Source organism: Galendromus occidentalis, unplaced genomic scaffold (genome assembly GCF_000255335.2).
Source record: "Galendromus occidentalis unplaced genomic scaffold, Mocc_1.1 scf7180000077475, whole genome shotgun sequence".
NCBI lineage: Eukaryota > Metazoa > Arthropoda > Arachnida > Mesostigmata > Phytoseiidae > Galendromus > Galendromus occidentalis.
Genome location: NW_003805463.1, coordinates 201,198 through 271,137, shown reverse-complemented (window position 1 = coordinate 271,137; position 69,940 = coordinate 201,198). Strand labels below are relative to the sequence as shown.

General features: G+C 52.2%; 4 protein-coding genes across 4 annotated transcripts; 2 read left to right on the top strand and 2 right to left on the bottom strand.

The window, feature by feature from the left end:
* Positions 1-23,723: 23,723 nt before the first annotated feature.
* On the top strand, positions 23,724-27,308 carry LOC100903039 (dnaJ homolog subfamily C member 11). Its single transcript, XM_003744864.3, has 12 exons — positions 23,724-23,810; positions 24,039-24,168; positions 24,417-24,556; positions 24,720-24,841; positions 24,953-25,204; positions 25,290-25,559; positions 25,703-25,814; positions 25,945-26,105; positions 26,256-26,325; positions 26,415-26,618; positions 26,708-26,837; positions 26,969-27,308. Exons 1-12 carry the CDS (start codon positions 23,724-23,726, stop codon positions 26,989-26,991), a joined length of 1,701 nt encoding a protein of 566 aa, XP_003744912.1. The 3' UTR covers positions 26,992-27,308.
* Positions 27,309-33,257: 5,949 nt separating this feature from the next.
* On the top strand, positions 33,258-37,210 carry LOC100902890 (zinc finger protein 808). Its single transcript, XM_029111869.1, has 8 exons — positions 33,258-33,494; positions 33,551-33,661; positions 33,777-33,961; positions 34,060-35,639; positions 35,855-36,163; positions 36,269-36,524; positions 36,644-36,852; positions 36,951-37,210. The coding sequence occupies exons 1-8, from the start codon at positions 33,258-33,260 to the stop codon at positions 37,208-37,210; spliced, it is 3,147 nt and encodes a 1,048-aa protein (XP_028967702.1).
* Positions 37,211-39,240: 2,030 nt separating this feature from the next.
* On the bottom strand, positions 39,241-43,149 carry LOC100903846 (probable tRNA (uracil-O(2)-)-methyltransferase). The gene is made up of 15 exons (XM_003744789.2): positions 43,039-43,149; positions 42,443-42,516; positions 42,266-42,372; positions 42,090-42,168; positions 41,734-41,907; positions 41,426-41,624; positions 41,224-41,292; positions 41,011-41,106; positions 40,733-40,899; positions 40,445-40,631; positions 40,223-40,339; positions 40,038-40,135; positions 39,758-39,888; positions 39,446-39,664; positions 39,241-39,367 (listed from the first exon to the last, which is right to left on the bottom strand). Exons 2-14 carry the CDS (start codon positions 42,493-42,495, stop codon positions 39,495-39,497), a joined length of 1,647 nt encoding a protein of 548 aa, XP_003744837.2. The 5' UTR covers positions 42,496-42,516; positions 43,039-43,149; the 3' UTR covers positions 39,241-39,367; positions 39,446-39,494.
* Positions 43,150-45,709: 2,560 nt separating this feature from the next.
* On the bottom strand, positions 45,710-61,590 carry ush (Zinc finger protein ush). The gene is made up of 10 exons (XM_029111868.1): positions 61,437-61,590; positions 56,538-56,755; positions 56,297-56,435; positions 56,097-56,167; positions 55,752-56,031; positions 49,842-49,949; positions 48,040-48,878; positions 47,836-47,925; positions 47,465-47,730; positions 45,710-47,220 (listed from the first exon to the last, which is right to left on the bottom strand). The coding sequence occupies exons 1-10, from the start codon at positions 61,588-61,590 to the stop codon at positions 45,780-45,782; spliced, it is 3,606 nt and encodes a 1,201-aa protein (XP_028967701.1). The 3' UTR covers positions 45,710-45,779.
* Positions 61,591-69,940: the final 8,350 nt, after the last annotated feature.

Sequence of the window (69,940 nt, the reverse complement as noted above, 5' to 3'; positions counted from 1 at the left end):
GCGGCAATACTGGAAACGAGCTGTTGGATGTCGGATCGCCGAGATGACTCGCTTCGCCCCCGAATCGCGAGCACCGATCGGGATCCATATCCATGCTATTGTAAAAGAGGGAATCTCTCTCCACATTCGAAGCGGATCAAAGCCTGTAGCGAATTCTGCATCCCGGTATCTCCGCCTATGGTCACCCACGAGCAGTAAAAGAGAGGAAAAAATATTCTAAGACAGCCCAGGCCATCTCGTCTGAAGCATGCCCGGCTATAATTCGATGTCTCCGATGAAGACCTTAGCGCAAAAATGCGCAGAAATCGGAGACGTGCTCTGGAAAGCGGAAGGCTTGAGGAGCTTTTTAAAAAAAAAATTCCTGGGGCAAGCCGGGGCAAAGGTCCTAAATGAGCAATTTAGGTTTTCGCCTATTGTCGGCCACGAAAGAATTTTCCCTCGGTCGTATCGATACAAATCGCAACTCTTCGGGTCGGTGCGTCCTTGTGGGGGGTCATCCGTCCCTAGTTTTCATCGTATCGGGTAGTCTGAACCATTCAAGTTTGAGATATGGGCGAAAAACGACCGAATAATTTTGTCCACCTAGAAATCGATTTTTGACCACTGTGTGCCGGAAGCTCGAGACACAGCTATTGTCTACGGTAAGGATATCCGATTGGCGGATTCCGCTGAGCTCCGGAGAGCAAGAATTCTCACGAGAGGCTATCGGGCCTTTAGAATCAAGAGCATTTAGCTCCTAGAGAAGCTCTGGTATCTTGCGTCATTCCGTCTTACGTTGATTCGCCAAATCATTCCGACCACGTTCATTTTCAGGAGCTTTCCCGAGGCATGCTACCCCCCCCCCATCCATGGACATGGAAAAGATCGACGAAAGAACGCTTTGTCGCCTTTCGAAGAAGGAAATGTGATCGCGATGTTTTCTATTATAGAAAAAAAAGAGAGACCATTCTCCCGTTCGCATCCTGAGCTACGAACTCATTCGAGCACCCTCGTGGTCTGAGCGCAGTGCTCTCACAAACTTATTCACTAATTCGGACCTTCTATCCGACGCGGCGATGTCGCAACCGCTGCGGAATTTCGACATCGTCTCCTCAAGCGAGGGAGTCCGTCGAGACTTCCCTCCGAGAACAACTCTGACGTGTGTAGTCGTTCCTCGTTCAGCGAGATATTTCTCGGAGGCATGGAAGGAAAATTGATCACTTCAATTTCTTCGGCCCGGCCCGCAGTCGATTCACATCCTAGACGATCAAACTAGCAGAAAATCTTGAGGCCGAAGAACAGTACCCCTTTCACATGTTGTCCGAGTCTTCCAGTATGGCTTTCGCATCCGACTTCTCGTGGATCGATTCCGAGGTCGCGGATCGCATGATGTCATCGAAGCCGGGGCGATTCAGCGTCAGCTTCAGTGTTCGAGTCTCCAGACGCGAAATCTCCGTCTTTGATGCAAATTCATCGCCGGGGAGCCGTCCGGCGATACTCGGCAGACATCAGAAAAAAAAGTATAATGAGAGCTCAGGATTTTCCGTATTTCGCTTGGAGGGCCTTAGGCATGGAATCAGACCAGGTACACTCGACGAATGACCATCTCCAGTGGTAGATCGTCTCACTTTCCTAGGAAAGTCTGATTGACGGTGAATACTCTCGATGGGGCAGATGATTCCTCCGCGGCTCGAATCGTGGCCCTCGGGAGTTGAGCCGGGTAGACGGAATTGGACCCTCTTCCACGAAATCCATTCCGAGGAATATCTCAGACTTACGCCCATTTGGAGCCACCGAGGGATTTCGGTGACAATGAAACTCTCAAAGACTGGAGACGGCCTCCAGATTCCTGAAACCGTTGGAGCATAACCTGAGGTGCAGTTCGGCCTAATTGGCAACACGTGACAGGCTAATCAGCCGAGGACAAGTCTTTGTCCCACTGAGGGGTAGACAGAATAGGGTAGGGGTATAGTAGGCAGAATAAAGCCTCTTTCCTGTCATTCGTAAAAGAATTTGTCATCGGTGAATCGTGTTATTCCGGACATCATTCTCGCTCGCAGTGAGCATATTAAGGTCGAGTATTCTGCCGCGCTCAACATAGAGGGCTGAGCTTATGCAATCATCGACCGTATCTTGCTCCCAGTTGTCCCGTGCTCAATGATACCTATCGGAGCTAATCGTCACGATGGGTCCAGCCGGCTCTACATAGCCAGAATGGGAGAAGCTCGACCTGATCCTGTGAAATTATGCATTCATCCTCGCCGGACCCCATCCGAAGCTCTGCCGATGACGACAGGTAAAGGTAGTCCCTTCCCGGAGGCAAAATCGTTCCTCTCTCCCGGAGTGAATCAACATCTCACTCAGCCGGACACAATCCCGGCGTCTGCAGCGATTCCCTGCACCGGCGAGCGCACTCTCTTGGTCGCTCCTTTGTTCAACCGTCCGGCCAATCGTTCGCCTGCTCGCACGAGAGTCGTTTTTCGCCTTTCCAGCTCCTGAATCTAAAGCTCTCGAAATCAAGAAGTCGTGGTGCAATGCGGCGGAAGCTGTTTGTCAAAGTCAGCCGATGGTCGCGGCCCGCAGACCAATGGTCTCTCGCTTCTGTTGGATCATTGGTTCACACGGCCCACGGACGTTCATCGTGCACGGTCGCGACGCGAAGTCCGGTCGCGCGATCCCAGTTCGGAGCTGGCGATAAATGGAGAGGAACAAATTTCAGCTCGAATTACCCCCATGACTTGGTTCAGATGAACTCGGTTGGCCGTTCGCCTCCGGGCATTGAGCTCTGCAGGAAGGGATGGACCCTAAACAGCCAACAGAGCTTACTCTTACCTGGCCCGCGGAGTTGAGAGACAAGAATGTGGGGACAAGATAGAGTGAGACGAGGCAACACACTATTATAGTTGTATTGTAGTATGTTCACAGCCCGGGCTGCTCCGAGTCCTGCTGGAAGTCCTGATGACCCCCATGTACATAAAACGGACTGCCGCCGGACAGAGACTCGCTGGAGAGAGATTTGTGGCCCGCATCAACAAGCTTTACTTCGTTGTCGACTACCACCCGCTGCTGGTGCCGACGGACCAATATCCATCTTGAGATACAAGCCCCAGCCCTCCTCGTTCCTCCACTCGCCCACCATCTTCTGATAGGCTCGCAACGTTTCCTGTCCCGCTCCTCCACCATATTCGTTTCTCCTGCATTTCTTCCCTAATTCCTCACCCCGTCGTTCGTCTCTCGAGCGTATGTGTCGCATTCATCCCAGCCGCTCGCTATAGTCGTGTGTGTCCTCGTAGTAAGTAGCGTTGTACTTCCCCGAGCTGCGTCTCGTCGTTCCCATAATGGGCGATGTCTCATCTCGCGCTCAACCGATCGGGACCGACGACAATGATCACTTGGTCAATCAGAGTCTGGGCGGATATCCGATACATCGACAGATATCCGAAGGTAATCGATAATATGTCCCGATCGCATTCCTGCGCTTGACCAGTTCGCCTTCAAGCGCGTTCCTGTAGTGTCACGTTGTCCTCGCTGAGTTGAGAATCGCGGGACAGTCTGAGCTCCAAGTTCATCCCTTTATGCAGTCCAGCGTGGGCTCGTTGTCTCAAGCGAGGAATCGCACCCCCCCCCCCCCCTCACCTATTTTCCTGCCGCCCGATGCGCCCAGGAAACCGCATGCTTGAAACCTTCCGAGATCCTTCCCTCACGGTGAGCCACGACCAAAAGGCTGCGGTGGACGTCTCGCGTAGAGAAGCGAGCTGGGGTTGGACCCACTGCGATATTAAAAAGACGAGACTCATCATGGAAGAATGGGAGATTGTTTTTTGGTTCCTTTTGTCATTAGATTACTCATAGACTTTCGAAAAATTGAGATTCGGGTGGACCTGGTGACTCGTAGTGACCTTGTAGGCTGTGGAGCTAAGTCCTCGGTTCTCCGTCTTCCGTCCGACTGGCTCGAATTCAGCGAGCCGGCTTACGCTCAGATGAGCCCGAGGATCAAAGCTTTTCCGGGATCGCGCGCGGAAGAGGAAACGGCCGAGAACGAGAGACTTCATTCAGAATTATGCCTTCATGGATTGTTCCGCCTCCAACTTCCGGGAGAAACAGCTGTGAAGCACAAACTCACATCGCTCGTCCTACACAGGTCTCGTTGAAAGTTGTGCAGAGTCTGAGGTAAACCCATCGAACATCTATTTTTCATCTACGCAAACAACTTCCAACAAAGCCCCATATGTATCTTCCGTGGCAGTTGAAACCCTCCCAGTCGGGTCGCGGATTCTCGGCTTGAATATCGCTGAAACGTTCGCCGATACCTTTCCAAAGCTCCCGAGGAAAACTAGAACTTATTTTTAGCATCTCCGCGTCTTTCCTGAACTCGCTCTTCAAATAGTTCGGGAGCACGCACGTATCTGTGTCCTGCAACGTTTATCGAACATCGTCGATCCGTTTTCCGGATCTCCGAATGATCCGAGGACCTCAGATGGTGAGGCCGGTATGGGACCCGCGGAACTCGCGCTGCCTTCGGCGGATGGGCGTTCTGAGGAAATATCATCCGCATAATTCATCCTATTCCATCGTTCGTCTGAAACCTTGAACAATATTTCTCTGGTCGGGAACTCGAATACGGGGCCCGATCTTCTCCGAGCTGAAGTGAGCTCCGCGTACCGGGCAGCTTCCGGGAGTCTCTCCTAGTGGACATGGACGCCTCCGCTCGTGGTTCACGGTATTGGTTGCGCTAGCTCAGTGGCGGACCGTAAGAGCAGCGGGGCAACGTCCCGGGCGGCATTACCGACAATATCGAGGCCGTTCCCAAAAGAAGAATTCGGAGCGTCATCGACACAGGCCGATGTTCTCGAACTGCAATTGGAGCCGAAAAGAGAAAAATGTTGTGGAGCCGCTGTTCGGCGATTCGGTCTTTATCAATCGATCGGGTTTGCCTAATGGCCAGCCGACCATGTGAGCTTTTGACTCGATAGGTGCGCAGGCTCGAATCTGAATGTCGCCAGGACATACCGTACACGAATTATAGTAGGGTGAGGGAGATCTTCGTGCGACCGAATGAATTTTCCAGAGTCTGAGTCCGCGACCGATTTGCAGTTGCAGCAGTTGTCGACCAGAGTCTTGGTCGTCACCGCAGAGCTTCTGGAAGCTTATCGGGAACCGCAGAGTCTCACGCTCAGAGACGACTCGCATAGCCATCTTGTCGTAATCCGGGAATCCAGCCGCCACTCTGACGTCTCACGGGACCGTCCACGTCCCTCCGCTGTTGACTTCTCGACCGTAGCCAGAGAGACAGCAGCAGAAACGAATTGAGGAAAAGTTCACATTCGAAAACTCTGACGCAACTTTTGCAGGTGAACAGAAGCTCCTCTGGCTTGTCAGGCCGTTGCTCAACGAGACCAAAACTCAATTTGCACTGAGGCTTGCGGTAGCTGACGCATGCCCTCCCCACCTCGCCTCCGCCCAGTCCCTGTGGGTGACGAAATCGGAGGCTGCTTTCGACATCGGTGAGACAGAACTCTGAAAATGGAAACTACCTATCAGCAGAAGATCGGAGCAGGCATACCTTTCCTTCCCTGACACAGTCTGCTTGTGAGAGTGCTGCATCCCGGAATGGATCGAAAGGGTACAAATAATGAACTCCGAGCGCTCTTACTCGATTCCCAACCACCTGCCACTGACTCGAAGAACTGACTCGAACAGTTTACTGGTCGCTCCCGCTCGGCCGAGGAATCGAAACACTGTCAGTGGTCCTTAGGCTCGCGTATCCAGCGTGTTATTTTGTGCAGTGAGAACACTCCTTTCGAAATCGAATGGAGGAAGATGGCTGACATCGATGTCGGTGCCGCCTCTGTGTCAGTGCATCCGTTCAGCTCTCAGTGTCGATTCCCTAGAGCGTAGCTCAAGACCAGCTTTTCGTCAGACGGAGTGAGCACGATGTACGTGTCCAGTCCTCGGGCATATTCAGGACATTAGATCTCGCTCTGGAAAAGAAGTGTCCACATGGAGAATCCTTCATGTATCATGCCAGGTTGCTCTGTTCTGTGCTCGCCCCCGATATCGGAGAAGAATTTTCCGCGCGGACCGTGTGTTTCCGTGAATTTTTCACGGCATTCCCTCTCAATCCTACATGGAAGTGAGACGAAGGAGGCCGCAAAATGTCTTCGATTCTGTGGGAAATCGCTGCGGAAAATTCACAGCCTTAATTATCAAAGCCCCACGGCGTCAAATCAGGAATCTTCGGAGACCCCCGATCTCCAGCGGATGGAGGCCTTCGACGTCGCAGGCGCGACGGCAAGATCGAGGTGAGCTAGACGGAAAATAGACTGATGATACCCATGGGTGTTGCGGTCTGTCTCGAACGTTATCCTACAGCTTATTTGTTTGTTCTCGTCCGTTCGTCGGGAAGCTCCGTTTTACGACCCCATTAGTCATGATGCTGATTCTGCGGCGGCCGGTCATTGCGGGAAAAAGCCGGCCTTCAAATTTGAAGATCGCTGCTCTGTCTTTTGGTTTGCCGGTCCGTTCGCAGTACGTCTGTCCATCGCGTCGGTCGGCCCGTTCATTCGCTAGTCGGCGAGCAAGAGTTCGTCTGACCAAAAGTTTTTTCGCGCGCTAAACGACCATGGTGGTAACGTTCGGTTTTTTTCCGCCTTGGATCCTCTCGTTGAAGAGCCGCTGCCTTCACACCCCCTTCGGAGAGCGTAATCTACACTTTAAACAGGGAAAGAACAAAGCGAGTACGACCGTTCGGGCAGCGAAGGGGCCGTCCGACCGCCCGCCTGCTCGGCGTACTTGATGTTGGTCAATGTCCGCTTTGTGTTGTGGGACGACGCAGTTTGATTCTACTTGATCCGGAAGACCGCGAAAATAGCAGCAAGCCGACTTGAGCCGCGACGAGTCGAGGAGGATCAGCCTTGCGCTCGAGTTCGAGAGGAAGTCACCAAGCTAGCCAGCAAGCTCGCTAGCTGCAAGGAAGTCACTCAAAGCGCCACTTTGGATGGGTTCATTCCGAACGGAACCCCTCAGAAAGAGGGGAGGGGGAAGGGGATTCGGGGGGGAAGCCGAAAGAGCGAAAACTTCCGATGTAGAACAAATCTCGAATTTTTTCCTCCACCTAATGTCGCATCCTATAAATGTAATTTCCAGCCATGAATTGTGTCGCTTCGGACCCGAGCCTATCGGAGAACGCAGTCCGCTTCCGCATACGACGCCGGGACTCTCGCCGATGCGGATGAGACCTCCGACTCGAGAAGACTATCGTATTCGCCATCGCGACTGGAACCAAACAGCGCGACTACCCCGCTATCTCCAGCCGCAGTCGACGCTGCCATTGCAGAATGCTCTTTTATCTCAGTAAGTATCCGCGGGAATTGCGAGCGCCGCTAACTCTCACCCGCTATATCTCCGGTCGCTTTCTCCGTCCTTGTTCGCGACGTCGCTGTCGTCCGCGATGCACGTCCGAGACGACCGGAGGAATGAAGATGGAGACGACCGACGGTGGCCACAATGAACGGCTCGACTACTCCAAAATATATGAAATCAATGACTCCCCTCCAATAGCGCTGTCATCATGACCATCATCATGCCTTCTGCGTTCCCTCTCGATCGGAACTTTCTGAAGAAAGAGAATCATATATCATTCTAAGATGACGTTCGTGAGGTGTGGCAGCTGTTGGCAAGGAACGCCGACGCAGTCGAGAGATGAGAGGGTCGACGTACAATCCGGAGTCGAACACCTGATGTTCCGACGAAGTCCGTTGCCGGCAGTATCGCCGATTCCTCAGACGGACGGAACGAGTAGCACAATCCGACTCGTTCGAATTCATGGTCGCAGATCTCGGGAGACTCGATGGACACTGGACGAAAGACGTCCCAAATCCTCCCCGATTCCCCATGAACTCTTTGAGTTCGTGAGAGCTGCGAGGAAGCCGACGGGAATAGCACCCCTTCGATCGGGACTCTCCGACCGTGCGGCGGCCGTTGATCAGCGGTAGATACGCTCCCCGCGCAACAGTTTCCCAATCGACATCGCGCACGGTTGCTTTTAGTGATGCAGTTTCGAAAGCGTTGTTGAAAGTTGGCACAAGCCTCTTTCGGCATCGCCTTGTCTATTTGAACGACTCCCCAGCGAGGAGATCCCTGAAGTGTGCGCGACCAATGCACTTACACAAGCGCCTTGAGATGCCACGTGAGTAACGGTCGCACCGAATGGGGGGCCTATGCCGCCGCACCGCCCGCACGACCTTTAGAGTCTCTTGCATAAAACTTGGAAGCGTGGAATGTTGCAGGGAATTCCTGACGACAGGGTCCCTGCTTTCGTGCTGAAAGCTCCCCGAACAGCGCCCGGTGCCATGCTGATTCGTTGCAGCGAATAGCTCGTAAAAGACGCGGAGCGGCTCAGACAGTTCGAGAACATTTATTCGACGGTAGCTGATAAACGCGCAGGGAGGTCTTCCGTTGACTCTTCCGTCTGACCAGCGGCCGGGAGCGGCGCGCCATCGATGCGTCCGTTTTCGGTAACCAACGTGGTGGCCTCACTGGTTTGGCTGAGTTTCGCGAGGTCCTCGGGGAGGCATTTCGAGAAAGAGGATATGTGCTCGCAGGCTGCGGTACACACTCTATTTAGCCGTTCGTACATCCCGAGCTCCTGGAGCACCGGGCCCACCGTCCGCCCGCCCGTCCGACGGCCATCGTTTTCTCCTCCTGCTCCTTCTCGCTCCCCAGCACAATAATGGTCCGAAAGAAGGCCTGTGGTGTATGTTATAATTACGCCTGGACAGCATCGCGGCCCCACCGCAAGCTCAGCTGTCGGTTGCCGATTGCCAACGAACGATACATCTGCTCGGTCCCGCACAAGAATACGAACGAACTGAGCGACGAAGCCACTTGCGCACGATGGACTTCCGTTGCTTCGTTCGTTCGTTCGTGAGATAGGAACGAAAGCGCGCGCACGCGAAATAAGTGAACAACGGAGAATAGACGCTCTTTCAGGTGGTGGCGCTCGGCAGAAGGGCAACAATATCAAAAGCAGCGTCGACAACGGCATCGGTGCGGCAAGTCGTCAGTCAAGTCTGTTGTACAATAGAATACCTCTCCCTCGCCCGCCTGCTCGCTCGGTCTGTTCCCCAGTCAGTCAGTCAGTCCGTCCGTCCTTCAGTCAGTACGTCAGTCAGTCAGTCAGACAGCCCTTCGGTCCATCCGCTTGTCGGTCCTCGTGTGTCTCTGCCTATAGTCTCCTTATCGAGACCGGGCGAACAAACTGCCTTCTTCATAGGCTATCGCGAGAAAACCTATCCCCGTCTCTATTCAATCGTTGGCCTACAACGTGGGAATGCTCGCCTTGTTGTCGACCCGTCGCCGGCAGTAGGCTCGACTCCTCGATGTTGCCACTTTTTTCTCCACTTTTACTTACTTCTGACAACCATCCGCTGCAGATGGGTAGAGGTTTGGGCTTCCTAGTCGGCTGGTGGTCTGCTCGCTCGCCCGCCCGACTGACTGGCATGCAGGCAGGCAGGCAGGCTTGCTGTTTGACTGAGTGCTACGTGCATCGGATAGTTTGAATGCCTTCTCCGCTACAGACAGTAAAAAAGCGGAGATGCAAATTTTTGTGACGTGTCACACCCTCCGATGACAGCTCCAGGAAGCCAAAAAAGTCTATTGTCTCCTGAAAGTACCACATAGCACTACTCCGACCGCAGGAGCTTACGAACACAGGAAATCCGGCGAAAATATGATTTTGCACAGACGGTGAATCCTATATTTCCAGCGTCAGCAGGACCGGCAGCGATCGGAGATTTTTTCACTTGCCGAGCTTAAGCGTGATCAAGCGACAGTCCAAGGGAATCTATGGGTCCAGGGTCAGTGGAGGCAGCCAGGCTCGCTCACCCGGTCCTCGATCGAAAAAAAAAAAAATATGAGGTCCAATCGGATTGTTCATCATTCCGAGTCCGACGTCAGGAAAAAGCGTGTTTAAGGTCAATAAATACGTTCATCTGTCTGCCAGCGGCGCTCTGACATATGAAATCGAACAACGCCATTGGCATTCACTTCACACACGCGAGCACGTCAGTCCCTCGAACACTCACCCTGCGACTCAAACGACGTCCGTAACTCTGCCTCAATGACCAGGGAAGGAAACCGGGTGACCATCCCAAATACGGGGTCCGCTTCGAGCTCTCTCAGAGGACTGGGTCTCTTAGTGAAGTTCTTCATCACCCATCTGACGGATGGAAACTTTAATTTTATTATCTTAAAGGATCATCATTTATCCATCGAAATGGAAGTCACCGAGAGAGATTCCGTCAGCAATGAGCTCGACGACAGTTCCAAAAGGCTCGAGGCTTTCAGTTTCGGCTCCTTCGAGCGTGTGGAGTGTTTATGCAGCGCTTTAGAACAGCGGCCGGGGGTTCCTTATAGTCGCTGGGTCGCTCGACCGCTCGACGGCCCATACCTTCCCTTTCTTTATAATAAATAGCCCGCAGTTATTTTCACTTCGCATGTGGGGAACTGCAGGAGCTGCACGTTGGCGATTTATAAATTTTAATATCTTGCTCCCCTCGGTTGGTAAGTTCGCTCGCTCGCGGTGAGGTTGGTCGAGTAAAGGCACTTTTCCGTGGAGAACCTCAGTCGAAGAGGCCGGTGTTGAAGGAGCACTAAGGCCTGCGACGAAGTGAAAAAGGACCAGGGAGCAGATGTGGGCGACTGGAACTTGCCTCGAAGCCCGACTCCATAGGAGTGAATTCACGAGGAAAAAAGTAGCGCATCAATTCCGCAGCCCTACGAATCTGCATTAAGAGTTCTGTGTTTCATCCTCGCAAGCTCTGGTGACGCGTTCACTAATCGAAGGTTCTCGACGAGCCAGTCTGTTCCGAAGATCACCGCTGGCCCGGCTCATCGTTTGTAGAGAACCACGAGAATACGAAGGGCACGGCGGTGGCGTTAATCGAGTTTCCGGAAGCTGCGGATCGAATCCCAGCAGCTGGAAGTCGGGCTCGGGAAATGCGCGCTGGCGCCTCAGCGGAAGCAACATTCCGACATATTGCATCCCCCGGTGGCGATACGTAGTCAGGCTTCGGAATATTGTAATCCCATCGACTCCAACAACTGTGGGCTGGATGAGAGAGCTTACTTAGCAGAGAGTTTCAAGTCGTTTGAAGAGTTCCAAGAACCAGCTGACATCAATTGATGTCACATCAGCGTATCGAAGTTTTTCCGGGGCCGCAAGCGGTACCGTCTGTTTTGAGCTTTGATGAATTTAACTTTGGCGGGTATCAACCCGCTCCACAGCCCTTTGATTCCTCTGCCACCGAATCGATTGCGGCTTATCTGCCTCCCGGGCTGGCGGCAGAAATGCATGCCTTCCTGCCGGAGACTTGTACAGACAGTCTCAAGTTCCCAGATGGTGAGCGCTAGAGAATCATTTATCATTACTTATCCTTCAGTTCTGTTGGTGAGGAGCCCTTGTCCTATTCTTCTCCAATCCATCCTCTCTTCACCCGGTATGGGCTTGCCAATGGTACAAGCCATCGATCATTCACGGGCGGCTTGATGACTCTGATGATAATCTCTCTCGATGATAATATTCGACCAAGATGAAACTGCGATCTTGGAATGTGAGGGGAACCAGACGCGAAGATTCCGTTGACTTCGGAAATAGAGCCGCGTGGGCGTGGTGTTCTAATCGAGGCCAGCTGCGATCCATCCAGCTCGGCTTGGGGCATGTCTGGAGTCTCCGCGCTTAGACATTGGGGGAACGCCTCGACCCCGTCTCGGCGAAAAGGTGGAAACGTCTACCGCAAACTCCTCATTCACAGAGGAACGAGGGCGTATATCGGCATTGGCTCCGATTAGCAGAAAACCCACGGGGCGGCGTCGAACGAACGACAACTCGATAGCCTTGGAGCCGTATCGGCGGCAGCAGCAGCATGACACCCAAGGGACGGCTGTGACATAGTGTGAATACACACGGAGAGGGGGAGTTGAGGGAAAAACAGGGTCATGGACTCGCCTGCATGTAACTGAGACAAACTAAGACAAAGGTATACTGTCGTGGGTCTGTCGGCGGTCTGACAGAGAGCTGCTGTTCCATTGTTGTAGCCACTCGGTGTTGCCGACGAGGAAGCACAACATGTCTGAACGCGGATTATGACCCTCTTGCCGCCGCCGCCGCCGTCGCACGACTAGTCCCGCTCAAAGCCGAACAGACTTGCCGCGAGCACGCTTGTGTATTTCCTGGAAGAGAGCACGGATACAGTGCAGGCAGCTCTTCCGAGGATTCGAGCGCGGGTTGGATGGTTAGCTTCGCTGACTGTCAATCACCAAGGCTCCGACGGTGTGCGCCTCCGCTCGCGGAGTCGGAATCGGCAGGAGATTATTCAAACAATGCTCCCATGCTTGAGTCACGGATCCAGGAATTTTTCGGAGCGGCGTCGGTCGAAGGGCACTTCGACGTCAGAGTCCTCCAGGGAGGGAAGAAGAATAGACAGCCGGAGCTGCAAGGTAGCCCGGTTGCCCGACCACCCTTCGTACGGAAGCCGCCGCTCCCATGTATGGTATGTTTCATGGGAGGGGGGATTCCGGTGAGGAGGGTTCGGACATTCCGGCGATTGCTAGAATTCCCGGTAGAGATCTCGATCGGAGACTCCTGGAACGGATCGCCGGCAGAATCTCTGACAGAGCTCTGCGACAGGAATCTCTGGGAGGGATCTCCGACAGGATTTCCGGCAGGATTTCCGATAGGATTTCCGACAGGAATATCAGGGAGGGATCTCCGAGCATTTGTACAAACAGTCCCGGCAAGAGCCAGAACTCTATGGAGAAGGATGGGAAAGTTGTGAAGATCTCAATCGACTCTACCCACGAAGAATTCCCGCTCTCGAATGCATGCAGACACTTCGTGAATGATACAGCACGCTTTCATTAGCCAGACAAATCACAGCGGTCGTTAGGTGTGTGCATGCTGGGGGGGAGAGTTCGTGATTGACGCTTTCGTCGGTGTTGTTATCGTTCGTCGGTCAGTCTCTTTGTGTTGTTTCAGCTCATAATGAAGCATCGTCCAATCAGAAGACAAGGATGGACTCTCTGACAGAGTCTGACGCATGTCGAGAGGCGAACGACTCAAGAAGCGAAGGACAAGGAAGCCGGCAGCAAAATAGAAGCGGCCGACTCGTCCATAATGAACAATGGAATGAATGTGAGGTAAATTCAACAGAACGCATGGACTCGAGTCGCAGGGCAGCGGAGTGTATGAGCAAGAGGAGGGAATAGAAGAAGGAGCGGGCATAAGCCCAAGAGACCTCGACTTGATGCTTTATACACCTCGCTGCTTGTCCTCTCACTTGTCGGCTCTGAAATATTTATGCGTCTCCTCCAGTGTACGTCGCGTGATGACGCTGCTGTTTCTGCGCCGCTGAACAGCAGACCTTAGAGCCCGAATGCTGAGCGAAAATTGCGTCGGGGAATGACGCGTGTTGGGATTCACTGAGTGAGCGAGCGAGAGCAACGGGCTACGCTCCTGAAAAACTACGGAAGCGCTGAATGCGAGCGCTTCGCGCGCTGAGCTGGCTTGGATCGAAGGTTTTCGTCGTGAGAACTCGCAGCCCTCGGAACCGATACGGGAACCGCCGCAAGGATTTCCGTCGAATTCTGACCCGACGAGAGTAAAGCAATGAGGATGTACGAGAGCGAGCAACACAATGACCGGAGGCTTCCGAGCCGAGTGAGGTAAAAACGTTCTTGCTTCTCCTAGACCGCAAACAGAGCTGCTGCCATGGACGAGGTCTTCGTTTTCATTGGCTGCTTCCGCTACTGTGTAGCTACGCTAGTCAATTATTAGCGCTCAAGCGAGTTGGCTAGCTGGCCGACCGAGCTCGCTACGGACCAGCCGACCGCGAACATCGAGCTTTTAATCAGGTAGTATCGGTTAGAGGCAACGAAGAACATCGCTTCTCTCATTGTTCTAACTGTATACAGCAGTCTCATCAACACCCACGACGAGCAGCAGAAGGACCTGAAAACGATACAGGGCAGCAATTACGCTGGGTAAGATTCACCGCTCATGCTGGTGATCCATCTACCTTCCGATAGTTCTGCGCAGTCGAGCGAGAACATTCTTGTCGTAAGACCGCACACTAGGCTCGAGAAACCTAAATAGATCTAGGTACCTTAATCCTTCACCCTTAGTCAGCATCTTCGATCGCTTGGCACCTGATGAGAGGTTCGGGGGAAAGGGGGGTCGCGCTTGTTCACGCTTCCACATCTATTCATTCGAAAATGTTCGATCGGAAGGGATCGTCATTTTCCTCTCTCCTTCAGAGCCGCCGTCGGATCCTCAATCGCTCGTTCATTCACTGATCCTGGGCAAGCTCGAATGAAATCGACATGTATGCCGAGGTCGGGTTGTGATATCGCCGCTCGCGCGCTCCTTATACAAGTCCGCTCGATGTCACCTGAGAGATTGTCTTCATCGTGGGAGTTACAATCTACAGACATTTCTACAACAACTCCACGGAAATACTAATTATTTCCTGTGTACAACCGCCTTAAGTGATCAGCGCTCACCGAGCGGTAAATGGAGCAGAAAATCGCGGATGCGGTGCTCTCCTGCCCAGTGGCGTAACAAGGGGGGGGCAGAGGGGGCACGCGCCCCAGGCGCAGATCTCAGGGGGCGCAGAATCGTGAATCAAGCTCATACTATCTATGTAGCCGTTTGGAAAAACAAATCCAGTGTGTGATGATCTGGAGATGTAATACTTGACCGAGGCGCTTAAACGACTCGTTCCGCTCCGAACGAACTCGCCCAGTTGAGAGAAATTATGGGAAAATTATGGGAGTCAGGACAGGCTCGTTGATCTATCTCTTCTCAGTATAGAGAGAGACACGACGGAAGAAACGGACTTCGAAGCCTTAGTGGAGAAGTTTGCTTCGATGAAAGCGCGTAAAGTTAATTTCTAACCTTGTGAAACATTGTGATATCGTGTAATATAAAATATGGAGCATATAAATACATGGAAAAAAACAGATGTAAAAACAAAAATTGTTCAATAGGGGGCGCGTTGCCCTCGATTGCCCCGGGCGCCATTTCACCCAGATACGCCACTGCTCCTGCCGTCAGGTGATCGAAGTCGGTTTCCGTCTCGCCTCTGGGCACGCTGGGAGCTACGCATCGCACGAATATTGACGCCTTATGTTCGAAAACAAAGTTTTGCAGAGAGACTCGACAGATGGGCCACAAGGCAGCACGAATGTTCTTCGGAGTACGCCGGAACTCCATTGGGAACTTGGGCAACAATTACGGTGAAATCCCTTTCCTGTGGGACTGCCACATCGTCATCGGACAGTCCTATCCTGATCGCGGGCCCAAGATCAATGGGACGCTGGAAAGTGACCTTGAGCACCGAGAATTCCCGGAACTAGGAACGGACATTTCCCTTGGAAGCACCGGATTGATTTCTGGCAAAAGCTTGGATTAAGTTCAGCGAGTAGCGCCAGTCTGCCCGGAAGTATTATAGGCCCGCTTCCGAGTGGAAGCGAACAGGCTAGACCAGCATAGACATCAACCGAGCCCCAGAATGTGATGACGTCCGGTCGACCGAAGCCTCGAGGAATGAGGGCATTCATTCCAAAAAATTGAACATTCCTCAGACAAGCGGTCGGGACCGGTATGATGATCTCTCGTCGTAACATCTCCGGGACGCCGAAGATCGTCTTCATCCATTGTTCCGCTGAATGCCGCAGCTTGGATCGGTCTCATGCACTTCCGTTCAGCGTCCATGGCTCCGACTAACTGAGAGTTTCCCCCCTCTACGAGTTTTGTGCGATTTCGAGGTGGAGCTCGCCAGGAGTGTTCCGTCTCGAGTCTTGCAAGGTTCCTGCGGACGATTTCAGAGCCGGGGAGCTGCGAACATCTCTCGTCTTGAAAGATACCTGAACGAGTAGGCGAAAATAAATTCCAACTCATCTCAAAATCCTTCGCACACCTGCGTCGGCTTTAATGGAATTTCGGCTGGATGGAATTTATAGGCGCGCTGTACCTGACAAAGCGCTTTCAGCCGCTCCGCAACATTGTTCCGGTCCACAGGATATTTGTTCCCGTCTAATCTTTCTCCTCCTCGTCGTTCCCCGAGGATGTTCCGTCGGGGTGAGGTCTATTTCGTCTATATCCGGAGAATCGCCTCCGAATCCATGGAGCCTCGGGAGCGTAAGCAGTCCTCGGATCAAAAACCCATATCTCCCGGGCGTGGGACATTGCTCGCGAGCGTCGCTGTATGTCCAGCCTAGAAGTGGCTCGGAGAAGAACCTACCGATTTGGACTTGCGCAAGATGCGTAACGCGAATACCGAGCGGCGACTGATGGCCTTCGAGGTTGCGTGGAGTTGAGTGCTCTAACACGAGAAGCCAACTTCAAGGCCGCGATCGTGGAACAAACTATGTCCGACCGCGAGGTGCCCTGTAGTCAATCGTCTTAGATGAATCTCCTTAGCATATGTACAGTCATTGTCGATTCGAGATTATTCGATTCGTCTCGCTTGACGAACACCGAGGAGTGCGACGAAAGAAGCGCCTCCCGGTGTACTCGAGGTAAGGGTCCAGTTCCGACGGAAGCATTCAATTATTCGATATGAATAGAAACGAGCGACGAACCTCACTTCCTTTAGGTGAGCTCTTATCCACAACGAAAGGTATCGCTGTTGTCAGATTTCTTGAGTTTGCTATCCGCGGCAGCTACATCGACTTCTGAGGGATATAGGGCGCTCAGATGTCGACTTCGGGAGCGACTCGTGAGTTTTCCCCGTATATTCCACCTACATTCCTCTTGTCGATCATTCTCCAAAAAAAATGTCTCAATCTTATGCGTATGCGTCGTGCGAGCAGTGTGACCACATATTTTTCGTAGGTGATCCCTAGACGCTGAAGCGGGTGTGGACTGGACGCTTCGCTGGTCGATCTAATCCCGGCGCTGTCCGTAGTTGCGACCCCGTCCGATTGCGGAGTGCAAAGAGCACGGACGAATGATAAAAAGTCCGAAAAGTACGAGGGAATCCCGGTACAAACGACCGAGACAAACTTCTTTGCCACGTGCTCTCTCCCTCCACGAGTCGTACCCTTGGTTTCTAGCATCGCTGTCCCTACGAACCGTAGATATACGGACCATGCGAGCGTAAAGTTAATACTTATTGAAGGAACTGCCACTCTTCCGTCACGGCAATCAGTCCCTCTCGTTTCGAGGCGAAGTCGGACTTATCACCTCGGAAGGTATGTTTGGATGTTGCGTCTCAGCGTGACGGAGTGGACTTTCGTCATCTGATCACGGAATGTCAACGAGTGCTCCCGACTCGACCACGGCATAAAATACCCGGACATCCCCACGTAATGACAGGATAGAGGTAGATATGGTACAGCCATTGGTCCTCATGTCTCGCGAACCTAGTTCTCGCTCCATTCCGTTTCGATCAATCGGATCGCGCACGACCTATCAGGTACCAAACGCATAGCACCGGTCGTGGGTCGTTGCGATTGAGCGAGGCTGTATCGATCGATGGTTTTCCTGTCGATGTCGGCGAACAGAGGGGCGCTTTTCCTCGGAAACTCCCTCTGTGTCGCGAGGTGACTCCCTTGGAGAGTTCTCTGTCGTCGCGGCCACTCGCGGAGCAGTTTCTTGCTTAATCTTCTCACAGCTCCATAACCCTCGGCACCGAGATCCAGACCTCTCCGAGTGCTTATCTCTCGCTTGCAGCTTCCGCAAAGACCTTCTCTCGCTGTCCTTCGCAGCCAAACGCGCTTGCTGGCGCACATTCACAATACACGCTAATTCCCCTAGCAAAAAACGTCCGCATGCAGGGCGCGAACCTCCCGGCCGCCGGCTGGACATCCTCCTTGCAATGAGACATAGGCCTGAGTTCTGAAAGAAATTCTCGCCATTGGAATCGCCGAACATGAAATGGTGAGATCTCTGACCGGGCAATGCCCGGTCAAGATGAGCCTGACATGAATCCAAAGAACACCCCCAGCGGCTCTCCTTTTATCGATCCAGGGGGATGCACGTGGGGTTGCACCAGTGAGGAAAAACAACAATCCGTGAGCTCTCGGGTCTTCTCGGGGAAAGCCGGGAAAAACAGGCGTTTTCTAGCGGTTCTGTGTCTATATCTCCGACTGGCATGAATCCTCGGAGAATGTCGATGAACGATTTTTCCTGGGTGCGCGTAACGACCAGACCATCCCCAATGAATCGATATAGATTGCCGCGCAAGCAGAGCCTCTATATTGAGAATACCGCAACGACTCAAGCTTTCTTATCGTGATATCTGAGTTAGACAGCTCAAGCTCTATCGGTAGTGCTGGAAGGTGTCGAGAAGACAAATACAATGATGAAGCCAAGCTGGGCACTCTCGACAACATCCAATGATGCCACCAGCGAGCTTCCGGCGAGAGCAGTGGCGAGTCGGTCAGCATAATCGTCAGAAGCCTCATCCCTCATCTGGGGTCTCCCTTTTCCTCGCAACGCAGCGTGGATTCGAAATCGACGCATTCACGTATGGGGGTTCTCCGAACGTGCTTGGGAGCGAACCCTTGTAGTTCCTCAGATTTTCTCCCGACAATTTCGAGCTCGACTCCCTCCGCCAGAGTACGCGAGGAAGCTGGAGGGAACAGCAAGAGGATTAACTGGCCTCTCGACTCCCGCCAACGTCGAACCATTCTTCTTCATTCAAGTGCTCAGGAAAAACCGAAACTCCGTAGACAACTTCCGCTACAGCGCCGCCGTACGAGCAAGTCGGAAGAAGCTGCTGCCATTGCCTTCACTCACAGGCTTCGGGAAAGATGCGGATCCCGTTGTGTGGCGTTCAACGCCGAATACGTCCAAGGCTGGTTTGGGCTCTCTTCCTCGGGAATAGCGCCGCGCAACTTCATTGGGATTCCCCGTTACCTTGGTGGCCCTTCCCATAGGCAAGAGGATCAAAGTCTTTCGAGGTTTTAGCGCCCTCACCAGGTTTCCGAATGGGTTTTGGATGCACGGAGTCTGACCGAACCCTACGAGAGCTGTTGGTGAGTCGGCGCAGTCCGATCAGATGGACATGTCCCCGACAACGAAGGATATCCAGCGCGTCCTACGTTATCCAACTAAGACGGGAACTCGGTTTCCCAGAGCAGACGTTTGCGTAGGCTTCAAATGTACAGTTTTCGTAACCGAGACCCAATGGTGCGGCGGGTCGAATCTCAAATTCAAATCATCTTCGGTCATCCCGTGTGGTCGTTGACGTCGACGAATGTCTCCGCGCTCAGCCACGGTTACGTTTGTGAACGTCGGGAGCTCAATCTTCAAAGTTTTTGCATTCAAATGGTGGAGTCGAACTCTCTGAATACCAATGAGCTGGATCGAGCACCTCCTCCTCGATATGTAGACCTCACGTCCCGATATCCCGTACTCTCGGAAAGCTTCTCGGACCGTCGCTGAAATTTCAAAGAGCGACCCGACGCCTCGTGAGGCCGAGACACGATGCCTCATCAACTCATCAGTAGAAGCGGGCCGCCAGGAGCACGAACACATCACGGTTCCAACGCTTCCTCGAGGGTCGATGGGGGATTTCATCAGAAAAAAAACACGAAAGAAACATCTTTTTAGACCACAGAACATCTTGCCCTGCCGGATCGAGCCACTAGATCTAGTACGGAGTGCTCAGTCGCTGGATAGCATCGTATGAGTCATGGGTACGAGTCTTGGGTGATAGCTGGTCTCAAAGCACATTCAATTGAACGAAGGTCCAGAGAGTTCAACCGAAGAACGAGGGTTTATTCTACTCATGAGCATGGATCTATTGTGGGCGAACCGCCCGAGAATATGCTTCATTTCTAGGGGAGCTCTTGATGAAGTGGCGCGTGTTCCCGTCGCGCATGGAAATTCTGCGCGTCGGAAGTCTTCGATCATTGCAGCTTATTGTGCTCGTAACTCCCGACTGCATTTGAGCAATTCAAAAGTTTTTATGATCTGGAGCCGACGGCGGCGAGGAGATCCGTGACCTCCGCAAGTCTCGTAAAGATGGAGAATGAGCTGGCGAGAAGCTATGGAAATCCAGAGACGATACCGAGAAAGACCGGAAACCCATGGGAATATCCCGACAAACGTCTTCCGATGAAGGTTCTCGCGTGAACCTCATACCCTCGTGTGATACCCCGCTCGGCCTTCGGATCGTCTTGCAAGAATCATGCTCCTTAGGAAGTCCCTCAATCTGAGATACGTATTATCATCGCTCAACGCTGCTTTGCACGCGTACCCATCGTTGAGCCGACATGCATATTAGATCATTGTTTGTCTTCCTCAACGAAATTAACGATCGATTTTCGACGCTCTATCAGACGACCATTATGCTCCAGCAATGGGAGGAGCTCCGACGAGCTGAAATCCGAGAAAACGGGATACCGACTCTGAGGATCGTTCCCTTGATTTTTCTATTGACAATCGGCGACTACTCATTGAGCCGAACCGCCGCGCATCAAAGCACACCTCCCGTCTCGGATCGAGCGCAACAGGGACAGAAGCGTCCGCGTCAGGTCTTGATGGTTGGCAGTGGACTGCGATGGCATCGTACGGCTTGCTCCTCGATGAATAGTACGAGATGCTCATGAGGAGAAACAATCGCCTTGAATTTAGGTAGATGTAGACCCCATACCCGCACGGAACCCACGGCGCGACGTGATCCAGCGAATGACAGCCCCGGAACGAGTATGGGGAGGAGAAGACGGTGACGGCTCTGAAAAGTTTCTATATCGCACGCTCGAGGGCTCGCTCCGCTCGCAATCGATTGAGGAGGAAGGTGCAAATATTTGAGTCGGATACGCGGACGTGCTCGCATGGGACGTTTCGGTTTTCGATTACCGCCGAGCCCGGGTTCCCTACCTCGCGGCCGCCCGAAAATTTCCATAGAAACAGAGTCCCCACCTCGACACTAAGCCTCTTATTCGCTTGACCTCGAGCTGGCTGTCCACCCAACCTCGGTGCTCTCGATTCCCATCGCATGAAGAGAACCTATATTCCTCAATCGGACCATATTCCTTACTACGGGAGAAACTTGTTGCGGGGTCGTGATGGGGATAGAGTCCCGGAGTTTTCATTTCGTCCATCGCGGCCAGTCCTGCGATTCGAATTCGCGAACCAGAGCAAACGTCCATGCGCTGAAAGGAGATATCGCGACTCCGAGTCAACAGGAGGTGTATCGATTTTGCTGTGCTACGTGCCCGTGCCGCTGTATTATTCCTCGCAGCTCATACCATCGCCTGAATGGGAGTCGGACAGACGCATTCTCCGAACCCCCTCGCGGCCTTCGATCAGGAGCCGTTCAGACGCCGAGTCTCAACAAGAAAGTTTCAAAGACTTGCTCGTTCCTCACGCACATCCGTCTGAGTCTCTCGATAGAGGCCGGAACTCTTCTTTGAAGACGACGCAACCCTCAATAAACTCTACTTGGAATGGATAATTGATTGATTGACGACCAGCCATCAAGGATGCTATCCACAGTTCATTAAAACAAAAGCTATGATTGAGTCTTCGTCGAGAGGCGCGTTCGCGAACTCTCCATCACCAGGCGCTATACATATTGTAAGATCGGCAGACTTGATGCTCCATCCACGAAGCTGATAATTAGAGGGCGACCAAGTGGAGAGGAGAACGGCTCCCGGAAACCCATGATGGACGGAAGTACGTATATGGGTACATGCATTCCTCGGGCCACGATCGGAAGTTGGACAGAGGGCGCGTAACCAACAATTTTCGCGTTCCCTTTGTTGTCTTCATTTTCGCCATATTGCAGAACGGGGAGAATCCCAACAATCATGAATGCGATGCGACGGACGCTGCGGGCTCGAACCATTGAACTCGCGGGAAGTTCGTCGGCTCTGGGTTGGTCCAAATGGATTCAATTAGGAAATTGAGAATCTCAATGGAGAATTCAACCGATCTCAATCCGATTCAGGATACTCACTCATTGGTCAGCGGCGTCCTTCTCGGGGCAAGAGATATCATCCCATCACAGCATACCAGGACGTCACCTCAGAGCTCTTGTCAGATGCTTCCCGTGAGCATCAAAGAGCCTGGGAACAGGCGGGGGAGTCGTCGCGACTCTCCCGCTTTTCGAGATTGGGAGAGACACAGAATTAAAGAATCGACCGAATTTCGGCGATTGAGTTGAGTTGAGCTTTCGAGAACGGCTCACATATCGAAGTCAGAACATTCCTTCTGGTCCCCAATCGTCCCCGGCAAGTGATGAAAACTTCGCAGCGATTTCAGATGCCGAGCGACTCGATCCCCAAATAACAAGAGACCCTTAGGTCTTCTACAGAGCATACTTCTTGGGAAGGAAGCTGGACGGCCGAAAAGCCGACGAGTTTGTGGAGCGTCAAGCGATAAACTACTCACTACTCTGCACCTAGAAGAGGCTTGCTCTTAGCGCCTCCTAGGCTATGTCTGTCCAATATTGCTGTTAGTGGAAGCAGAAACAACCGAGGCTCCCGCGGAAACACCTGGACTCAAGTTATCACCGACGGTCCGAATGCCGTGAAACCGAAAATACGAATGGGCGGGACTTAGGGAATGTATGCAGTATGTATCTGTCGAGTATCGTTTGAGGAATGCCTGAGGGTAGTCGGCTTCGAATTTCTTCATAGCTCATTCTCCATTAATTAGCAAACAGAACAGCTTCCGAGGACTCTCAACCTCGCCAAGACTGAGGCACTCGAAGATCATCTAGATTCTAGAAGACTGGAGCACAAAAATGACTGACGTTGACGAGAGGGTCCTGCAGACCCCGACGATGAGGACCGACTTGCGCGAAGGGTCCAATTGTGAAGTTGGACATCGACTCACGCGGGGAGCCAGCCACGGCTTCCACCACAAGATATGCTCGCGAACATCTGGCCACCACCAAATCGACGAGAATTGCAATTGCAGACCATGTGATGGACCGATTGATAAATATCATGTATACGAGTGCCCTCAGGTCGGCAAGCTTGAATTGAATTGAGACTGAGCTACGCACAACAGATTGTACATAGCGAGCTTAATCGGAAGTCACTATATATTTTGTAGAATAAACGCTCTAAAAAGATTTTCCTTTCATCATTGCCCTCGTCGGGCTCAACCCGGTATTACGCATTTTAAACTCCATGAGATCGGATATGGACCTGTACTTCCCTGATTCCCCTGATAATTTCGACGAGATTTATCTTCCCACCCCGTTCCCGACGACACTTCAAGCTGGAGGGTTGCGTATGACCTGAGAGAAATCTTTGTGCTCGACATGGTTGCGGGAAGCTCGTACTTTGACACATTCGCTGTGTTCGGCAAACCCCTTCGAAGACATTTTCCCCCTTAATCCAGTGAGGGCCATGTTATTCCTCCACGGCGGAAGTTGACCGTGATGGATACACTAGACGGTAACGATTGCAGACCCATAGTTTCGGCGGTGGAATCGGGAGCTGGGGGAAGATAGCTTGAACTATGGAAACTGGCCTCGATACTGTCTCGTCCATCACGAATACTGATTGCCGGTACAAGGCCTCAGCCGTCACCGTGTCCGTGCCGTCGATTCCTTGCTTTGGAATCACACGAAATACAAATCTGAAGTTCACTGACATACCCATTTAGTTGACCGGCGCCTCTTCCCTCGCGCGGTCCCGAGTTGGCGGAGTACCTAGCTGCTCCGGCCCAAAGACCTGACAGTGGCATGCGGTCTAGGGAATCTGGGGACAGTTCTAAAATGGCGGCGCCCAGTGATGAGCAAGTTGACGAAGAGAAAGTCAAAGTTAAGGACGATTATTATGCAACTCTCAATGTCTCGTCGACGGTAAGCGTCTCGCAAGCACCTCCGGAACTCACTGATGCACCAGTGCGAAATTCTCGATCGACTCCGCGTAGGAAACAGAGAAATCGTCCCGATGAGAACCGCGCGAGTTGACTCGCGTGGGAGAGACTCCGTTCCATTTCTCAAGTATTCCGGAAGGTCCAACTCCGTTGAATGTCAATTGATTTGCTGTCACTTTCTGGATACAACTAATTCCGATATCGTTCTTAGGCCACCACAGAAGAGATCGTTAATGCGTTCCGTAAGTTGAGCAGGATCTATCACCCGGACAAACACAGAGATCCGGCGAGTCAAGATGATGCCAAAACGATATTCAACAAGATACGATACGCACACGATGGTGAGTGGCCCGACCAACGGAGGCTAGCCTAATGAAAGTCACAGTTTCTTCAGATGTAGTAGTCCGAGAATCCGTCATACGGAAATTCTGATCTGAGAATGCGACACCGGAGCCCAGCTGCACAACTGCACTGTCACTGGAACTTCGACCGACCGACACTCTTTTTCACGATGCCCTTCTCCTTTACTCACTACATATCACTCAGACTTTCCCTCGAGATCAGTCACCTCGAAATTCATCCGTTGCAGTCCTCGTCGATCCTCAACGTCGAGCCATATATGATACTCTGGGACCTGAGGGCTTGGATACATCAGGGTGGCAGGTCACCCTCAAGACCAAAACGCCGCAAGAGATCAGGGAAGAATATGAGAGACTCGCCAAAGAACAAGTAAGCAATGTTCCACAGCTCGATCAGACACATCCCGAATTTCGGACGAAAAACTTCTTCGAGCCGTTCCGGCACCTTCGGAACCTCCCATGTGGTCCACGTCGTGGTCTGCGAATTCATGCGAGGGACGACGCGTGTCAAAGCTCGTTCCCATCTTTTCCAGGCTGAGCGACATCTCCGACAGAGGACGAACCCCACCGGGACGATATCCATGGAAATCGACGCCACAGACATATTCGACACCTACGATGACGATGAAGAATACCCAGAATTCGAAAGCACCAGGTATGTACCTGTTCCCTCGCTGAACCTTTGTCTCGAATGAGTTGCGAGCTTCATTCCGGTCTGCGAGCACTTCATACAGGAAGCGGAATAAGAAGCGGAGATCTTTTTCAGTCCATTCGATTCTCTTCCCGAACTGGAGGTCGGTCGGATGGTTGTGCGGCAGACGGTGGAAGCACCTCTGTCGACCACAGACTCGCTGAAGTTTTCGGGCTCCTTGGTGGCGCAAAAAGGTCGCGGCGAGGGGAGAATCACAACGATGTGGAGGCATGTCTTCTCCAACACCATTTGCACCGAAGTCGAACTCGGCTCCGACAGAGGACTCAGCGCGTCCGCAAAGCTCGTGAAGCCCATCGATGCAAAGCAGTAAGATCCGAGAATCCAGGAGCGGCTTCGAATCCAGGCCCCAGATACAAGCTTCCTGGGGTTCCATAACCGAGCTCTCTTTTAGTATCATCACCGGCCAGCTGGACTTGCAGCGGACTGCTCGGGGTTACATGCCCGGACTCTCTGTCGTACTCACGCGGCAGTTGACTAGCAACATTGTCGGCTATCTGACATGGCGCGAGGGACATACCCAAAGTATGACGGCGTCGTTTGTTTGGCGATCGAGTAACTCTCAGGCAGCCTGTGACATTCAGCTTGGCATTCCGAACAGCTTCATCGAGATGAAATACACGCATCAAATGTGGGAGCACACCAAGTTCGATGTGTCCGGTCGGTAAGTCGAGTTCAGGACCGCCGACAGGCGGTCGGGAACCTCCGTGATAAGGGAGCGGGATCTTGCTGAACATGAATAGCGTCAGCATTGAAATCATTCGATGTGAGACATGATCTGTCTGTCTCTGTCTATCTCTCGTACAGGCTCGGCACTCTGAACATGCAGTTCCTCTACGGATGCCAGACCGAAATTTCTAAGCACAACAAGGTGAACGCTCTCATGAAAATTAGTCATCCGGAAGGTGTTACGCTCAAGGTAATTCGAATCGACTCCTCTCTACTAAGACTCTAGTCAGACTCTGTGATTTTTTCATTTGGACCGACGATTACTGGAGTTGATCCCATCCGGGCGCGATTCAAAGTCTGATCCAGATCTGTATTCGCAGCTCACGTTCATGAGGGGCAACCAGACCTTCGCTTTCCCAATCCAACTCTCCCAAGAGGTGCATCCAGGAGCGATCTTCTACGGAACTGTAGTTCCGATGGTGGGATACCTCATCTTCAAGAAATTCCTCGTGGAACCGTATTATGCCAGGCAGCGAAGAGAGTGAGTTGACGTATCGTCGAGTCTGGCCTTTGCGGGGAAATCCGTTCGAGACTTTCTCTGGCTTCTAGATGACAATACTAGGGTACTATCGTATATCGACGAGTCACCGTCCGGGCCTTCAGAAGAATTAACGTGCAGCGTTCCTCCTAGGGAGGCGGAGAAGATTCGTGAGGCCAACATGTCGAAAATAGCGGAATTGAGGAAGCATGCAGAGGCCGCGGTGAGCTAATTCATCGAGCTGTCACCCGTTTTCCGGATGACTGTTCTCAGAATAATCGGCGTTTTCACGTGTCCGGAACTCTATTACAGACTGCCCTCATGAAGCAGACGTACCAGCGTTGCTGTGAGGTTGAGGAGTCTCGGAACGGTCTCATCATCGTTTCCGCTAAATACGGAAAGTCCGACGAGATCGATGGAAGAGAGGAAGACGCGAGCAGGGAAATTATCGAAGTGACAATTCCGCTACAGATTTTGGTGGTGAACTCCTGCCTCACGCTCAGTGAGACGTCGAAGGTGCGTGAATTCAAAACTCATTCCACGGGACAAGATTCTGAACAGCTCGATATCGAGAGGGGAGAAGCTCTCTATTTCATCGTTTACAGGCTAATCTTCTCGGTTTCTACGACCCGTGTCTCGGCGAAGAGAAAAGTCTTCGTATTACCTACAAATTCAGAGGTCTGCAATACGAAGTCGTGATCAAGGATCTCGAGTCGCTTCGGATCCCCCAAGAAAGTACGTGTTCAGACTCGCATCCGTCATTGGTTTCTTTCCGGGTTTTCCGGCTTCGCGGTTCTCGGGAGCTCCAGGTTCGACTCTCGGATCCGGGCATGCGCGGAATATTCATGGATGAATTTGCCTTCCAGAGCATCTCGTACGGCCGGCTTAGGATCCAGGAACTGCGGAAGGCACAACAGAGCTAGATTCTTCTCATGGATAAAAATAACTTACCGACTCGGGTCGGTAGAGCGTTGAGAGAGTATGAGGGCGTGTCTGCGTGGATGAATGATGAAACGGGTGATTCGTTATGTGGAGACGGTCGTCAGATATGTGGTGTGGACTATTTTGTGAATGTTCGATCAACGTGCCAGGCGAGTAGCTGCAAATAACCACGATTCCGGATCCTCACCTGATCTTCTGATCGAGGCCCCGTAGTCACATCGCACATGCAACTCGACTTGACAGTTTGAAACACCGTCAAAAGAGCTTGGAATTATCGTTCGATCTCTGCTGCGATCGATTCTGTTCCGCATGTATTATGCGTAGAGAATAAAGAGCTATCGTGTTCGTGATTGCTAGAGCGCTCTTTACACGTATTGCGGAGAATCGGTGTAGGACCCCCGGAATCTCGAGACTGAGTCCGAATCCTTGGTTCGACGACCCACGGGCGGGGAGCGTTCCCGCCGAGTATTCGTCATAGGCATAGGTATTCATGCATTCCAGAATCCCCAGGATTTTCTCCCGATCGCCATCCCTTGCTTCTATCTCAAGAGTCCGCAAAACCTGGAATGATAAGGATGGGCGTTTTTTCCTCAGAATGGATCTACAGTCTTCGGATCCGTCCCGCTTTTCTCCAGCCAATGGCTATCCTGGCCTAGGCGATGATCCGGGAAAGGCGAAGGAGATATACTCCAAGAGGGGGCCTCAAATTGGGTTGCGAGGATCCAGTACTTGCTATCGCTTTCTTTCATGCTCTCCAAAAACTTCAGAAACGATCCGTGTAAACCGCGTACCAATCTGATCGAGGATCATTTCGGGTCGAAGTTCTCTCTGTATCTCTTTATCAAGATCTGAACAGCTACGATTCAACTTCTCGACATGACTCATCTCTAAATAAAAAGTCGTATGGAAGGTGATACGTACTCCGCGAGTGATTTTCAATGGTGACTTTGTCTTCCTGTATGCTCCTCAGAGTCAATAATAGGAGCGGTCTCATCATGTCTCAAAACACGGAGGGAAAAGTCCGTAGAGATGAACCCGATGAATCGAGCTAGAGGGAGGAATATGCCATAAAGTTGAGCCCGAGGACCACCCATCCCGACTCGCCTTCCTCGTCGTTTGCTCCTCCTCTAAGGTCCTTTATTTTCTGCCCCTCTCAGCTCTGTTGCTGCCCCTCGGACTAACGACTAGATGATCGCATCCAATGCCTTCCCGCTCTTCGTGAAGCCTTTGAAAATTATTGAAATTCCTCTCGAGAGAAAGGCAAGACAAAGATAAACGTGAGGTTAGCATCGGTCAGGATTATGAAACGGAATCGAGCCGACGGTGGGACCCATTCAAAGGATGAAAGCGAAATCGATCGTGGATAATGATTTCACTTGTCTCCTCGTCCCTGACTAAGTCCCAGTCATGAGTCCGACCTCCACGAACGCCGACAGCCTCCCGAAATGACCTAGGAAATATCCGCATTGGGCGATTTTGTCGTACTCCGCCAGAGCCTTGCGAAAAACTCTCCTGAGAGAATCGCCGGTGTGAGTCGGCGGGAGCCAGCTTCGAGAAATCGAAACGGTTGGGTCATCGCACGATCCGCAGAGGAGTCGTTTCAAAGGGGAGAAGCAATCCTTGCAACAAGACGAGTTGCAAGTTTACCACAGCATTTCCACGAGCGAAATTCAATCGTTTCAATCCCACAAGGCATGTTGATATCCGATGTTTTCGCGCGTTCGTCCTCTCCCTTTGGCTAGTGACCCACATCACGGCGGCCGCCATTGCTCTCTCTGATTGACTACACGGTCGGTCTTGGTGGTGCTAGTGGTGGTAGTGAACTGACGGAGAGAGTCCTCCTGCACAGTTGTATGAAGCAGTTGGTTGCGAAGTAACGCAAAGTGACACTCGACAACCCTCATCCGAGAGAGTTCTAGAGATCCGCTGACACAACCGCAGTGAAACAACGTGCCGTGAAACGCCAGAGCAACCCCTGATATCCCAGTGCTGGCCGAGCCAGCGCATCGGCGAGACAGCGGTGAGTATGTACCCTGGGAGGACAGTCAACAAGTGTCTCATGAACGAAAACTCGTGTTGTTCGTCTCGTACTGCATGGTGTGCGGGCTCTAGCTGCAGGTGGGATACGATTGCAGGGGTTGACAGCAACGTGTTACTGCAGACATCGCCTGCCAACAGGCCTCACGCTGCAGCCTTGCTGCTTCTCCACCGAGTTGAGAGTCGACTCGCAGTCGTGAATTGGCCAGCTGGCATCTCGTATGAAATTATGGCGCTCATCCGTTCGTTTTGCCTTATCTCGCGGAGTGCCATCCAGTGGAAGAAGTTCCAACTCGAGCTTCATGCGGCCACATCGTGAATGCTCGCTGCCAGAGCGAGCAATCTGGCCAAGGGGTCTTCACCAGAGCACTGATAGTGTCTACGAGGAGCGGCGTAGTCCGAAATACCGTTGAAATTTCTCTAGATCGGTGGATGGATCATGCGAAAGCTACTTTCTCAGCTTGTCGGGGGAACCAACTGGGGCTCGGGATTTTTTGGACAACTCCTCTGAGGCCACAGGGGACATCGGCGCCGCTGCGGATCCAGTCGTAACGGCAACTGTGCATGAACGCGCATCGCGGGGACAACATGGCGGCCGCTGAATCCGGAGTGGATGCTTCTCGACACTTTAGAGACACAGACACCAACAGTTCGTGGTTTAAAAGAATTTCCCGGAGATGTTCCCACCGTAGGGACTGAGATGGGAGTGATTCTCGGGTCGTTTCAGGGAACACGTGTATTATTGATCGAGTTGGAGTCGAAAGTCCGGTGCGGAGAACTCCCAATTCCACCTGAGCGGGTGGAACTTCACCTGAGATAGATATCTGACTCGAATAAAATGTGAATCTTCGGATAGAGGACAGCTCTGCTCTCCGGGACTGCAGACTGGTTGAAGATAGCCTATCGATACGAGGTGGACCCCGTCAGCCTCTTGTTACTCTTATCTCGAAGCCTCGGAAACTTCGTTCGGAGAAGTGCATGGATTATTACAAGGGAGTCCCGTGGCTTGGCTGCGGATTTACGATATACATGATGGGTACTGGTTATTTCCCGCTTCCACGCTGTTGACAGCGGTGTTTGTTTGAGAAAGGACGACACCTCTTTCTCCTGTGCTGTGGTCGACTATCCCAGGCTCAACGTGTTCTCCTGGAAAAGAGAGAGGGGAGCCCTCCTTCGCGATCGGAGTCGATTCAAAGTACTTGACCGGTCGGATCAACTGATCAGATGTCTCATGAAGACGCTGATCGAAAAGTCAGGAGGTCGATAAGCAAAAGTCAATTTCTTCTCGATGACTCGAAATCGGATGTTTCTCTTTCTCGAAACAATACTCCCTGATTCGGAGAACAACCGCAGCTTACGTCCAAACACAGAGGATGAAGCTCTCTGGCTCTCGCGGAAGGGTGTCGGAGGATGCTGGATTCTAGGTTAAATGATTGTGAACTTTCAAGCGAGCAGTCTCGCTTAATTACTTGGATCCAGATCGGAATTCCCTCGACAATAGCTCTGCGGAGGCTTTAAAAGTCCGTCGATCGGCGGTGTCGACCGCGATAGCAGCGCGGGAACGTTCAAATTCGGAGTCCGAGGAAGCGCGATGGCTGATCCCAACTTCTCTGCAATACCTTAGCTCTCTGGATCGAAAGCTGACCGAGCCACGTATCTTTGTGGATCTCGTCAGGTCTGGTCGACATTGCTCTCTGCAAAGAGGCTCGAACCCCAATCGAGATGGGCCCCTGAAGCGGCAGCTCGAACGAAGATCTCACTCGAAGGCGGGTTCAGTCGCAACATCTGATGCTGGCGCTGTAACTGCATCCATCCACCAGCACCACCACCACTTGGCCAGCCTGCTGCTGTTGGTGGTGAGCGAGAAGCAAGACGACGACGAGCCGCTCCAGAGTTGCTGGTTTTCTATTGGCGGCCGTCGTCGCCGCTGCTGCCGCGCCGCCGTTCCCGCCGCAGCAGCTACTCTCTTCTGGATGTGATTGTGGTGGTGGTTGTTGTGGTCGTCGTCGTCGAGTCGGTGCTGCTGCTACTCCTCTCTGTGTGTGTCGTCTAGAAGCACGGCGAGCATTGGATGTGGCATTGAGCCGCAGCGCGGTCTGGCGGCCAGCGCGTGAAACTCGGATGTATCCTCACACGCTCTGCTCCTCGCAGGAGCTAGCTTGGCGCGTTCAGGCCGTTCGCTCGCTCGCTATTGGCGGAGTGGATGGATGTAGTATGCTGCTCTTAGAAGTAATGGTGGTGTCGGTGCTGCAGACTGAGTGAGTGAGACCAGCAGATGAGTCGTGGAGGACGACCAGTCTCTGAACAGCTCGGGGACCGTGGACGAAGTTGAGCTAGCGTTCGTCGATGAGACTCGCTCACGACACCGGACCGAGTTACGTCCAGTTTCACCGAAAGCGCGAACGGCTGTGAGTGAGTGTGTGAGTGAGACTGTGTCTTTGTGTTCATGCAGAGGAAAGCAACAGTCATCGAACCGGAGTCACAGTCGCTAATTCGACTCTTGTCAGAGGGACACTCTTGGAAACTTATCGAAACCTAACGGTAAGACCCTGGGTAGACAGCCGCTACTTCTCTGGCTTCATTGCTGCCGTCGAACTCTGCTTTGGATCGCAACCGATCCAGCACCGTCTCCCCGGTCTACGCACCACTCGCTCGGTGCCTCTGTTACCTGTGAAGGTGGCAGCGAAAAGAGTTCGCTCTGAATCAACAAGTGATCTCTGGTGACAACATCGAGCTTGGGAAGCTTTGGTGAACATGGTGATTACTATTGGGTGAACTTCGCGACGGTGTCGCTGCCAGGGCAGACCGTTCGTTCCCCGTTCGCGGATCTTTGCTGTGTCGGGTCCGGAGCTCTGGGCAGTACTCTGACAACATCTTGGGTCAATGAACACCGATGTCATTCTCGCGAGCTCAGAAGACGGACTCCGATCCCCGGTGGAGAGACGGCCGGCTGGTGGTTGTCCGCTCTGAAGATGCCGATCGGTTTCGCAATCTCTCGAATTTGCGCTCGGAGCTGAATCTCTTTCCACGCGAAACTTCCGATGCCGAAAGCGATGTATGGGAATCTTAAGCACCGAATCGTGAAAAGTCCGATCGAACGGCGTGCACTCACTCAGTGAGTGTACTCGCTTCACTCGAGTGCAGTAAAGAGAGAGCTTCTCCGGCTGGAGTCGAGCCGTGATCACCACTGGTGGCAGAGATAGTGCTGATGTTGGAAGCAGTGGTGTTACTGCCGCGCCGTAGCCGCTGTTGCTTATGGTCGCCGACGGAACGATCCGCTCGACGGTGACTGCGTCATGACATCAGCTCTACGGGCCAACGGCAGAGCTTTGCGTCTCGAAACTCCATGATCTCGCGTATGCCGCTGAAGCTATGAAGCAGGAATCTGACTGACGCTGAAAAAGCGATGACCGTCCAAAAGAACGTTATATATTGAAAATGTTTCTGCCCTCTCTCTGCGCGGGGTGTGCCCTGCGCGTTGACGAAGGCTCGGGCGACGGCGCTGTCAGAAGAGATGCTGTCCGAGCTGGAGGCTGGAAGCCCCGGATCTCCATCGATGAGTCCGGATAGAGCTACGGAGCACTAAAATTAAGTAGATCGCCTAAAGTACCGAGCTCGTGACGATCCAACGAATTTCGGAAGTTCGACTCTCGTCGTGTATATACTCTCGGCGATCTCTCCTCTGCGCCTCTCTCAGTAACAGTCAGCGGAGCTTGTTGCCATCTGAGCCAGTCTGTGGAAAAATCGCTCATCCGAGTGGAGACTGAGTTTGAAATTCGATAGCGCATCTCATACTTGTTCCCTGGGAATCCGATGTATAGACCGCTCGGATGCTGCCAAACTTTTCCCGGATGCCCTGCTCCGGAATGAGAGTCAGCCGACGGAGAACGACGGAGAAATGAAAGGGTTCCGAGCGCAGTACCGTTATCTTCGCTCCATCATTGTCATCCCCGACGATGACTGAGATATCGCTGATTTCGAGAGAGCTCCGTTCCTCATCTTTCGTGAGGACGCACTCCTCGAAGTAGGAGCTGAGCTATCGCTGGGCGCGTGCTGTGGAAGTTTGAGCTTTAACTCCGCCGGAATCACTATGACACGCTCCCGTAGCGGCTTTGACCTGAAACCGTCTCGAAAATCGATTCTCAAAGATTCAAATTTACAGTGCGAGAGCCGATCATGGAGATAGACGACTTGACGTGCACCGAAACTGTGGTGGAGGACTTCTCCAACGACGGTTCGCTGCCGTCCGAGAGCGGAAGTCCGGAGGAACAGAAAAACGAATGGATCGACGAAGATGGCGGCGAGATGCGTGAAGAGAGTCCGCTCGAGGAAGAGGTCGACGAAGAAGTCATTGAGGTGAGTCTCTCAAGCGGCAGAATTTTGAATCCCCCTCACGATAACAATTATTCCCTTGTCGAAGAGCATCGCGGAGGGCATTTCGAAACTGGTTTTCTAATGTTCCCTTCCAGGAAGTGGCAAACAACTCCGCGGAAACGACACACCAGCCGGGTGAATACCAATTCCAATTGCTGCCGAAGCACATATATACCAAAGAAGACAATCGTACAGGAATGTCAAAGGTATGAGTTTCTGGGTCTTTTCTCTCGGCTCCGTGCCCACCCTTTCTCTGATAGATCAGAATTCTCCGAAGACGTCACCCCTCGTCACCCCTCTAAATCATATTTTGTATTTCAGACTTACAAATGCGACATCTGCGAACAGATCTACCGACATGTATTTTCTTTAAAACGACATTTTCTACGCTGTCACATAAACTACAAGTATCTGACGAGCACCGATATTACGAATTGCGGCATCCACATGCAAGTCATTCAAGCCGCCCAGAACGATACCGCTCTAAACGGTGACGACCTGTACAGGTACGTACATGAAGTACTCACGTGATTTGACCTCCGTCCGTCTCCGTCAGGGAAGACCCGATTTCGAATTCTGACCTGAAACGTTCTTTCTCGTACAGGTGCCACATCTGCAATCAGCTGTTCCCCGAAAGGGACCAACTGCGAACCCACACCGAATCGCACGCCGGAAAAGACAAGAAATCCTTCCCAAGTGTGTCCTGTGGAAAATGTAGCGCGGCGTTCGTTGATCGCAAAAGTCTACAGCGACACCAAGTTGTGCACAACGGCGCGCCCCAGAACACGAAGAAAGCGGCTCAAACGACATGTAAATATTGTTCGAAAGTGTTCTCCAGCACTGCTGAACTCCGGAGGCACGAACGGCTCCACGAGGCTACAGACACGACTTGTAAGGTCTGCGACCGATCATTTGCCCAGTCGGAGTTTGTGATGCACAAAACCACAATACACCCCGACACAAATCATGTGTGCAGCTACTGCGACGGAATTTTCGCGGACGTCTCGGCTTTGGGGCAGCATCTGTTCAACTCGCATGGGAAGACTTACTCGGAGAACGTTCGTCAAATCAACAACAGGGTGAGTTGCGTCGACTTCCGCGGTTGTTGCTCGCGCGGTGTACATAAAGAAGCCCAGGCCGAAGTGGAGCTCCATCGTTCGTGCTCACTGAATCCCCACTCTTTCCAGGAAAACGGCATGGCCAGCGTCATCAAGGAGGAGGCGGTAGATTCCGAGACGAAACCGGAGAAGAACGTGGATACGACGAGCGTGAGCTGCGACATCTGCAACAAGACTTTCTCCGCGCTGGTGAACTTGCAACGGCACAACACAGTAGTTCATGTGAAGCAGTTCGACAAGAAATCGCCACAGGAGAACAAAATGAAGCTGAATGGCCACCGTAATCCGTCAGAGGAAGAGTTCTACCGAACGCTGGCTCATCGTATCTCCGAGAATCTCCAGTATCACATCGATGGCAGATTACCGGGTTCCAACCAGGCGTCGGCTTTCGAGTCTGAGCGAGTGGAGACGAATAATTGCATGCCGTGGCTCGTGAACAATTTCCCACCCACGTTGGACATCACCCACATCGTCCAGATTTATGCAAGCCGTCCGCCTCTCGCGACCAGTAATCCGTTGCCGACTCGGGTCGACAACTCGCCTCCCACCTCAGGGGAACAAATCGCGTTGGGAGCGTGTCTGGGCTTGAACCCTGTGAAGAAGGACCCCGTGAAAACCGAGCTCCCCACTTTGTTCATTTGTCAAGTTTGTGGCTTGAACTGCGGTTCTCATGCGAACATTGTGGAGCATAAGTTCAGAGCACATCCGAACATCGTCGCGACACACATGGAGCTCGAAGGACATTCCACTGTTCCGGTCGAACTCGCGACGCAGTTCATTCCGAGCAACAGAGGCGTTCTAAACTCGGCCCCTGCGAGCGGAAACAAGGCTGAAGACGAGAACTTCATTTGTACGAAATGCAGCAAGCCCTTCAGTAGTCTCAACGAATTGCATCTCCACATCATTCAATGCGGAAGCGGTTATCTCTCATCGTTGGGAGGTGGACTCAGGAGCGGTCAACGGCCGCCTTCCCCGAGGCTCATTAAGCAGCGTAAGTTTGGACCGGTCCTCAACACGAAACGGAGCGAAGACAGCGTGCCCTCTCCATACAACAGCTCGGAATACGGTAAGTCGTCGGAAAAAATTCGAGCCAGCCGTGAGCTCCGCCTCCGAGGGAGCTATCGGTCCCGTTTGGCCCTTCCTCTTTGTCTCAAGAGGCTTGTATGTGTAGAGTTACCTCATCAGATGAGTTCCTCAAGAGGCGGAAGCCCTGCGTCGCTCCGAAGGGTCCGCTCGAAGTCGTGGGAGCGAGAAATATAATTTTCCCTCTTTATCTTCAAGGCAAAGATGATCCGAGACGCAAACGCAAAATTGACGATCGCCCCCAGAGGAGGTCCGCGCGATCGACCTACAGCGGTGGTCCGAGTGAGTGCTCCACCTGCGGCCACAGCTTCCCGTCGCAAGCCTCGCTCCGGAAACACATGCTCGATGAATGTCGCGAGGAGCAATCTTACCGACGCAAAAAGAGGAAAGAGTCACCGACGGGGACTCCCGAGCCCTCAAAGATGTCCTCCATGCAGACGGAAACGTGGGGAGATGATTTCCTCGACGGAAAAGTTCCCGAGCAATTCAATTGCCGGAGCTGTCCAGGTGAGCATCACCACAGGATTGAAATCCAACGCTTTTGGGTTGATCCCTGCGAGGGACGGAACCATGGCAGCTGCATCTAACCCGAAACCTGTCATCTGTTTCCAGCGTCATTCGCTACTGCTCAACAACATCGGCGACACAATTCTCAGTGTGCTCTAGCGTCACGAAGTAAGACCTTGTTGGCTACGAAAAATGCCATGCCTAGCGGAGCCTCCTCGTCGGGCTCGTACCGAAGCCAATTCGAAGAAATGACGATGCTGGGTCTGGTGAAACGAGCCGAGAGGGACCGCAACACCGATGTGCGAGCTCGGAGCCCCGAAGAGAACGACGAAGACGACGATGAAGACACGAAGGTTTATAGGTGCGTTAAGAAGATCTCCCCAGCCTGGTACGACCCTAACATGCTGTCCATTGATGATCCTCCGAAAGGCAATTCCTATCCGTTCTCAAGGATGAATTCTGACGATGAATAATTCACAGGTGTCCGACATGCCACATGGGTTTTGGGGATTACGTCAAGATGCTGCATCATTCCATGAACGAGCACGGAACTCCGATACCCGATGCGCAAACCTTCCACCGAGAATCGACGGGACTACGGAACGGTCACAGTCAAGTCGTAGTTAAGGCTATCCATAGAGACGTACCCATCGAAGTGCGCGAAGAGGTGGTTCACGAGAACGGAAATGGTGAGTGCTGATTCCGACTCCGATTGTTGAAGCTACCAATGAATTTTGTCATTTTCCCTGGAAGATCGCGAGCCCTGAAAGAAATCTCCGATCCACAGGTGCCGATAGCTCTGCTCAAAGTACTCAGCCAGCATCTGTATATGACTCTGAAGATCTTCGAGACAAGGAGAGAATCGCTGTGGAAGCTCTGTCGGCAATCTTCGGCATGGGGAACCACCTGCACAGCAACAACAATCACGGTAAAAGCGACAACAACAACCATCACCTGAACAATAACAACAACAATAATAACAACGAGGGGGGCAGCAAATACGCATCGAACCGGAACGCCCAACCTCTGATGGATCATCGCTACTGATTCGGATGTCCGTCAGCTGGTCTACGCCGGAGCTAATTTGTTGTCCGAATAAGCTGAGGCAAGACTCCCTTGATCTCTAGGAAATCTATTCCGTAGGTCGACATAGTGGTCATCGTTATGGTAGACCCGGCAGAGGTCCGAGGTCTGGCCGCGGTCTCTTCTCACCGTTCGAAACTGTTGTTGTTTTCGCCTCCCGAAAGTGTCTGAAGAGATGGAGTGATTGAAATCTTCCAAGATGCCTTGACTCGCGGATGGACTCCGTTGAACACCTCATCGGCTGCGAGCGTGGCAATCCCGAGAGAGCCCAAAACTTGAGTAAATATATCGCGAACCGAATCCGAAGAGTCGATCGAAGGAGTCAGTCGTCGAAGTCCCTGATGGGAGATCGATGATGGAGAATTCGTATTTTTCTATTTATATATTTGGGGAGCGGTGGGAAGCTCTTCTCATATTGAGCTCTCCGAATGTCCCAGTCCGCTTCCACGGGACTTTCCCTCGTGGAAAGATCTGGAATGACTTCACGAGTCGTACACGCCTCGGAGATCGTTCGGAACGAAGTTTCCGCTGTTGAATGGGCGGATCGGGATGATTCCCCCCTGGCCAGCATCGAATTTCTCGCTCTCCGAATCCACACGATCGTGCTCAAATCGTTTTTGTGAAAGAAGCTCAGAAAGGTTGTGGTCGGTATATAGGTCTCGCTCTCAGAGCCTGAATATATACACGAGAGCTGATTGTTGAGATCTACCCGACGATTTCTCAATAATATTGTCCAAGACAGGAAGCTACAGTTGTGGAGGGCTATTCAAGAATAACTCCCATTATGAGCACGGGAGGAGGATGATCTTGTCGGCGGTAAACGGTTACGGATCATTAACAGGGCTGCAACGCACGGTAAATTATGCTCACTCGTATGTAGGCTGCCCACAGGCAGTGTAAGGCAGTACAGGTTAGGAGAATTTCTGAGCTGAGTCGCTCATCAATGAGGACTCGCCAATATATGAATCATGTTATATAGACCCACAATTTTCCTTGAACTCCGAATTCGTAAGCGACGGATTAGCTGGACAGGCTATCTTTCGAATCCATCGTTGTTCGACTCCGTCTTCCCTGTGCGGCGTGGCTCATCGCGTCGGAGCTTTCAAAGTAAACTATACAGACAGATATTGATTGAAACGACCAAGTGAATCGCCATGATTTATCGGGACCAAGAAGACAAGGAGGGAAAGGAGTAAATTAAAGCTCACTCGCTCCCCCGCGCGCGGTAGGCATCCATCGAAAGAATAGAATTACCAAAGCTGTTGTAACCGGATGGAAGTTTGGATAGGCAGAAAAACACTTATCAATTCTGTGATATGGGAACAGAAATCGCGACTTGCGCGAGCATCGGGCGCTTCAATTGCCTCCATGCGTGGTCATACAACCTCTCACATATGATCATTTGGAACAACGAAAAATCTCACCTGAAGGAATTAGGTCTGCGTCCTGTGCATCGTCTACGTATCCTTGCCATGAACACACACCGTGGCATCTGCTATCGATTACTAGACTTGCATAACTCCATTTCGATGAATTGGCTCGTGACACGTCGAGTATATGTCCGTTTTGTACATTTCTACAAAGTGAAGTCGAGTACGTATTTTGCTCCCGGAGTGGGACCATATCGCGTTACTCTATTGATCCAGAATTTATAGCACCGGCGAGGGAGTTTCCTCAGTATAACGTGAAACACGTCGGGTGCATCGAAGGGACGAGAACTCGCAGCGCCTCCGATCGGAGGCGCTGCGTTTCGCTCTCATCGGGGATATATATCTATATGGATGAATTGAAGCTCGGAGAAGCCGCTCTTGTGGATAGTGTCATCGTCGAAACCGTCCGAAACGCAGGATTACAGCGACATTAAGAAAATGTGACCTCTGCGATTTCTGCCAGCAATAAGGGCATTGTCGAGGGTGTAGGAGAAGCGATGGACGTTCGGAAAGAGCTACCTGAGCTGGAGTAGTATATTTATTTAGATCCTAGTATCCAATCTGCATGAAATCACTTCGGATTATAACAGGTCTAATAATCAATCAACCAACCAACCAACCATATACTCATACGCTACCGACTGAGAATACCGGCCCCGATGAATTAGGTGTACAAAGCCGACTTATCTCGCTGTAAGTGCGAGGAAGACATTTTTAATAATAAAGTACAAATCGATGCATCCCAACATAATATGACCATCCTGCTCACTCGTTGGCGTTCCGAAATCTTTTATTAGCGCATATCAGCTCGGAGCGTCTCAATCAGCCGACTCGAGTTCTGTGTGAACGAATCTGCACGTTGATGCGTTCATCGGACATCCTTGTGGGTGACGTGCATGGAACCAACACGCTCTCGTGCGGACCCGTCTCTCGTCACCGTTCGGTGTAATTCCTTCTGGGATCCTCAGCGTGATTTTTCCTTTCGTGACTGGGAACGTCATGGAAGAGATTCAATGAGCCGCCGCTTTTCAGTTTCTCGGAAGTACTGACTGCCTACTCCGGAAATTAGTCTGCGTCCTACCTTTGAAAATGTGGTAGTTGTTCTTCAGCAGAGTTTGCAGTCCGCCGCACTGAGATTTGAGGACTTGGAGCTCATCAGACTTCAACAGCTTCACAGCCTCGCTGAGTGCAACCTCGCCGCCTCGGTTGTAACTTCAATCGGAGAGAAGAATAATCAACAACTCATTTTCGGTTCGGGAGGTGCAGCGCCAAGGCTTCCCAGGACCCTGGTCAGGGGAACGTGTCGACCCGGAAATAACCGTGAATCAGACAGAATTAATCAAAAGTGATTGAGAACTCACGGGGCATCCTCTCCGCTTCCCTGAGTCAGGACGCCGAAAGCGATTTTGTTCACTAACGGTTCAAGGATGCTCCTATTTATTTGAGTGCAGTTCCTGACCTTGAAGCGATAGATACGCAATTAGTAGTGGGGGAGCAGCAATCGCTGGATGCAATCTTGGATTTCTGGGAAACTTCTACCACAAACCGGAATTTCCTTCGGCCGGGGAACGAAAGACCCTCGTTCGCGCTCCCAACGCTGCTGCAATCTATCCACAGCCGCCTCATAAGGCTCTACGCGACGTTCTCTGCATACCAGGCACACCTGGAGAGGACCTTTTTTCAACGGGCTGTTTCTCTGTCCTGCGAGATAAAAAGCGCACATTTCCATCAACATAATCCCGTTTCATCGGGATGCCGAGACACTCACTCTTCTGGTCGACGGAATCCTCAACTTGTCCATCTCCACCCGAAAACCGCAGTCTGGGAGGAACTCGTCCCGGAGGAAGGTCAAGTAACTCTGATACTGACTGAGCTCCGGATTCTTCCGTTGATATTTCCCGTGGAGTCCGAAGGGACAACACGGGATGAGGAAGACTTTGGCGTTCGGGTTCGACCTGAGAAAATAGCGTCCTTCTGCGATGTGGTGTTCTCAAAAGATTCCAAAGTATCCTTTCAATATCAGCGAAATCGCGCTCGAAAACCTGTCGAAACGTACATGGTCGCGAGGAACGGAATCCATGGAGTTAATTCGTCCGAATGATTCCCGATCCACCAATCGACGTCACTGTATCGAGTTTCGGGTGATACCGCGCCCTCGAAGAGATTGTCTGGACACAATTTCCATAGTTCACGACGGCGTACGTCCACTCCAAATCCCTCGTGCTGCGGAGGAGGAAGGTGAAACACCGAGCGATCCCACGTACTTGAATGAGAACGTAAAACGTGAATCTGAGTACATAAAACTCGGGGACCGACATTGAGCCTCGAACTCACTCCTTCCTTTAAGAGTATGTACACCAACAATCCGTTACCGCATCCGACGTCAACGAATTTCACTTTCCTTCCTTGACACAGCGGGTCCCATAGTGACTGTAAGGCGAAAGAACCGCGAACTCAGAACTTCTCCAGCGAACCGCAATTCGGGTTCCGGAATGAGCTCATCGTGAAGATAGATATCCGTGAACTCTGAGGGCGAATGGTACTCACGATCAAGTAGCTCGCGATGGCGACGTCCTCGTGGACGAATTTCTCGGGGTTTGTTCTCTCCGGCCAAATCTAGAAGAAGCTCGAGCAAATTATTCCTCAAACCTGCATAGCTCTGTCCCAGTATCCGCTCCTAAGCTGCGATTCGAGGCCAAAAGCGAGTCCGGGACATCCATGGACAGAATATTCTACAAACAGAACTCACCGCCACGATCGAGGCCGCTTCTTTCTTCAATCTTGAATACGTGAGATTGTACACTTCAGGATCGATCAACGACAGCGAATCTAGCTGAATCTGGCTTGAAGCATGGATTTCGGATTTCGGCCCCATCCATTTCGCAAGCCGTCGAAGTAGAGCTTCCGTGAAGCTTCTCGGTACTCCACCTGAGCCTAAGATCACGACTCTGTGAATTATGATTATCGTAAACTTCTTCGCACGGACTCCTGGATCGTTCGAAAGTCTCCGATTCCTTTCATTCCCAGCGTGTTCCGCGGGTTATCGAAGATTCTCACGTTTCCGCGACCCCCAGACGAATCTCGATGACCGATGCTTCAACCACCGGTATCGGTTTCGCAGAGCTGCCTCCGGCTCCCTCGGGAGGGGAACTTGAAGCGACCTCGGATTCGGCCGTTTCGATCCGTAAGCTCCTCTCGGAGAGAATGCATCGCTCAAGGACTGGGGAGTACCTGGAGGGAGAGAAGGCGTAGGTGAGCTTTGCATGCTTCCCAGGTTCTACACGGAATCTGGAATGATACCATCCCGAGCCGCATTGCATCCCTTCTCCTATCAGGTATCACCTCCGTATCGAATAGCCCGTCAGTGATCAGAGAGAAAAAATAGAGATGAGAATTTCTCCACCTGCTCTTACTTCTCTCGGTTCCTGGGTATCAGACGGCGGACAATTGTCAGGTCAGGCTTCCTCTCTCTCGTAGACCGCTCGAGGCCAACTGGGAGTTGAAAACAATAAGTTATGCTGGTGAACTTCGCTGCTCCCTATAGATGCTTAGACGTGTCAACCACGGCGCGCATAAAAATCGAGCCAACCTGGTAAGCCACTCTTGGAGCTCACACACGAGACGATGCTGGAGCCGAAGAGCCGATGATTGAGGATATGAGGTTTCTTGATCAAAATCCAGCACGCATCAATAAAACTGCGAGAACAGGATTTGTTTTCAGCCAGGGGGCGCCTCGAGATTCGCGGAATTTAGCAAAAATTCGTACCGTTCTCGAAGAATGTCGTCGCACAACCCGAGGTTGCGGAGTTTGTCATCCATGCCATCGATCAGCTCCTTCCCCTATGGATGGAGAAGCGAGAGAAACCATCCTCATACTTTCCCTATCAGGTTCATATATCATACGAGATTTGTTGAAGGAGAAAAATCTCCTGATTTTTGGGGGGTTGAGCAGCGGAAATATCTGACGGCATGTCTGCCGGCTTTGACTCGGAAACAGATTCCATTCAAATTTTAATCCGACCATCAGCTCAGAGGTGTGCCATCTATCAGACCCGCGCAGGAATCCCGCGCACGGCTCAAGTGGGGCAATAGGAATTCATTTCGACAACGGAAACCACCCGCTGACTATCGAATTCGCGCTTTGCAGGAGAGCACGGCTCTCGGCAAAGAGTCTCCGTGTCGGAATCTAGCTCATCTCTAGGCATCGAATGACAGGGGAATCCGACCTTCAGAGCTATCGAGCCAGGAGGCATGGGTCACAGAATCAGCGAGCATTCCGATTTTAGAAGTTGTCGTTCGACAGGAGTGAATCGACTCCTGCAGATCAGGGGTGCATTCGAATACTCATGCGGTGACTCTTACTTTAATCTATGATGTTGTCACGCTTCACGGGAGCGTGCTCGAAGAGAAAACGGCTCTCATGCGAATTTCACGATGCATTCATGTTCGAAAACTTCCAGCTGAGCGGCACCTCTTTCTCTTGCGCGAGCTCAGTCTATCCGTGGGACGAAGGGAGAGGGCACAGGCACCCAATAGTACACACGAGACACGAGGCGGCAGCGGAGTAGCAGACAAAACGCGAGCGCCGCTGCCGGTAACTCGTCACGTTGTCATGCCGGAGATCCGCGAGATGATCACGGCAGCGATGCCCTCCGAAATAATTATTCAGTACTCGGGATCCTTGCTCGCTGAGAAGTCGATTCCCAACTGATTCTATCGTAGAAGGTCGATTCTTGTTCTGCAGGCTGCGGGCTCCTTCAGTGGATCATTGAGAATGCTGCTCCACTCGCATCTCTTGGAGCCAGGGGGATCGTGTCGGACAGGATATGGCTTTCAGTCCGAGACTTTTATAGATAAAACATACGTGGAAATCAAGAGTCGTCTGGCGTGACTGCAGAAACTGAGAGAGGGTCAGCCGTCCTGATTCCTCGGCATATGCAATTCCCTCCGAGTGGGGAACGCCGAATCCTAGCGGGAAAAATGCCAGGCGGCCCTCTCAGAGTAACCCTCCCCCCCTTGTATACGCATAGATCATGAAAGGAAGCACCCCCGCGGGAGCCGTTGCTGGTGACGAGAATATCCGCTTGACAGCGACGAATCTCACTCCATCAACCCTCCACGAAGGGCGCCCATGTGCAACCATCGGACCTCTCTGAGAATGAGCCCGATTAACTAACACGATTAGGAATAGCACGATTTCCGTACTTAGTGCACATATGTTCGAGCTCCAACCCTGAAGACAGGCTTCCAACTTAAGCAGCGAACCCGAAATCACCACAAGGCGTGAATGTACACCTCGTCGGTTGACCCGACGTCCGACGCGCTGATTGGAAGCGGCGCCGGGCAGGTTCATGCATTGAAAGAAACTGTGTCAACGAGAGATCGCTTCGACTTCCCGATTTGAGACGATGAGAACGTCCGCCCCCCCCCTCCACTCTAGAAGCTTCTCGAAAGCGAAAGGAACTTGAGTCCGGAACTCAGGTGATAAAACCGGAAGTACTCAATCCCGGGATCCGTTCTCGTGAGCAATAGGTACGTCATTGGTGATACCTGGGACGTTGAAGTTTGGTTGAGTGGTCCGGCCCGCGGAATACTATAACTCAAATCATCATAGGATATCGAATGAATGCTAAAGCCAGAAGTCTTCTCCCACAATGCGCTCCAGCCGTTCCCGATTTCCGCTTATTCGCAGTCTCTCTCTTCTGCGAAAATGCAGCGATTTCGGCAGCAGCTGAAAGGGACTCATCGGATCATTGTCTTCTCTGATGAGTCGGGTCGAAACTGTGAGTCGTCGATGGTTCTGTCTGAAGAAGTGCTCGGCTGAAATTTTCACTCGTGACGCTTCGACCTCGGTCCTCGCCCATGTGACCACGAAGATTGCCAGGCAACACCCCTATTCTGTCCAGCTCTTCACCCATAGTAATACTCGCTTAAAGTCCGTCTTTTTCCCGATGCAATTATTCTGAGGTATACCGTTCCCGATCATGTCTTTCCCCGCCTCGAGCTCTTCATTTTGATTGGTAAACGGGACAGTTAAAGACTTCATCGCTCCATGTCCGGAAAACACGGCTTTAAAGGTGATAGTGACGATAATGGACTTTATTATGGGTTTGCCTTTACAGTAATTCATTCTGAACTTGTTGGTGGATCTGGGATTCAATGGTCATTCCATCACCGCTATCACCAATCTTAATGATATAATTACGCTTATCCTCACCTTCATTATTCTCACCGCAATGGTCTATGAACTCGTGTCAGACCTTACTTTCTTATCGCTAAATCTACATTTATATTGGCATCGACTAGGGAACGTTTGGTTTGGTTTGGCGAGGAGGCGGCACAATAGGGCGACGATGCACAAGTGCGATAAATAGTGTCAACAGGAATCGAAAGCTTCCGCGCTTCGTGTTCAAGCAGAAGGTTTCGAGGGAAAAGAGGGTGAAATTTGTATGCCCTGGATTCCAAACAATCGAGGGCTCGTTTGTCCAGCGATGGGCTGGAGGACGAAAATCGGGATCAAATGTCTTACTATCGCTTCTTCCGTGCAATTGCCTCTCCTTTGTGACCGCATCCTCTACTCTACTAGCTTATGACTTGCCGACCTCTTCTACGATTGCACTCGATCCGTACAAGAATTTAATTCGGGGCTTTATCATTCGTCTCTTCTCTTTGAAATCAATTCATTCGATCGAGCGGAACGAAGATCAGCTCGATCTTGCCTATGCAGGAATGTCTCCGCACCGCGCGATCTCGTCACTCATGAATTCCTGCTCTTCTACGCGCTGAGGATTCCGTACCGAAATTCTCATATCACTATGTTTTGCTACACCGATGTGGTGTGTGACTGGTACGGAACTGTCGGCAGTTCCTTTTGCGTTCTCGCCCGCATTGATCATTCTACAAGTGTATCTCTAACATGTGAGAATTTTTTCCTTCGCTGCGATCGCGGAACTTGATAAGATGATGTCTGCACCTCCTCGCTCGTGAGGGCCCCTTTCTTCTGGAAACTATGTATGTACATGATGACCTCGCTCAGCGCCCATCGCTTAGCTCTCTAGTTTGTCTTATTTTACACAGAACGATTCCGACGTGCCCCACGGCGTCTATACGGAAGCCGTTTGGCAGGGAGTTCCTTGACAGACAGGCGTTTCGGCTCTACTAGGTTCGGTCGCGTTGGTGTCCTGGCGACCTGGCGCGGCCTTGCAGTAGAACTGCTTATGAGCAACGTACGACGACTTGTGATTGAACGAGATGCCGCAAGCCGAACAAAGATTGGGATTCGAATCTCCCGGACTTTTCTCGTTGCCATCGCTCCCCCCGCTCCCTGGGCATGATGATTTGATTTCTTGAGCGGATCCGAGCTCACTGCTGGCGTCTGAGGGGCTTCCCGCGTTCAGGGCAGAAGAAGAGTTCACCCCGCGTTCCTCATCGACAACGTCTCCTCGGATCTTCTTGATGAGCTCGTTATTGTTTCGATTCAGCAAGTCGTTCATGACAGAAATTTGTGCAGCTGCCGCTGCGGCAGCTGCGATCGCTGCCTGGGCCTGAACCTGGGCTGGATTGGGCTGCTGGCCAAGTCCCGCCAATCCCCCTGCTAAGACATCCCGATGGATGAGCTTGATATGGCGAACCACGTTACCCTTGTAGCTTGACGAATAGCCGCAGAAGTTGCACCAGTGGTGCATTTCAGGCTTGACCGGCGACTCAGGACTACTGCCTGCAGGATCGGCCGAAGATGACGCAGGAGAACCCTTGCTGTTGCTCATCGTCGGACTCAGTCTCTCTCTATCAGCGGATGCGCCAGAAGAAGGGGGAGGAGGAGGGTTGACTCCCACGTTTTCGCATACGACTGTGGGACTACTGTTACTTTTAGGGTTCTGGCACAGGGCCAGAGCGCCTTGCGAAAGACAAACTCCAGCGGACGTCGCACTGAGAAGACGCTGTTCGAGCGAGTCTTCCCTAGACGCCTGCTCGGAGCTCCGGTCGGTAGCAGCGGACGAGGGGTCCAACGAAGGACTCTTAGCCGCTAGGAAATGCATAATGTTGGCACCAGACGGAGGCGGCGGTATGGGTTCACCGTTCTCGCCTACGCACACGATGAAGTTCTCTTCCTGTATGAGAGCGCCCTTCTCCACGTGAATGCGAACGTGGGTCCGCATGCCACGCAGGGTGTGCCCTTTGTAACCGCAAAGAGTACATTTGAACGCTTTAATTCCTGCGTGGGTTGCTAAATGGCGTTGGGCGGCGGAGTGCGAGGAGCAGTACACTTCGCAGTAAGGACATTTACGGGCACAGCACGCATGGGCCTTTAGCTGGTCCTCGTTTGGGTAAGTGATGCGACACTTCGGACACTGCATCTCCATCACGGGTCGAGACACGACCCCCACTCGAACTGTCCCTTGGAGCACCTCGCGTTTGGGACAGTAATAGGTTTGGTGAGCCTGCAGGTTGTTGAGTGACGTGAACTTGATCCCGCAGGCGATGCAGTAGAATTGGAACACGGGTTGGGAACCGACCGTGGGGAGCTGCGGAGAACCGAGGGAACTCATTAGATTCTCGCGAACTCAGATGGATCGCAGGGTGCCTAAATCTTGGAACCTCCTCTGAATATGGAGAGGACGCCTCGTTGATAAGGGACTCGACCGATAAGAATTCTGGAGTTCAAATATATGGAGCCGAAGGTCTCCCCAAATATGAGACGCGGAGGAAACTGGAGCTTCTTTGCACGCGAGCCATTGAGTACTAGAGTTTACTCACCATAACCTGTTGGGTGGCTGGTGAAGTTGACTGCACGCTCGGAGTCGGAGTCCTCTCAGAGTCACTCTTCGGAGTGGTCGAAACACGCTCAGAGGAGGATCGCGGTGATGGAGTTCGATTGTGGGAAGCCACCAAGTTATCTTTCATATTCGACAGAACGTTCTTTGCATCATCCTCGTGGTTGTCACTCGATACACTCAACTTCTGCTGACGCCCGGCGCAATAGTGTCGCTTGTGCGCAGCGAAGTTTTCCAACTTGAAAAACATGATATTGCATTCGTCGCAGCGGAATGTGCCCTAGATTCAAGAACAGGAGCTCAGTCGTACTCTCCTCAATATATCGAGACGGGTCTCATCTTATAGCGGTTGAATCCATACCGGGGAAAATCTAACTCGACTCACCTGCTTCTGGCCATTAATGTTGTTCGAGAGATCCGTGGCCATGTCGACATCCTGACTGCCCATCGAGAGATCGCAGATGCTTCCTGGGGTCTGGAAAATGATCGAGGCACCCTTAGACGAGGAGTCTTCGGGAGAGGTGCATCTGGGGAAAATTAATACCAGATCGCCGGTGGAATCCGCGGCTGGCAATTATCGGACACTCACGCTAGAGTCTTCTCTGATTTCCTTCTTGGGGGTAGTGGAAAGGTCCAGAGGAGCAGAGTCGAACTCCTTCTTGAGCTCTCCCGAATCCTTTTCCGGGAGCAGCCTGTGGTCAGAATCTTTCGGAGTTGATCGATCAGGCAAAATGCTCTCTTCTTTGTCCCGGCTGGCAGATGTGGGCCGAGGCGACGGCGAGCCCACCGAAACCGCTCCGCTCATCGCTGCTCCAGCTGCGATCTGGATTGCCCCAGACGTGATTGGCGTACCATCGGGCGTGGTGGCACCTGCTTGTATTGGTACTAGACCGGACCCGGGAACGTACGCACAAGGTACTAGGATCAGGGGGTTCGTTGAAATGGCAGCGAATAATGGCTGGTTCGCCAGCTGCTGGGGCGTCACCGACGGTAGAGCGGATGTTTTCGTTGAGGTGCTGTTCGGAGTACCGCTAGGTGAAGGGGTTGTGGCGCCGGTACTCGCGGGCTTCTGCACCGAGCGGGTATTACAATAGTATTGCTTGTGGACCGTGTATGTTTTGAAGGACGTAAACTGGATATCGCAGTTGGCACAGTAGCGAGCCGACGCGGGCGTCACGAGCGGCACAACGTCTTCGGGCGTGACGACGTGCACGCGTAGATGGCGCGTGAGGCTGCCCTTCCGATCAGTGGTGTACGTGCAGTACGGACACTGAAAAACTCGGTCCGATTTCGGGCTCTTCGACTGCGGTCTGTCGTCATCCGTCGAAGGACTCAGAGAGCGTTTGATGCTCACCGGAGTCTCCGACAGAATCATCTCGGATTTATTTTGAGCAGCAACTGCCGGTGGACTCGGTGACCCGCGACCTTCTGGAAAACGGAGAAAAACAAGCGGTGGTGTCAGCGGAATTCCAAACTTGTCTAGACAGGCTCCTCGATGAAATTATTCGGTTGGAATTTCCCTCTGGCGCATAGCTCGAGGGGTCTGAAGACGCGTCGGCATCATCTTATCGGAGCACATTTCAAGAATGACATGCGTGGGAGCGATATGCTTGTTCGGATAATTTTCTCCCGGCGTCTCGTAGCTCTCTGCCATGGAGCTCACAATCAAAGATCTATACGAGAGAAGAGAGCGGGAGGGAAAAGCAACACCAAGCAGGGATCTTTGGCCTCCTGGCGACCGACTCCGATGCCGAACCGATGACGAACAGATCTTTATCGTGTAGCGTGTAAACGCAAATCGTAAGGAGTCGACGAATCTCGACACTGCCTCGACTTAGACGACCGTGGTAAGATTCCAAACGATACGCGTAAGCGAGTTGACGGTGCTTTTCGGTCTTCAAGAGATTTTCCTCAAAACTCGAAGCATCGTAGCAAAATGAGCGCCTTGGATAATCCTAGTCATTCGACGGATTCGATAATTTGAACAGGGACAGCACGTCCACTTTGCATCGCAGAAACAGGCTAATCTCCCGTGTGACGACTGATCGTTTCATTCCGTGACTCGGATTTCGGTTCAAAGTTCGAATTCGAGCCGAAGGTTATTGCGAAAATCGGATGATCTTTCCGAAAACCGTAACCGAGACGATTTGAATTAGATCCGGTTTCACGAAGTGGCCCTCGAGGATGAGACTGTGATTGATCTGCGGCGACTCCCGCTCCTTCAGTTCCGTTGAGGGGAACTGCGAGGGGGGAACTCCTTCAGGAGGGCCAAAATGCGCGCGAGAGCCACATCCTGACGGAATTGGGAACGTTCCAACCAGACGCCAGAATCTCCACCGGGATTAGCCCTAAGCGTTTAATTGAAAGCAAATCCTCCTAGAAGAGACATACCAGGCGGTTTCGCGGTCTGCTCGGATCGCTGCGTGCAGTAGTAAAACGTATGAGCCGCGAGATTGCGAGGACTGCTGAAGCAGATTCCACAGTTGCCGCACTTGAAGGCTGTAATACGAGAATCCGAGATTAGGAATCGGAAATAATAGATGATGGAGCTCTGATGAATCGCGACTCCCGAGATGGAAAACTGTAACAAGGCTCGGACACGATCATGATCGAACTCTAGACCCTAGATTGACGTCGTACACGATCATCGAACGATCTGTGGAGATCGACAGGGGCTCACGGATAAGTCTATTCGGAGAATATTTCAAGAGACCTTTGATGGAGTTCGATTAGAAACGGGTATCCGTCTACTGCGCACAAAATCAAAATGTTTTGTAGCTATAAAAAGAGACGGCTGTAGTTCGTGGGACTTTGACCGATCGTTATGCGGACGGACGGACCGATCGACCCTCGTTCGTTATAGCATCGTTATCGCATTCCGGCATAGAAGCCAAGATCGATCATGGGCAGAATTGGCGGAGTAGGCACTCGAGAGTATAATTGTTTCCTCAAATCGGTCAGTGCTATCTGTGTGGTAAGCTATCGCCGTGTTCTACTCTTATCCTATCTCCGAGGATAATCATTATCGAGCTGCAGGTGAAGATTGTCTTGTCAATCTGATCATCGTGAACATGGGTCAGTAAGCCAGTTCGAGCGCAGGAGACCTTAGGGGCGATACGAACCCGCAGCATTCTAAAGTGCTCTCGCTATGTACTTGGTGAGCTCGTTGGCATTCACCGCGCTTCGAGTGTGAACTATCTATGGACCCCGATTGTGTGCGAGAGATAAGGCTGCTAAGCGCTGCCTCGTGGCTTCGCGGGAAGTCCCGGATCGAAGGGGGATCAGCAGCTGACCAGCATTGACCACTGGTCGAACTTTCCGTCGGAAAGGATTCGATAGCTCGGATTTCAGCCAACCCGATCCCTCGCTCCGATTCGCAACGGTGAAGTCGTGTTGATTCACGTGTGCGGTGCGTTTGTCACTGCGTCGATCCTGAGAGAGATGCTTCTCGGAGTTTCCGGATCTGATTTCGATAGGGGAAACTCAGAGATCGATCGAGGAGGACTTCGACCTTTGGTTGATCGCGATTTCGATCGCCCTATTCATCATAGCGGCCCTAACGCGTTTGTGGTCGTTTTGAATGGTTCAGCTCATCCACAAGTACGCGTTCCCTGATTCGAGGTGGCTTTTATCTAAACGTTTTTAGCCCGCGTTGATATCATATCGGCATTGATAGCACAATAACAAAAGTGGCTGTCCGGCTAGCCTGGGAGTTTATGTATCGGCTGGCGGACTGCATGAGCGAGCGCTCTAAGGAGCTTGGTGGCTCGTCAGCGTGTAGCTTTAGCCGAGCGCAAATCACTCCCCAAACCCTACCTGGGATCCCTGGCCTGGGATGGGCCTGCATCCTGCCAGGGAAACGCGACTCACGCCTATCTATGCAACCAAGATGGAATTCTGGGATTGTTCGTCAGTATACAAACAATCGACTGCAGATAAAATCGAGTCGAACGCTGTGGATTTAGGGAGGCAGCGATTCCGCGTCCAGATAACAAGTAGAGAAAATAAGTGGGTCACCGAGGAACAACTCCATCTGAATAAATATACTAATAGAGAGGACGAATGGGCTGATGAGCCGCTTATGGTCTACCTGATAGGTCCAACGGCTCTGACGGGTTCTTTTCCGAAGTGCTCTCACTGCAACTGAGAGTGCCCATAGATGGAAATTGGTCGAATGTCTGTTCGCGGAAATAGATTCGATTTCGGCTTTCAATGGCCAGACTCGATTCTCGGCAGATGTCTGTCGATCGGCGACCAGACGTGATGAGCTGACGAGGGCGGCGGCGACGTCTAGCAAACCTGGTTCCAGCAATGCGCTGAAACACTCGGATTTCCCAAGATCTCGACGATTTCGACCAGATCAGATGTAGTCGCGCATCAAATAGTGTTGCCTCTGCATTTTCGTCAGGTAGGTCCAGTCAATAAAGTTCAGGAGGGGACACATTTTTCCGAACTGATGGCTGCTCTTATATGTTCCTCGTCTCTCTTTCGGTTTCCGGGTCTTCAGATAGCGCCTCCTCGACGCTGAGGTTAGCACTCGGAGAATCGCCGTTTTGTCTGGCGGAATGAAGACTTCCGGAAGAAGGGATACCGGTGACCTCTCGACGAATGATTCTCCCTTCCCGTCGGCAGAGTTCGCTTCAGTCACTGAGAATCTCCGAGATTTGAACACTTTCTGACAGCTCAAATGAGTCCACAGTAATCCACTTTTCCAGCAAGGATAAGATCGATGTACTGATTGCACCAGAGAGTTTCACTAACAAACATAGAGTTCTGCACTTCACGTGGATCGGCAGACGAAACCTCGTCTCACAACCGAACCCTTTGCCGCACACTGGCTCCTCAGTTTATATCCAGTTCGTCCGGCAGCAGACGCGCACCCCACTCAGCGGTGATCTTGCCTAGGAAGCAGAGAGATGATATCGACAAAGTCGCCACGCTCTCGTCTCACCCCCATTTCGAGTCCCTGTCTCAGCTGCTGGTAAGAACCGCGATCGCCGACACGGGTCACCCCCTAGGAGTCGAAACTTGGCGCCGTCGATAGAATCAGGAAGTAGCACTCAGTTCTGTGGTGAAAATCCTGATTAGCCTCAAGATGAGGGCAAGCTGTCGAGGATCAGACAATGATGTGATGCTTCACGGTGAGAAAATAGCACACTAGCTGGAAGGCGCGCTCTCCAGCTTCTTTGAATGCTCAGTCAAGCCACACTGGGGTGAGAAGGTTCGTTATCAGCGTATCGCCGTCGGATATCAGTAAGCCCGGCGAGAAGGCTGCCAAACACGCCTATCGCCTCGAGCTTATCTAGATGTATTTTATCTCTGGAACCCTGAGAAAGCAACGGCAGATAGTCGGAAGACGTCAAATTCGGTAAGAATCGGCATCGCGGAGCCGTGGGCCCCGAGGAAGCTGATTCGGACTGATCTTCCTGGGGTTCCATTGGCTCCTGACGGTCATATCGTCATATGAGTCCCAGTCGAAATTCTGGATTCGAATGAATTTCAAACGATTGGAAGTCACCCGGAGGAGTCAGTCCGAGCGCATCGTCGAATCGGGGAACCGTGGATCCTTGCCACCGCGCCCGCAGAGTTCCGGAGCATCGGCCGGCTCGGTCCGTATACACGTCTCTCGTCGACACCAAGACAGGTAGCCCGCAATCATCCGTGGTCGATCTGGCGCACTCAGTTCCGATAGGACGTCATAAGGAAGGATATAGAGTTGCGCCGGACGATCAAGGTTCACCAGGAGATCGACTAATAAGAGACAAAAATACAAGATATGCTGAGGCGGTAGAATATCGCACGGATAAGATTTGATAGAAGCGATAGGGTTACAGCGGTTTCCAGCAGCTGTACCTTACCACTGCTTCTATATCGAGTTATATTCATTAGGACTAAAAGAAATGTCTCTCCACCCTGTACACCTCGAGTCGCGATAGTCCATCTCCCAGGCTCCCTGGACCGGGCGACTATTCACGTTTCAGTCAAAAAGCCGTCGTCAAGGTCGAGGAGTTGCCGGTGCGGTCGGTGAGCGGCGAAGAGATCCATAAACTTTTAGGGTTTCGAGTCCCAGCCACGCTGATTATTCAGATCATCATGCTGCTAGTCATCGATTTATTCGCTGTTATCAATTATTTCTTGGGAATATTCCACTCAGGAGCGTATCCCTCTTTTTCGATGTCATTCATTCATTCATTCATCAATACCGAAAGCCGAAAGTAGAGCCCGGAGAGTGGATATCAGCCCCATATGGGTTCGCGTGAGTAGCATGATGTCAAGGGGAATTTTCCTCAGAGATTTGGTATTAGAATCGTAGTCTGTGGTTGATCGCAATCACTTTCTGGAAACTTGTCATTCTACGAATCACCGACTTTGTCAGGGACACTCGTGGAGAGTGCGTCATGGATCAACCTAGTTTTCAGAACTGCGATAGACTAAACGAGACCTGAACAGCCTTTCGACAGATCTTCTCATGTCAGACGATTCCGAGTGAGCGACATGGAGCATACCCGAAATGCCGAGGGGTGATGTCGCCGATCATTAACCCCGGTGGCTCCCTTGCCTTGACAACGAGTCGGACGTGCTACACCGTCCCACTCTCATTGTCACGCTCCTATACTCTGCCATATAAGGTCGTCACTTTCGCCGTCGCGACGCGCCTCTTCCGTGCCCGACATTGGGTTGAGTGGTCAACTCTCTAAGCCGCCAGACGCAATGGGACCGAGACCACTGATTCTTTGGTTACGCTCAGCTATCTGGCCTCTCCAACGGTTGACGCCAACGCTATTTCTGTTTCGTAGGCGATGCTCGCCAACGACGCACTGTTTCTATTTGGGGTTTGGCAGCGCTTCGTTCGCTCACTATCTCGAACGATCGAGCAAGTTCCGACTGAGCGCTGATGCTTGACCTCTCAATGTGAGCTTGACCTATGCATTGCTCAGTCAGACCAGATTCCGCACGAATCCTGAGGCATCCCCAGCTATAAGAGCAGGTCGGGAAATCGCGAGAAACGTTCATTTGAATGATGCGCCTGGTTTTCATAGCGACATTCGCCAGTACTAGGAGCTGCTAAAGGCGCGTGATTTCAATCGCCATCCTGTTGGCACCAACGTTTCTATACCGTCTCATCTGCGAGAAATACTTCGGGACCGACGGAATGGGAGGACTGCTCTTTGGTCCACGACAACTGTAGAAATCTCTCCGTCGAGCCAAAGGGATAAAGTACGGCTGAGGAGCCGTTACTCGTCACGCCAGGTAATGGATGGGATTCGACAAATGGTAATGGTGATGATATAATTTAGTGACCGAGTGACGCCGGGAAAGCGCAGGGCAGAAGAAGTATTTTCGTCCGAATCAGCGGGATTGAGCATACCGGGAGATAAGCTTCCCACAGCCCCTCGAGCGAGGCGTCTCCGTCATCCTTTTTCTATCTGAGTGAATATCGGCCGTGGAAAGATTTCCAGCATGGTATCGAGTCACCAGATTACATCTCCGTATCTGATTATGACGAGGCCTGAATAGATTACTGCCTCCCTCGCTGTAGGGCTATAATTGTGCTTCTGCGCAGCCGAATCCTGGGGCCACAGGGACGCGAGTGCGCTCTCCAGGACAGCGGAGTCTGTGTGGGGCTGTTCCCCAGTGTAGCCGCCCAAATATGCATCAGAAAATCCCCAAGGATAAGAGTATACTGAGGTGCTCCTAAGATACCACTGGTCGGAACAGATCCGAATCACGAAAAGGCGGCAGCTTGACGGAGGTGGAGAGGCTTATGAGAGGTGAGAGGGGACATACGGAAATTTACGTCGAGCGGCCGTGCATCTTCGATTACCTATCAGCCTATCAGTATAACGTCTCGAGGAGTCGTCTAGGGCTGATGAAGGCACTGATCTGCAGTGCCATCGACCTCCGATCCAGCGCCGAAGCACCGAAAACTACTCGTGTATCGATTTCATTCGAGGATAATATCCATCAATCTATAGGAGCACCCGGATGTCAGGGTTGTCCGAAGCTCTAACCTCTTCCGTGAAGGTGCTCGAGCGGTCAGAAATCGAGGCCAAGCAACTTCTGAGGCGGAACCGGCCAGCGTGAAGCTTCTATTAGGTCTAGAAGAACGAGTCAGCAGACTCCAAACTCTACACGGATCCTCTGTCTGTCAACTTACGGTAACAATCCCACGAACAGTATCGCGAACTTCACCCGAGCCGTCTCTACGGAAAGTAAATGAAAAAGGGGCTCCGGAAGGAAAAGCGCGAGTTTTCCAGGGAGTGAACAACTCAAAAATGGTCGCGAACAACTTGGACTCACCTGGTTGTTTATCAGGAACTGTTTTCGACGCAGCCGCCGTTGCAGCGGCCGCCACGGATGTCTTCGCCACAGTTTCGCTTTCGTCACCGTCGACTCGAAGAATGCATTCTGGAGATGGAGGTGGTCGTGGGGAGCTGCGGAATGAAGGACTGTCATTTCTCAAGAAACGTGATACGTCTTTGAAACTTTTTGGGATGTCTCGCTTATTTGCATTCTGATTCACAAGTGGAACCGCCGACAGGCGCTCTATCGGCGCTGGCCTGGTAGCGGTCGAGCCTACCTTGAGGGCGACTCCCGAGATTCAACTTTTTCGGTGGTTTGTTCGACCTTGACTCTGTTCAAGACCATCTTGAAGTCCGCTATGAGGGACTCGTCAGGCGCTACGTCTGCCGTCAGAGTCAAGCATACTTCACCGTCTGGAAGGAGAAACATCCGTTCTCATTTCGATCGGATATTCAGCCTGTGTCGTCTGTATTACCAAATTATGGCTCCGATAAAGCTCGACTCTCTGATCGAAAGAACATCAGGCAGCATGCCAATGGTACCTTGGTAAGCAATGAGACAATTGGCGAAGGCTCCATCGCCTTCCTCAGCGTTGGGATCGTTGCGAATCTGGATGCATCGCAGCCAGCCTCCGGTCTCCTCGTCAACCCGGAGATTCATTGGTTTTCCGTCCACGACAACCTGAGGAGTTACAGAATATGTAATTTCGTCGTCCTGAGATCGGGACTGGCCACATTCGGTGAAAAATCTGTTGTGCCTATCTCAAATCGGGGGTTCGCTTACTTCTATATCACAGACCGTGGAGCCGGTGGTTGTTTGAGTGGTTCCTGAGAGGGGTACCAGACTCGCTCGGAAGGGTCCAAACAGGGTGCCTCCATCGAGTTGAATGCGGGTTCTCACAGCAAGTCTTCCACTCACGTTGTCCAGATGCGCCAGCCGGAGAACTTCGCCGGGGAGACGCAAGTTCCCCCCGAGGCGATCGATCTCATCATCCGCTAACTCTGAAATAGCGAAATCCTTGAGATATTTGTCATCATTCACCTCCCGGGAGAATCTGAGGAAGCATTTCTTCCGTAGAGGATCATCCTAAAGGAGAAGTGAAATCGGAGGGAACTCCGTATCTGGGAGAGACATTCCTCGACATTTGTCGAACGTTGATTGGGTTGACAGAGATGTACTTTTTCAACTCCTGCTCCTCTGAGGCGGACCCCAGCTCGGGAGGGGGTCTCAGACTCTAAAAGCAGCAGTGATGAGCTCTGGTAAGTTCTCATATTTATGAAGACAATTCACTCCAGCGACATGCCCGGAATCGACTGACTGAGAGACACTTCGGGCAGATTCTCCGCCTTGAACAGCCCCAGAGACCTCCTATCGGATGCTCCCTTACCACTTTCCTCTCTCATGAGCCGGCCCACGTTGGCACCATTATGCTGCAAGAACGATGCCAGAGCCCTCTGTGGCGGATTGAGGAGCTCCTTTGTGGATGACTGCATGTGTTCGTCTCATTCTCACCAGACAGCGCTGCCAGTACAAAAATAAATACCCCGCGTATATGCCATATCTTCGGATCCGGACTGACTGATTTCTGCGCATCGTGACTCGGTTCAGCGCATTAGAGCGTGTCATCCGGCGTGACAAATGCCAATATGAAGTCATTGGAGCCGAAAAATTTCTTCGCTCTGGCCGAGGGAATCCCCAGGAATTTGGCGATGTTGTCGGTCATCATATTCTCCCCTCATTGCCCTACTCGATGGATGATCTAGTTTCGGCGAAAAGCAGGTCCAATCGCCGCTTCCGACGGTCCAGAACTCTCAGTCGCGTCCGATTGAGGAGAAGCGGGTGGGAATTCTCTCGTGATACTTAAACGACTTGATTGAGTCGACGAGAGCGTATGTATTTCCCTGGAACACGAGTGTAATGCCGCAATCACATCGAATGTCGTCAGATAAAGAACGAGAACAAACAGTGCGCCTGAATCTTACAGCCCTACTCCCGATTCCATCCAGTCCTCGCAAGTCTCTCGGAGCACGGGGAAAAGGGAGCCAGCGATCGCGCGAGCTCCGAAATTGTTTCGCAACAAGTTCCAATGCAGAGGAAGGTGATGACGTGATGAGTAATAATAAATTAAACGTCATCTCCCGACTCCCGACGACCGAGGACGAAATCCGCGACCGTTTCAAAGGCCGGAAAAGCGTTCATTAGATATATTCCGGATCCGGATGAATGTCTGGTTCAACTCGTTTGGGAAAGCCCAGAAACACTAGTCAAGAGTTCGCATCGTCCCCATCCGTCTATGAGCTGTAGCTCTACCGCTTTCTGTTATTTTCTCGGCTGTCGTCATTACGTCCGATTTAATCGTCTGTTCAGTGCTGCTGCTGTTGCGGTTTATCGCTCGCTCCGAGAATCTGTTTGTGAGCGAAATCTTATCTCGATGGCACAGTCGCCTTTATCAGTTCGTAGCCGTTATCGTGGACGACATCGGAATCTAGCTGCCTGCCTGCTCGCCTGTCGTCGAGCTGACTGACTGGTTTCTCGGTCTGTGCGCCACCGTACCGCCGCCGCCGCTATAGAAAAGATGAGACAGAACAGCAGACGAAGATCGCTGGGTGGCAGACCAACCGCGTCAGTTCCTGGAGTTTCCCTGTGATGTAAGAAAGGACCGCTGCCGGCAACACAAGCGACGACGAAGACGGCTCCAAGGGTGAGAGCATTAGAATCAGCAACGGTGACAGCGGCAGCAGAAACCCCGAAAATGATAGCCACGGCATAAGAACTGCTGCTGTCACTGATAGATAAGCAGCGCGCATACCGAAGATTAAAAAGCGATAAGACGATTTCGCTGATAAGCCGATAAGCGGATGGGCAGGCGAGCTTGCAGGTTCGGACGTCCTTCTCCAGACAGTGGCGGCCGAAAAGGGCCTTTTTATCACAAGGTACTGGAGGCCGCGCGCCGATGATGAAAAACCTCGAGCGGAAAACGAGAAGCTCCGCGAGAACAATTATTCAGACACCAAGTCGCCCTGAAGAGGACGCTCGTTTCTTCTGGTCCCCACTCATCGACCATCGTCGGAATCCCAGGCGACGATCAGACTCCGGGCTCGTAGTTACAAACATCGGCGAAGGAAAGCCATGCCGGATGATCCGCATCGTCTTAATCGTTCCGCCGCGCCGTCCGATTAGTCGGCGATAACATTTACGAATTGTCTCGCGGAAGATGTAGTTCTGGCGCCCGTCTTGTCTGTACCGAGCGTACGTACATATTTAATCCGCTTAGCTTGTAGTCCTGAGATGCGGTACCATTGTCGCAGGCGTCTTTACCGCCGGACTCGACCATGAGAGCGGCCAGACCGTACTTTACGCAGAAGGTCGTTCCGTCGTGTTAAGCCTCGGCATCAGAGGCAACAGTTGGTCAGATAAAAGCGGGTACTTCGGCCGAATGTTTCAAACATTCGTAAGCTCATCTGACCGCCTGCGGTGAATGAGCGGGCCAGTCGACGAGCGAGACAAGTGCCTCGGACATTGAACGAACAAACTAGCGCTCTATCGATACCTTCGGATTTGTGCCGTATCTGTCTACGTGAGTGCGTTCAATGTCGGAAGCGGCGTGTTTTTCCCCCCCAGTCCGCATCGACGTCATATTCGCTATGGCCGTGGGCTTCATCATGAGATTTATCGCGATCGGCATCGGGCGCATACCGCGGATGCGTTTCAAATCAGATTTAGATAGAGAAAAAAAAGAGGGAACGAGAGGGGATTTCTATCCTTTTGACATCGCTCGCGACTTTTTGCCTCTAATCGCATCTCGTGCTCGCTTGTTTGGCTCGGATCTCGTTCCAGTCCATCAGGAGCACTGCGGCGATGGGGAGAACGATAGCGTTCCGGTCATTAGCAACAAGAATAGTAGCCGCAACGGCAGAAGCCCTTCCACGTACAAATGTTCTTAAAAGCTCGCCATCGTCCCAGAGAAATAATTCCAGTCTAGCTCGTCCGCGGGGTTCGCCCCGGTGAGCGTGAGGTTAAGGACTCGCGTCAGTGATTGAATGATTGAGCGGGAATCAAGCTATTTACGTCCAAAACACAGATAACTGGCGGCAGTGAGTCATTTGCCGTTGGAAGTCGTCGGCTTATCTCTATAAGTAAGCGTTATCACTTTGCGCGGCGGCAGTCGTCACAGCTTCTGTGGCCTGCTACGCTTTGTGTATGCGTATAGTCATGAGAATTTTGTGCGTGAGCGTCGGCGTTCTTAAAAATTCCCGCTCTGTCAGTCAGAGCTTGATAAATGAATTTCAGTCTGATCGGGCCCACGAGGGAGCCACGATGGACGATGCTCTCGCTTTCGGTCCGTCATTCCGTGCAATGCATCTGTCCGCGACGACACTCCCGTCATTCCGAATTTCCGACTGTGTTACAGTTTTTGATCGCGCCAGCGTGCTCTCGGCAGAAAATTGGCGGAATCTCCCCGGAGCTCACCTGAGAAAAACTGACAGCGGCTCGCGATCCCCACATGGTACAAGTCACGGAACCGTCGGAGGGCGCAAGGACCCTGCTACCGAGCGGCTTGCGGGCTTACATGATCGTCTCCGTCATTGGTGTGGCTCGGATTGTCGTGGAAGAGGGACCGGTGGGTCCCTTGCTCGCTCACGGATAGGTAAAGGCTCTTCGAGAATTTTGACTCGTTTTCGCTGTCTGAGAATGTTCTTGGCATACGGACGGCTGTTTTCAGCACATTTAAATCTCGCTGGACCCAAAAACGTCTCGACACTGACAGAGCAGAAGAGCGCTCGCCACTGCAGAAGCTAGATAAGTCATTTACGATAAGAACGTGATAAAAGATTAAACTGCAAAGGTTCCCCGGGCCGTCTGAGGCTATTTCAAGCTGACGAAACACCGAGCGGCGGCGATGGATGCGCGCGAAGAGCGAGCGAGAAACACCGTCGTTATTCTAAATGGACTTCGCCGGATCGTCGAGTGAAGATGAAGACACCGCCGCTCACAACAACGGCAATAATGGCAGCGACGACAATCACCTGATATACACGCTTCGAGTCGGCTGCCAAAGATACTGCACGTTCACAAACCCATCCATTTGGCTACGCTTCATTTCCTAGAAATTGTCTTCAATCCAGTCTCTCACTTAGCACTAAAAACAAGAGATGAGGACATTCGGTGAGGTCGAGGATTCCGCGCTCTATGGGAACGAAACTTCCGATACTCCTGGTAGCGAATCTGTCTCCGACCAATGCTAGTGTCGGTGTCGGCCTGAAGCGCGGAAGGGGAAAAACCTCCGGATGTCACAAGCGGAATGGCGATTCGGAGGCCGATTTCGAATCTAAGGCCTGAATGTTGGCCCAACGGGCGTATACGTGATCGATCGCGTTTGCGGTAAGCTTCGCGAGTGACCCCCTCCCACAAAATCTCCGCGGTTCCACGCTTGAGCGTGGAGGATCACGCAGAACGTCGTCGGTCTGGTCATGGCCTCCCGTTGCGAATGTGGAGGGTTACCATGTCCCAGTTTGGGTGGGCGATCAAAGCTTGACCTATCGCATTGAAAATAATTGTATTATCAAACACTCCCTGCGTTCACACCTGCCTCCACTACTGGTCCCGAACTCCTTGAAGAATAATTCTTCCGGCAAACTCGAAACAGAGGGAAAGAAAGGCTGACACGTGCTTCACACTCACGGATATCATCGTCCTCCTCTCCATCATTTGCCTCGACTTTGGTGACTTGTTCCTCCCCCGCTGCGAGCCGCGAGGCTGCGGCGAGTTTGAAACACACCGTCTCGGGTCCGAGTCTGAAGAGTTCTTTCATGCCGCCAACGATAGTCGAGCACATCATTCCAGACGAGCCGGCATCGCTTCTAATATGTGCGGTCGAAGCCTTCCGTCATGATTTTCTGCAGAGCCGCCCCGGCATCCTCACACCGGTGTCACATGTTGGCAAACGAACGAAACTCTCCCCTAGTTTTCGAGGCGGTATTTCCAGCGTGATGACACTCTTTGACCAGTTTTGAACTCTCCCTCTCAGCTTGTCTGACGATGAGAGAGACAGTCGGACTCGCTCATTGATTCACGTCCGGAGAGCACCGTCGAGCTTTCCGATATCGGAGAGGGCATGCGAAACGATGAACTGTCGTCCGAGTCACAGATAATAATCCAAGTCTGGGTAAGCCGTCGTCACAGCACGATCTGAGCCAGAGAGCCCAAACTCTGCGTTCGAAGCTCTCGGGCGCTTGCGGCAGAGCTCCGTTCCTCTCGGCTGTCGGCTCCGCTCTGAAGCAGCGACATAGCAGACGGCCCCGCAAGGGAAAGGAGTCCGTGCCGGGTGAGAGATATGAGAGGGTGCTCCGAGCTGATAAGATTCTTTTAGGGACAGCCGAGCAGCGCGCGATAAGGCGAATATATGGCCGATAGCAGAGCATGAGGTCGCTTATCTGGGAGCACACTCGCGAGCCTGCGATGCCAGCCTGATAGTTGAGATGGAGAACGACGACGACTGGGTTGGGGCCCAGGAGTCTCTTGCAGCCGCCGGCTTCGGACAGCGAGCCAGCGGACGAAACCATCGTCGGACGAACGTACGTACGTACCCGCTGATGGACGTACAAACGAACGCACGGCCAAAACCATCAGCTGACCTTCATCTGTTCGACTGCTCTTCTCCTTGGGTAGGTATTTCGAGGCTCAGCCTTTCCACGCGAAGAGAGGAAACAACTTGACCTTTGGAGAAGAAATTCCCCCTGTTTGGAATCTGGGTCGCGAATCGCAAAGACGCCGCGGAAATCGCTGAATCTCTGTCGGACGGAACGGGCCGGAACCCGACGTCACCGATCGATACGTGGTCGTCTTCGTAGAGTGGTCTCTTCAACACTTTGAGAATACAAGAGAGCCATCAGATCATTCAGCCGAAAATCGTTATGCTTATCGGCGGCTTTTATCGCTAGCGTCAGGACATCGCGTATCAACTCTATATCTGCATTTGTATGTCTGCCGTTATCCGTTGCTTTTTCCTTATCCGAATTCGTTATCAGCAGCCGTTATCTAATCTGGATCGACAGTCTGAACGGTCGACCGCCCGCCCGTCCGTCCGTCCGCCTGACGGACCGACCGAGCGATCGATCTAGCGGCCGTCCTTTCGCCGCGCCGGTGAGTCGCTTCGAATGATCGCTTTATCTAGTAGGACGTTGTCGCTCGCTTAAAGGTGCTGACGCAGGTATCGTGAGAGCTATTATGTATCGCCGAGTGTTGCAGATTCCTCCGAGTCGTTTTCTGACGAAGGATGCTTATCGCGTGCTTCTGTCAGTCGCCGATCGGATCGGAACCGCGGGTCACCTTCCGACTTGATTATCACGCCTCCAGTCAGATCGTTTCCCCATCGTCAAGGGATGCGGTCAGAGCTTAGCGGGCCCGCTGAGTTCCGAGCGGTGTTCCAGAGCGGGAGGATGAAAATCCAGTGCTAGGAATGTCTTCTTCGCCGGATAGCGCCCAGCAAACCTAAAATTATTGTCTCTGTCTCCCCTCGGAGAATGAGTTTTACTAACCTTGTGAAGTCGCATGGGGCTCCCCCACGATATGCCTTATGACTGTGACAACATTTCTCCACGGGCGGAAACTCCATAAAATGGAATACATGGGGCTCCCCCTTCATTCCGGGGCCGTAAGCTCGAGCTCACGGTTTGCCCGGATTTCGTAACTTGGCAAGTCCGGCGAGAGGGAGCCTTCGAGCCGGTCGACTTGTCGATGTCAACGGCATCGTCCAGACATCCGGTCCAATCGAACCCATTGCCTGCCACGGCAATTCATCTGGGGGCGCTCTATATACGATTGTGGGGATTGTCTTCCGATCGGAGTTCTGAGGAAATTCAGACCTAAGTAAATAGAGAGCGAGTTGCTCCCTGTGAGTCTCGATGGTGCGCGGACCCAATCGAAGGCAGATGACAATGACCTCAGTGATCATGGACTACCGAAAACGGGACAATTTTTCTGAGCGGCGATTTCTCGCTAATTGAGGTCATGTCGACGTCATGCGAGACATATAAGCTTCGTTGAACTTCGTGCGCACACCGGCACAACTCTCTCACACACACACACACGACCTCTGTCCATAAATCAAGCACTATCTTCAGGGAGAGCTGCCTCAAGCAGTCACAGCAGAGTTTCAAACCTGAGCAGCAAAGAGTGTTGGCGGAGCGCCGGGAGTTCCTGAGCGGCACTCGGGAAACAGCGCGGCCGGCGACGATTGAGCCGGCGAACGAGTCAGTACAGATCAACGTCCGCCCACATTATTTAACTCACTGGCTCTTTCGGGGCTACTTTCGAATGTGTCATGGCTAGAATCTTATCGCTCTAGAGATGGCTTATCAAAAATCGTTTCCATTTCAGCCCGCTGGCCGACTGGGCGGCTGGCGAGCCAGAGCCGACCGGCGAGCCATCTAACGAGGTAAGCGATATGCAAAAAACCAGTGGCACCAGCAGCAGCCGACGGTCGCAGCTACCGTGCCGAGTCCTCTGCGAGATATCGAATTGGATGAAGATGACGCTAGAGAGCAAATCCTTAACCCTAGGAAGCCGAAGGGGCGGACTGAGAGCGCAACCGCCACCCGCGTGGGAGTGCAAGTCCGAGATATCGGGATCGTTCCGTGTCCAGCACTTGAATGATGGGAGCGCCGACCGGTCGCTGGATCGGAGAACCGTGAGGAATGTTCCGATCTCCGACCGAAGGAATCCGACGATCTGAGCTGTCTTACACCTTATGCATAGTCTCCTTTCACCTGGGGAGGGATCCTGCGAAATTCTGATCGAGCCTTCCAACCCAGGAGCGACGGGCTCCCTTGCGTAATATGAGGCTGAAAATCATCGCCATCGCTTTCGTAGGTGTAATGTATGATGCAGTTCGACCGAGGAGGCGAGCGGGGCGAAGGGGGGGGGAGCTATCTTTGATGGCCACAGATTCAGTCAAGGCAAGAGCGAGACACCAACCAGATGATGGTGGCGCTCGCTATCGTCGCAGAACATGTAAATGTGTCATTTGAGCATTTTATTCTTCCTGCTTCCTATTATTTACCGACCCGAACTACGATCACCACGGTCCCCTCCTCCCTCCCACCGCCTGGTGCCCCATGTTCTCGAGATCCCCCTTGTCGCCCCGCATCCTACCCTCGACAGTCCTCCCCCCGACTCCTTCGGTATTACCCTATACTAAAGCAGCAGCACCACCACCACCACTACTACCACCACTGCCGCTGCTGCCGCCACCATCATCACTCTCTTCCGCGTTCTCGCTGACTCTCGGTCCCTCTCACAGCATTTATCTCTCGGCTTCTCCCTCTATCCGCCCAGTTGCAGTGTGGAAAAGGAATTCTTATCAGTAACAGAGGAGCTTGCTTGCAAAGTCGAAATGGTTTTATGGCTGAACGAGCGATAATCTGCTCCGTTTGTCTGCGAGATCCAGGCTCCGGCCAGAAAATCTCGCATCGAGACAAAGGGAAGAGCCGAAACCTTATCACCGAATCCATGCACCAACATTCTATGTATTGGCTAACACATATTCGTGCCCCCAGCTGAATTTCTCGCATCGATGCGCTAGCCGAATCGAGCATAAATCGACGACAGCGCTTAGAAGCCGATCTCCAGGCGTGCCGAATCGCTCCTGAGGCGAGTTATGAGGCGAGCTTGAGCTCCGACGTGAGTTGTCAACGACTTCCCTACATTCTTGGTGAAGCCTATCTATTGAATGAAATATCCCATTTCGCGCATCATGATGGCTCGATGACAGCGTGGACGGCGACGGAGACATCTCACAGCGAATATATCGTAACAAATTCGATAGCAAACTTTTTGCCGGATGAAGATATGGGCCTCCATGGCTTCGTTCGACAGGCTCGCAAGCTCCGCTCGATGATAGATAGATCAGATTCGGGCTTCCAGACGAGGAAAGCAAAAAAGAATCTCGGAACGTCCGATTCAAAAAGAGTCGACCGTTTTTCTACGGCTTGCCGAGGAGAGAGAAAGAAAAGAGAGATTGTTGGACCACCGTCGGAAGCAGCGGCGGCTGCACTGCCAACGCGGGCGGAGGTGGGGAGCGGCGGGGAGCTGGGAGTACCAGAGCTCCGAGGGAGAGGAACAGAGCACGGGAAGAGATTCGAGTCGACTTTTCATTCATTGTCGTCGAATGGTCGGTTCCGATTAGATAGCGCTGCCTGCGATAGATAGGACGTCGTCCTTTTATCGCAGGCAATGAGTTTGCCGATAAGGAGGCCCCGTCTCCCCGATCGCCTGTCCCCCCTCCGGTCCGCTCCTCAGGCCCCCGCCGCAGCCAGTACGCCTTTCTCTGGGGCCTTGCTCTGTCGGCTTTCTGCGTCGGCTTCGTCGGAAGCCTACTCTCCGACGACGGATGGCGGAAAAAAAGACTAAACTCAGACGAAAAAGTTTGCGACCACCACGACCATCGGCGACAGAGGGAGGGTCCGTGATGGAGGTGCATGGGGTTCGAGATTCCCTCACGGATGCTGAGGGGCACAAGTGTCACTCATAGCCACGACGCCAGAGAGCAGAAGAGCATCGGAGCCCCAGCTAGCCGAACGCATGGGATTCAGAGTTCATTTGGTAATCAAATGCAATAACAATCGCTACCTGTCCTCGGCGAACGGTGGAACCGACGAAGTGGAATCGATAAACATTATCGCCTCTAAGGTACGCGACGGTTTTTTAGGTATTTCGGTACTGATTAAGCTGCCGCAGAAAAATATGTGTGGGTCCGAGCCCCGACCGAGTGAGTTAGCTCGTCGTATTCGGTGCGGATCGTCGTTGTTCTGTGGTGTTGTTGTTGTTGCCGGTCGGTTGCAGCGGCTGCCCGCATCGCGGCTGTGCAGTCGTTCCTATCGAAAGCATGTCCATATATATGTTATCTTATCAGACACGTTAACCCTTCACTTGCAGCGATACGTACGAAGAGGAGGAAGGAACGGAGGCGGATACATAGAGAGAGCTATCGAGGGGCGCGAGGGGATGGAGGGAGGAAGCGGGCGGGTGTTCGGGGATGGGGCTGCCGCTGCGGCCGATTCCACTCTGTATCTTTCTCTCAACGAATGAGAATGTATAGCTTATCGCAACTGGCCAGCAGAAGGATGAGCGGTATGGGAACAAAAGTGAGAAATGGGGCAAGACCACTGTGAAGGAAAGAGGGGTGACGTCGGGGATCGCCGCTGGAGACTCTTTCCGAGGGCATTGCGATGCTGTGGGGCAACTGGGAAGGAGAGGAAGAGGAGGGCTGGGGGATGGCGGAATCTATTTTGCGAGTTGGACGAAGGGGCGGGAGCTCTCAGTAGCCTTTGGATCGCTTGCCGATCGAGAGCATCACTGGCAACTCGAAGCGCAAAATTGTCTCCAAGGGAGCTAGTCCTGAACTCGACAATCAAGCTCAGAGATTTTCTGCTCGCAATCCTGTTGGAACGGAAAATACAAACAACTGTTCCGAAACGATCAATTTTGACTTTCCGGAGTGAAAAAACCGACCGGTTCGACTAGCGATAATCGTCCATCACGAGGAGAGAAAAGTGAGAGGCTTCACATTTCTGAGTCGCATCGTCGGCCAGGAAGATTCCAGAAAAACCAAACGTGCCGCGAAGTTAGAATCCACACCGAGATGCTCGTGTACCGATAACGATTCCGCCATGACGTATGATGGCGGACTCTCCGTGATGAATCCAAACTGACTCGTCAAATCTTTGGCCCCAGATCTGGATTTCGAAAAGCGGTTCTGGAATTCCACTGAAGATCTCCAGCGCTGAAAGTTTCTCCCGGGTGGATTTTGTTCGAAAGTCGCTCGGTGAGCCGATCGCTAGCTTTTGCTAGACGAACTCACTCTATGATATCACGATACCGTCATCAGCAGCAGAGAGTCGAAAGGAATCGAAGACGCTTGATCGCGAGTCGAGATACGACCGCTGCGAGATTTGTCCATCTAGATAAGACTCTGTCGATCGTTCGAGACGATAAGGGGTCTGCAGCGGCCCTGCAGACTACGGAGCCGAGAGAACAGCGTTGACTGACTGACTGGCCGACCGGCCACTCGCTCGCTCATCAGGCGAGAGCCGAGAGATATTTTCTGCGATTTTGAGATACGGATCGTGATGAGGACCGAAGTCGGAGCACAGGAAAGTTAGGCTAATGGCAAAAATCCAATTTGACTCCGATATTATGATACGAAGCTAATGAACCTGCGACATCAAGTTCTCAAGCCCGAACATCGCCTTCCGATCGACTCTGATTGTTTGCTCCTATGGTATTGACGGATGTACCGAGAATTTTCGGGGGCGGATAGGGAACTGCTCAACACGGACGGCGAAGAAGTACTCACTATGGTCGTCGGTGTGGCCTTAATTCTCACGAGCACACAACCCTTATATTTCGAAGAATGTTCGGAGGATTCTTGAGAATTTCGGAATTCGGGAGATGGATTTCCGAGCGAAAATGGTAGGCGAGAAGAGCATCACCCAAATCCAAACGACCCCAGAGAGCGGGATGGTGGAGGGTCTGGAATGCTTTGATTGAATTCATCCACTCCCTGTATCTGATCAACAGGTCGGACCATGAACCATGATGGATCACTTCCTGTGGAAAGTTGTTGTCGGAATCGACATACATGGAGGCATCGCCAAAGTGTCTCTTCTGTCTACGGTGCTGAATCCTCCAATGACCAGTCTTTCGTCAGCTGTCATCAACTCGATCCGAGCACCTTTCCGCAGCCCACTTTGTTTCGCCAAACCCGACCCCGAGGTATCACGTGGGTTTGCGACCACGGCTGGGGGTCGAGAGCGGGCCGGGCCTAATGAATCATTGCGGCTCAGAGAAAGCATCGGGAACGAGGGCTCCGTGGAAATAATGTCATGATATGTTCCAGGCTAACTTCAGTGCGTAAACAGGGTGCTACTCTCACGAGCAAGTCGTTTGTTCGCCTCACAGAGCTCCAGATTCCGGCTAAATTGACTAAGCTGGGCAAGATTTCCGGCCATGCGATTTGACATCTTTTCCTCGTCGACTGTACGCGGTCGGGAGAGCCAGCAGTCGCTGATTGGGTCGTGGAATCCTCGGAAGATCGACTACCTTAGCGGTAAGGCTATTTTTATGCCCATGGAAACAAGACAGCAACACCGTCAACAGAAAAATAGGTCCATCCGTTCGTTACCCGATGTAATTTGGGTTCTGTGAGACGATAAGAATCCCATTCTCTGATGTGACCAGATCAGCCACTCTGATAAAAGATCCGATAACGCGAGCGCGATCGGACTAGGATCTAGACCGGCTAACACAGTTATTGGGATGGTTGGTTGCCAGTCGGATCGATCCCGAAGGCAAGCCAATAATATAGACTTGAGATAGCGCGCAGCTCCATGCTTTAGCTTCAACTTCCCTCCTGACATATTCGATTCTCCGCTGAGAGATTAGCGTATTTTCCGCTCGCAATAGTCTGCACCGATTACCGACTGAGAAGCTCAAATGATGAACACCGAGACGCAAAGGGTCGGAATCTTCGATCGGGACAATCAGGCTGCCAGAGAGATTTTTTCTTGGGATCACCAGAGAGATCCAGATCATAATTATGCAGGCATATCACTCCGCGATGATGATATCATCATTCCCTCCAATCGACTGTCTCGTATCCGAGGCCAATATTTATCCTCCTGAAGAGCATTAACTCCTTGATTTCCCGTTACTCTCATGAGTTTACATAATCGCAATTCTGTCTGCTCAGAGCGAGATCATGGAACAGCGATGGCACGGAAATCCGTTCAGGATTCGGCATGTACAATGGGAACCCCCTCCGATTTTCCATCGCTCGAGGCATGGCTCGGAATTTTATTCCCCAATCAGAACTTGTTCGAACGACCTGTTCGACGCAGAAGTCGTCGGCGATGGATAGCTTCACGGCAGCGCCCCCTGTGACGGTCACCGCAAACTCGATCTTCTCTTACCTGGAAGAGAGCACCAATAGGTCCACGTGACGAGCGAAGATCTCTCGAGCAGGAATAATAAATAATCGAATAATGATATGAGTGATTGAAAAATTCATCCTCTGTTCCTTGACATTCGGAACGGTGTTCAAATTATCAATCCTGCGATCTGCTCGAGAATAGCTCCGATCGCGCGGCTCATTTTCCATTGATGAGAGAAACGCCGGCTTCTTCGAC

Excerpts from the sequence above, each read along its gene's own strand:
- LOC100902890 (XM_029111869.1), top strand. The coding sequence starts at position 33,258 with ATGGAGATAGACGACTTGACGTGCACCGAAACTGTGGTGGAGGACTTC. Across the intron at positions 33,495-33,550 it reads ACGATAACAATTATTCCCTT|GAAGTGGCAAACAACTCCGC; the intron begins GTCGAAGAGCAT and ends GTTCCCTTCCAG. Across the intron at positions 36,164-36,268 it reads CAATTGCCGGAGCTGTCCAG|CGTCATTCGCTACTGCTCAA; the intron begins GTGAGCATCACC and ends ATCTGTTTCCAG.
- LOC100903039 (XM_003744864.3), top strand. The coding sequence starts at position 23,724 with ATGGCGGCGCCCAGTGATGAGCAAGTTGACGAAGAGAAAGTCAAAGTT. Across the intron at positions 23,811-24,038 it reads CTCTCAATGTCTCGTCGACG|GCCACCACAGAAGAGATCGT; the intron begins GTAAGCGTCTCG and ends TATCGTTCTTAG. Across the intron at positions 26,838-26,968 it reads GCTTCGGATCCCCCAAGAAA|AGCATCTCGTACGGCCGGCT; the intron begins GTACGTGTTCAG and ends TTTGCCTTCCAG.
- ush (XM_029111868.1), bottom strand. The coding sequence starts at position 61,590 with ATGTGCTCGACTATCGTTGGCGGCATGAAAGAACTCTTCAGACTCGGA. Across the intron at positions 56,756-61,436 it reads AGAGGAGGACGATGATATCC|AGTTAGCGGATGATGAGATC; the intron begins GTGAGTGTGAAG and ends TCGCTATTTCAG. Across the intron at positions 56,168-56,296 it reads TTGTCTCATTGCTTACCAAG|ACGGTGAAGTATGCTTGACT; the intron begins GTACCATTGGCA and ends TTCTCCTTCCAG.
- LOC100903846 (XM_003744789.2), bottom strand. The coding sequence starts at position 42,495 with ATGGATGACAAACTCCGCAACCTCGGGTTGTGCGACGACATTCTTCGA. Across the intron at positions 41,625-41,733 it reads CGTCTGGGGGTCGCGGAAAC|AGTCGTGATCTTAGGCTCAG; the intron begins GTGAGAATCTTC and ends CATAATTCACAG. Across the intron at positions 40,900-41,010 it reads ACATACTCTTAAAGGAAGGA|CACGAGGGATTTGGAGTGGA; the intron begins GTGAGTTCGAGG and ends CCTCCTCCGCAG.